This window comes from Phaethon aethereus (genome assembly GCF_964289735.1).
Source record: "Phaethon aethereus genome assembly, chromosome: 2".
Taxonomy (NCBI): Eukaryota; Metazoa; Chordata; class Aves; order Phaethontiformes; family Phaethontidae; genus Phaethon; species Phaethon aethereus.
In genome coordinates, this window is record NC_138582.1 from 4,522,893 (window position 1) to 4,593,067 (window position 70,175).

The 70,175-nt window shown below is 42.7% G+C and overlaps 1 protein-coding gene across 1 annotated transcript; it reads right to left on the minus strand.

The window, feature by feature from the left end:
- Positions 1 to 10,949: 10,949 nt before the first annotated feature.
- DENND3 (DENN domain containing 3) lies at positions 10,950 to 54,399 on the minus strand (the record flags this gene model as incomplete). Its single annotated transcript, XM_082015092.1, has 23 exons — positions 10,950 to 11,150; positions 15,356 to 15,493; positions 15,623 to 15,738; positions 16,738 to 16,871; positions 18,516 to 18,676; positions 21,668 to 21,807; positions 23,006 to 23,113; positions 23,578 to 23,707; positions 24,640 to 24,810; positions 25,344 to 25,606; positions 26,888 to 27,409; positions 28,034 to 28,215; positions 28,526 to 28,629; positions 32,666 to 32,762; positions 35,545 to 35,700; positions 36,154 to 36,275; positions 37,673 to 37,891; positions 39,765 to 39,884; positions 41,455 to 41,566; positions 47,430 to 47,569; positions 48,074 to 48,189; positions 48,913 to 49,189; positions 54,316 to 54,399. The coding sequence occupies 23 exons, from the start codon at positions 54,397 to 54,399 to the stop codon at positions 10,950 to 10,952; spliced, it is 3,813 nt and encodes a 1,270-aa protein (XP_081871218.1).
- Between the last annotated feature and the right edge of the window lie 15,776 nt (positions 54,400 to 70,175).

Sequence of the window (70,175 nt, forward strand, 5' to 3'; positions counted from 1 at the left end):
GTTGGGTTATTTCAAGAGTCCAGTCGGCTCTGCGCTGTTCGTGGATGGCAATTTCAGACTGCAGAAGCAATAATTTCTTAGGAATGTTTCTCTTCCTGCTGGTTAGATGACTTTCATTGAGATTTATTACCTAAGTAGCCTTTTAGTAACTTGAATCTGGTTGTTTGCTAGGGCTGGCAGTAAGCAGTTACAGAAGGATGTGGGGAAGGGAGGAAGCAGTAAAGCCAATGGAGGTTAGTGCTCCTTGAGACACACAATGTCCTTTTCCCCCTTCACTTGGAGCCCTTTTCTAGGCTATGAAATATTCCCGGCACGGCGGGCTGAAAAGGAGGCAGCTGCAAATTTAGGCTCCCGGTTTTCTTGCCAGTGCCAACGCTGGCATGCAGACCCATGATGAAACAGGCTTGCGTGAGGTTTTCCATGGAGGCATGGACGCGAGGGCTGAGCCTTTCTCATTCCTCTCCCATCTGATCCGAGTCCCCCCCAGCACATGGAATGACAGCGGCAACAACAGTGGTTATTGACGGGTACCTCATTGAAACCTCAGTTCCACCGTTAGAAATGGATCCAGCCACCCTTGGTTTGTGGTGAGCTTGGCCTTCCTGCGATGTCCACCAGTAAAGGCAGGATTTTCATGGATACCAGTGGGGTCTTGTGGCCACAGGGGCCAAGGTCACATTTACAAATAAAAGTGGAGAAAGTCACAGTTTGTTCCTGAGGGAGCTTCCTTCCCGGAGGCGCGTCGCAAGGGTCAGCGTTCATTTTCAGTGGTCATTCGACGGTTCTCGGTAATTTTGTGTAGACGCGTAGCCTGGTTGCACGATGCTCCGTGGTTCAGTCCCTGCAACGAGTTGTAGGTCAGTCACTGAGAGTTGGGGGGTGGGGGGTGTATATGTCTCTGTGTGTATATACATTTACATACACACTGCTTGGGCCAAAATATCTTTGGTGGTTGTCTGCTCATCGTCACTGTACTCAGCGATGTTTTCAGCTGAGTTCTTCCAGGTTTCCCTCATCCTAGTCCAATGCGAGACGAGCTCAGCTATAAATATGTATCCTATTTAAATGAATAAGTAAACTCCTGCATGATATTCCAAGCACATGTAGCAGCTTCGGCATCTGAAGTATCTATTGTGAAAGAGAAGTTGGTTTTATTTGCAGCCATTTTGTCCTTGTTTCCTTTTAAAAGGCCAAATAAATGTAATGAACACCAAATGTTGCACAGAAATGTTATGACTGTGTAGAAGAAATACCAAATTTTATTTTTCTTTGCAGAAACTTTATGGTTACAGAGTCCTCTAGCTGTTATTCTTCCTTAAATGACAAAGCTGAACGTTTGTAAAGTGCGTCTAAAATGGTCATTTTTAAAAAGTGGAGCTACCCAAAGTTTTCTGTTTCTCATGTTGCATCCAGAACAAGCCCAACTGGCAGAGGCGAGCTGCAGAAGCTCAAATATCAACCAGCATTTTGTTTTCAAGGCTCGGTAGCTCAAGCGTTTAGAAAATCATGTTTGTCAGATAATAACAAAAAGGCTCAGTTGCCTTTTTGTAATGTCCCATTAACATTTGCCAGGGCAGCAAGATCTGCTCATTAAGAGGTTCCAGTTTTGCTTTTAATTTAAATTAACACCACGGCCTGGAAATGCTGGTTTTGTTTGGTTCCCTTGCGGCTCACCTGTCTCTCAACCTCACCTTCCCTCGCCCCGGGGAGCACGGGGGACTGCGAGGGGTGCCCAGGAGGGACAAATACCCTCCCACCCCCCAGAAGAGAGCATCTGCTAAAATCAAAGGGCTTTCCATGCCCTTCTGACCTGCTTTAGCGAAAACCCAGGACACGTTCAATTTGACATGCTCTGACACTTTTTTTCTTGAAATTTTAAGTTGGAGGTGAAGCTTTAAGAGCCAAACGAGGCACCACCTTATTTAGGCTGCACCTCTTCTATCCTCAGTGATAGCCCAATGCAGTGATAGCCCCCCAAAAAACAGAAAGGCTTTTTTCTCAACAGATTGGCAGTTCCCTTTTTTTTTTTTTTCCCCCCCGATGTAACGTGAACACTAAGCCCTTTTGGTAGCCAAATGACCAGCTTATTTTAAATGCCTCATATTAATAGAAAGCGGCATATAGGCATCTCATAGTGGGGGTGGGGGGGTGGGGGGAGAGAATATTTAGTTCCTTTGTGAACTGGCCATATGACAACTACTTTTTTATCAACTTATTAAGTTGGGGCACTATAATAGCTCTTGCTGAGTTTAGCAATGTTTATAAGCATGTGTTAAACACATAATGTTAAGTTTTATGAGGAAAAAGGGATAAAGAAAAGTAATGTCACAGATGAATGTTTGAGTGCGTAGACGGCTTAATGTGTGTGTGGTTTTTATTTCTACACTGTTGAGCTTATTTTCTGTTTTAAGGTTAAAAAAGAATTGTTGCATGAGAACTGTTTTATTGTGTTCTGCACTTTCTGTTCTTTTTTGTATAATCTTGATTTTTTTTTCATTTATGCATAGAAAAGAAAAATCAATTTAGAAATATTCTACTCCACGAGATGTTGTGTTCCGATCTGTTGTTCTGAAGTTCGATCTTAATAAACATTTCAGTAAGAGTTGGTGGCTCATGTTCCCGTGTTGTTTGTAGGGGACGTGAGTAGAGACGCGAGTCCTTTCTGTGCCGCACCTCCAGGCTGAGCACTGCTGTTGCTTCTCCTTGTCCCTAAGCTATGCAAGACAAATAATATTCACTTATTTCTCAAGGCTTAATTAATATTTCTAAAAATGCTACTACCAAATATTAGCTTGCAAAAACAACCCAAGCGTTAGAATTTGCAAACCTTGAGAAGCCCAACTGCCGCGGGGTTCCGGTATAACAGAGGAGGGAGCACAGATGGAGGAGCAAACCCAGTGCCTGGGAGGGGCGCAGGTCCCCGGCTGCGGAGGGGCTGTAGGGTGGCTGGCAGGGGGGCTCCGGCTCTTGCCATCGCACCATGGATGGTCTTGTCATTCCTCCTTTGCCAGCACATCGGCCGTTTCCCCTCCCCTGCCAGCACATCGGCCTTTTCCCCCTCCCCTGCCTTAACTGTGGCATGGGGCCCTCCACAGAGGAGAGCCCGGGAGCGTTTCAGGAGGAAATAAGGTCAGGCTTTATTTTGAAACCAACCATAAGCAGTTCCAAAGAAATCCCATTCACACCCAAACTGATTAACCAGCTGGGCCATTGCAAGTGACAGGAGAGGGGAAAGCCAGAGGGATGGGCTCTATCAGATGAACCCTACCCGCTGGCATTTGTAGACTTGCAGTGTGAAGAACTCTGTTGTCCTGCTCTGATTTCCAGCAGTTTACTTGACAGATTTGATCTGTGACTCCTCCTGAAGGCACTTCTTCAGAATCAGTACCAGCAGCTCAGAGAAGTCAATGCCCAGAGTGTTTGGTTCATTTTCAGCTAAATACAGCTCAGCTGCGCTCTTTCCTTACTGGACCTGAGGTTAAGGAAGAAGTGAAAACATAAAACACAATCAATCTTGCTTTTTCACCAGCTCCTTCCCCCACCTCGCTGGGGCAGGAGCCACTCCAAATACCTACAGCAGACCCAGAAGAGGGCTGTGCTGGTTTTGGCTGGGATAGAGTTAATTTTCTGTGGTAGCTTCTATGGGGCTACTATGAAGTATGGGGAGTGAGCGAGCCCCTGTGTGGTGCTTAGTTGCCGGCTGGGGTTAAAACAAGAAGGGCAAGAGCCTCCCCTCCTTGCCCCACTTGGCTCAGCAGAGCCCTGGGCACTCGCCCTCACTGTGGGGACACCGACCACCTGGCAGCGCCCACAGCAAAGCGGCAGGGACTGTCCTACCTCCCCGTCCTCTCCTGGCACTGCTAAAGCGAAGAGGCCAAAGGGATGTGAAAGCAGCGAAGAAATAAACCTGAACCTCCCTGGGCTGGGTCTTGCAAAGCGTGACACTGAGCCCTTCTCCTCCCGAGTATCCCTGTATCCGCCCTCTCCCCTGTGCCAAGAGAGGGGGAGGACGGGGCAGCCCTCTTCATCCTCTCCAGTGCTGCGGCACAGAGGAAACCTCTCGGTGTGCTTGTTCCTGCAGGGCGAGCCCAGCGAGCAGGAGAGGCGAGAAAGCGTGTTGCTAGGCTCAGGAGACACGACTCATCCCCTGGGCCGGGACGCCAGGATCCCCAGCCAGAGGCACCGGGTCCCTCCTTGGGGTCCAGGGAAGGGGTGAGGACAGAGGAGCTACGTCACTCCCGAGCTATTGTTCGAGTTGAACGCAGCCGTGACAAAATAGCTCGCAGCGGCCTTGGCGTGGCTGGGAACGGCTGGGAGAGGAGCCTGCCCCAGCGCTGCCCCCGCTTTCCAGTCTGCGCCAAGGGTGGAACAGCCAGCAAACCAGTCTGCCGCAGGCTGGGGCTGGGGGAACGGTACTGGCCGCCGCCACGCAGGCGCCAGGCAGAGCTGAGGCCTCACGCGCTGCCAGACCCCAGCGCCGCCCGCTCCCCCGCAGCTCCAGCCTTGCTGCGTGACGCCCAGGAGCGCAGCGCCCGCCGGGGACGTGGGCTGTGCCTGTGGGCACCACAAACGCACGCCCTCAAGCAGGGCGGCCCTTCACACCCCGAAAAGGGGCAGCCAGAGAACCAGCCCTGGAGGGCCACAGCCATGAGAGGGGAGTTGCTGCAGGACAGTGGCCCAAATCCTGGGGCCGAGGCTGGCGGGCAGCTGCCGCTGCAGCTCCCAGCCCCGAGCAAGCAGCGCTCGCCTCCTTTTCCAGAGGAAATGCCGAGGGGCATTTGTGCAGCATCCTCCTTGTCCTGACACCCGAGGTGGCACAAAGGCCACCCACCCGCTGCCGAGAGCGGAGGACCTGTGCTGAGGCACTGGGGTAAAGCACCACGGAGGAGGAAGCCAGGCACCAGGGAGAATCCGGCCGCTTACGTCCTACCTTGTCCTTGGCCCCAAAACGGCAACTGAGCCCGTGGCAGCAGGGACCCACATCAATGCCACACGGCGAACAACTGCCCCCCGCCGCAGGACGTGCTGCGTCCCTGGGCAGTCGTGGGAAAGGGCTGGGAACGCAGCAGCTGCAAGAGATGCAGAAAGAGCCACAGAGGTCAGTCAGTCATGGCTTTCTGCTTCATTCACTCTAAAAGGCTGACAGCGAGAGGCAGGATTCGGTCGGTGCCGATGGAGAAAGGGGCTTTGCTTTGTCCTACAAATAGATCCACAGCAGCCCATGATCACAGGCTGGAAGGCAGAAGAAGGGCCTGTTCCCCACCTCACTGCACAGCCCCGTCGGGGAGATCACAGCCAGCACAAGACAGCCTGAATTTCAGAGCAGCTCCCATCACCGCAGCTGGGTTATTTCTAGAAGCAAACACTGCCATCCCTTGGCTTGAATCATAGAATCGTAGAATATCTCAAGTTGGAAGGGACCCATAAGGACTGTCGAGTCCAAGTCCCTGCTTCTCGCAGGACTACCTAAAACTAAACCATATGACTGAGAGCATTGTCCAGACACTCCTTGAACTCAGGCTTGGTGCCTGACACTTCCCTGGGGAGCCTGTTCCAGTGACCGACCAGCCTCTCAGCGAAGAAGCTTTTCCTCATGTCCAATCTGACCTTCTCCTGATGCAGCTTCATCCCTTTTCCTCGTGTCCTATCACTGGTCACCAGAGAGATGAGATCACCACCTCCCCCTCTGCTGCCCTCCTTGAGGAAGGGGTAGGCTGCAATGAGGTCACCCCTCAGCCTTCTCTTCTCCAAGCTGAACAAACCAAGTGACCTCAGCCGCTCCTTGCAAGTCTTGCCCTGGAGACCTTTAACCATCTTGGTTGCCCTCCTCTGAACACTCTCTAATAGTTTGATGTCCTTCTTATATTGAGGCACCCAAAACCACACACAGTACCTGAGGTCGGGCTGCACCAGTGCAGAGAGGGACAATCACCTCCTTCAACCAGCCAGCGATGCTGTGCTTGATGCATCCCAGGACACAGTTGGCCCTTTTGGCTGCCAGGGCACACTGTTGACTTGTACACAACTTGCCATCAACCCAAATCCCCAGATCTCTTTCCATGGGGCTGCTCTCTGTAGTCCTCCCGTGTTGCCTGTCCTTGTTTTCAATGGTCATACACTTTGCTTTTCCACCAGAGTTCTAGAAGAAAATCCCTGCTCAGCCAAGCTGGCCTTCTGCCTCTCTTGCTTGACTTCTAAGACTTTGGAACTGCCTGCGCCTGCACTCTTAAGAGGCGGCTCTTAAGTGACCATCATTCATGGAGCCCAATACCTCCAGAAACAGATTCCCAGGAGACCTTACTAACTAGCTCTTTCAGGAGCCCGAAGTCTGCTCTCCCTCTATCCAGGGTCACAGTTTTGCTGGCGGTTATTGTCCTATCTCTAATGATTTGAAGCTCAACTTGTTCATGGTCACTGTGACCAAGACAGCCACCAGTCACCGCTTTGCCCACGAGTCTCTCTCTGTTTCCAAAAAACAAATCTAGGAGGACACCTTTCCTACTTGGCTCCCTTAGAACCTGCACCAAGAAGTTATCTTCAATGTGCTTCAGAAATTTCCTGCACCTGATTGTGTCCACTGTATGATATGCCCAGTTGATGTCTGGGAAGTTAAAATCAGCGATAAGGACAGGGACAGCTGATCTAGAGATATCCTGTACTTCCTTCTAGAGTAATTCATCAGTGTCATTGCCCTGGCTGAGCGGTCGATAGTGGACTCCCACAAAATCCCCTTTATTGGCTTTCCCCTTCATCCTTACTTAGTTGATCTCAACCGTGACATCGCCAACTGTAAGTGTCATGTGATCCAACCCGTCCCACATACAGTGCCACCCCCCGCCTTTCGTGCCCTGCCTATCCCTCCTGAAGAGGCTATAACCATCCATCACAGCACAGCACCCCCGTCACAGGACTCATCCCACCAGGTTTCGCTTATGCCAGTGATGTCATAGCTCTGGGAATGGGCCAAAGCTTCCAGCTCCTCTTGTTTATTCTCAACACATGTTTAACCCAGGTCCCAGGCAGGCAGCAGACTTCCCTTAGAAGGGTCTGGTCGGCATCCTGGGCCTTCTGTTCCCCACAGAAGAGAGTCTCCTATGACAGTGACCCATCTGCTTTCTTTTTCTTTATAGAAGCAGTTTTGATGCAGGGCTTAGGCCACCTTAGCCTTGGTGACACCTCCAACCTAGATGAACCACTGTCCTTGTCGTTCTTTGGTTCCACTTACAGACCCTCGTACCCATCACGCCAGGGCAGCTGAGAAGGTGGGTGGTCATGGAGGAGTTGCTGTGCCGGGCAGGAACTCGTCACTGTTGCCCCCATCCCTTAAGCCACCGTGTTCAGCCGGATGGAGAGAGGACAGAGACTGCTCCGTACCCTGTGTCCTGTCTGCCTGACAGGCCTGTCCCAGGGAAGGCGGGTGCAGTCCCCGTAGTCTGTCTCCCTCTCGCACTCCCTGGTGCTCCCCAGCCTGCTCCCCTCCTCCCGGAGCTCTGTCCCCGAGCGGAGGAGCTCCTCTCCCCGGGCGCACCTCCCGCAGCCGCGCTGGCTGCTGCGTCCAGCCCTGGCGTGAGAGCAGGGCGCAGCCGGCAGCCCGGCACCGGGCTGGCAGCGCGGTCCCGCCGAGCTCTGCCGGGGAAGCGGCGTCGGTCGTGGTGGGGGCAGAGCTCAGAGAGGACGGGGCCTTGCGCCGGGTGGGTGCCATTGCTCGCTGCTCGAGCCGGCAGAGCTCCGGCGCCCTTCCCGCGCAAACGGCCGCGCCACGTCCCGGCCGTGAGCGCTGCCCAGGGGTTCCTTTTATCCATGGCGGGGCTCGGCCCCGTTGCTCCTGGCCCTGCCCAGGTCTCCTCAGCCGCTGTGGCGCGAGGAGCTTCCTCCTCCGCTCCCCTCAGATTTGGAGATGAGGGACAAATCAACAGCAAAAGGAGTTGAACAAGCATTAGCCTTGAACTTCAGCTGGCTTCCAAGAACGGGCAACACTCTGTGGAGGCAGAGGAGAAGGGCATGGTGGCACAGCTGGCCTGGGGAAGGACCTGGCCCACGTGGAGGCTTGACCAGCCCCAACTGCAGCTCAGCCTTAGGGCAAGGGCAGGATGGAGTGTGCTCAGGCAGGGCACCTATTGCCTCTCTTCTCCTGCAAGCGACATCTCACTGCTTGGAAGGACGCTGCTCCTTCTCTGGGAGGCACTTACTTAGAGACAGGCAGAGAGGAGCCTCTCTGAGCAAGGAAGGGACTCGTTCACTGGCAGGATGCAGGGGCTCTGTCTGATTGATCAATAAATTTATAAATATTTATAAAACTTTTTTCTATTCCAGAAGCCACCTCCAAACACTGTTTTGAGACAATTTCAGGTAGAGCGTAAAACTTTCCCACACTTTGTCAGCCTGTTTTGAGCCTCGACAATCTTCTTTTAAACGGGAAGGCTACACAACTGGTTTACCAAAGCCAAGCTGTCATGTGCTAGTATTTACAGTGTCATGATTTCCAGGAGTCCTTGTTATGGGCTAAGACAGCACCATGCTAAGCATTACCCAAGCACCACCTCTGCCTCAGATGATTACTCCAGGGTGAAACAACAGCTGGACAGAGAGACGAGTACACAGAAGTCACGAGCCAGTATCAGTCAGCAGGATCAGTGCTTGCCTACTAAAGGCAAGCTCTTAGTAGGCATCATAGCAAAGAAGAGCTCTGAGGACCACTCAGGATCCAAGGATCCCTCCCCACCACCAAGGGGCCCATGGGAAGTAACCAAAAATCCAGCGAAAACTGAACAAAACCCCACAGCGCTGTTCCTGCAGGTTTGTTTCCACAGCTGGAATGTGGGAGCAAAGCTGAAATGGTAAGTGAACACATACCTGAGCTTTCTCGTCACACAGGAGAGACAAAGCAACGTGCCACTGTGCTCCTCAGATCAGCTGAATTGGTATTGCTGGTCCTCCTGCTCTTGGGGATGGGTTAGTTTTCCTGAAGGATCTTTGTGTTGCACGGTTTTCTCTGATGTGGTTAAGCTCTTCTCCTACATGCTGGTGTTCAACAGCTGCTATTAAAGAAAGCAGTAGCTTTAAAAAGGAGACATCTACTCAGTAAATTATGTTCCTGTTCAATAAATTACTTCCGAGTCTTTTATCAATAAAAGAATTTACAAGCATAAAAACAGACATTGGCTGATTTTTCATCTGACATTTTCTCAAGCTGGGTACAAACCTGTTGAGAAGGCAAAACCATATTTAAAAAGTCTGGCAGGAATGAAAATCAATGAAGGCAACGACAGGCAGGTGGCAAGTTGGTGTTGCTGGGTTCATCTCTGCAGCAAGTGAAATTTCGTTAATGGCACTTGTGTGTCTCTTTACAGAGAAATCTTTTAATGTAGTAAATAATTCACTTCACTTACCACCACCAATCAGACAGCTGCCAGGGGAGGAAATAAGGAACCTGAAAGGTGCAGATAAGAGGCTCAAAGGAGGACACGTTACCAGCAGAAGCTGGTTCGAGAAAGGAGACTATGTATAGAGAAAAACTCAGGCAATTATTCTCTGTAGTACACAGACAGGATGCAAGTCAGTGCTAAAAATCATCATTCTTGTATTGGGTATCGAGTTACACAGGAAAAAGAACAAAGAGAGGCCAGAGTATCAATATACTGTTTAATGTTCTTAAATTGAAAAATAAAACGCTGAACAGGTAAAAATCTCAGTTACCATCATATGATAAAACCTTTCATCATACATTGAAAGAGATAGAAATATTAGTTTACACTTCAATTAGGCCTACACCATTTTATATTTATTAACAAAAGTAGCAGCACATTTTTTCCCCCTCTATTTACAATATTTTAAATATTGTATTCCACTTTACTCAGCACTGATACAGATAAAACTATCCTGCTCAGATTTATTGTTTTGCTTGTAGATAATTGTCATCAACGGAAAAAACAATGTACAGCAGGAAGTGATTAGGGAACGCTGCTCAAGAGAATCCTCTAGACTGCAATCTGATGATGCTCGCTTCAGTAATTAAGGAGTAGTTTGATGACTCTGCAGTACTTAAAAATTAAGCAGGTTCTACACAAAATAACAGCAGTCCCTGATTACAGAAACTGCGACTGAAGGGAGGAGCGGCAGAAGTTTGTTTGCACAGTAACTGAAAGGTTGCTTCCAAAAGCATGTATAATATATATAGAAATTATATAAATTAGGTGCTCCAGATGAAAAAAAAAAAAAATCAGTTTCACAAACTGTTACAAATGCCAAGTGCTGTGCATTGCTTTTAAAGGAAAAACAAGTTTCAAGAGTAAAACAGTCATTAAGAATATCCAAGTATCTTGTTTCACCAGCAGGGAGCTTTCAGTGCTATCAGGGAGAGCCTGTCTGTGTCTACAATTTAAATAATACAGCACCATAAATATACATACAGGGCTAACAGTCTTCCCAGCTAAACCTAGCTGCTCCTTCAGAAAGATACTCAGCATTTACAGTAACTCCGTAAGTTTAACAAATGCGCTTGTTTTTTTCCTTTTCAGTGACCATTTTCAGCTATTCTAGGCTGTAAAGACAGTATCAAATGTCACTTTTCAGGCAACCCACGCACTGCCCAGAAAGAGCTCCAGTGGAATCACTGAGCTGGCTTTGGCGCTCTCAATGCAACCTGCACCACGCAGTCTGGCCTGGAACCTTGACCCTTCACAACACCACACGTCAAGTTTAAAGCCAATGACCCCTCTGCTCACATGTCCATCTCTTTATCACACATGCAGGAGCACTTCGAAGGTGTGAGGAGAGATTCACTTCCATTTTGATTTTCTACAGCAATGTAGGGACTAAAATAACTCAAGAAATACAAAACAGTAGCACTGATGGGTGGCTGAAATACATGCAAAATGTATTTTGGAGTAAACACAGCCCGAGGTCTTCACTTTTTTCTGGCACAGGTAGGCATATTCTGAATAGTTTAACTATTCAGCTTTCCAAATGGCAATCTTCCCTTCTTCCTTCCCAGAGCCGCTGAGGACATATCTGTCCTCTGCCGAGCACAGCGCCTTTACTGTATCGGCATGACCAACCAACTCTTTCTCCACAGTCTTCTTCTCAGCACTGATCACATAGATCTTCCCTTTACTTTTGCCTTGCGATCTTCCACTGCTGCCAACCCACATCTGCAGTACAAACAAAACCACAATCATTTTCAATACTTTACATTTCAGTCTAGGACACAGTCAAGGAGTTTTACATGCCACACTGATACAGTGAGGGTTCTCTCTTGCTAGACTGGAAAAGGGAAACACCAAAAATTTCCTACATATATGTGTATCCGTTAGAGTTCTTGCCCATCTCTCTCACACTCCCTGGTGCTCCCCAGCCTGCTCCCCTCCTCCCGGAGCTCTGTCCCCGAGCGGAGGAGCTCCTCTCCCCGGGCGCACCTCCCGCAGCCGCGCTCGCTGCTGCGTCCGGCCCTGGCGTGAGAGCAGGGCGCAGCCGGCAGCCCGGCGCCGGGCTGTCAGCGCGGTCCCGCCGAGCTCTGCCGGGGAAGCGGCGTCGGTCGTGGTGGGGGCAGAGCTCAGAGAGGACGGGGCCTTGCGCCGGGTGGGTGCCATTGCTCGCTGCTCGAGCCGGCAGAGCTACGGCGCACTTCCCGCGCACCAATCGCTGCACAAACTGCTGCACTGTGGCCTGTTTGCGCTCCTCGGTTGCTAGCACTCCCCAGGGGTTTCGTTTATAGGTGTGGGGGCTTGGCCGTGGTTGCTCCTGGCCCTGCCCAGGTCTCCTCAGCTGCTGTGGCACAAACTGTGGGCTCCCAGCAGGTCTCTCCACTCCCCTGAGGTTAAGGAAACCCCTCCGTGCACCGTGCTGGAGTGCTCCGCTGCTGATCACGCCAGCACTGGAGCTGCTCGCCTCAGCGACTTGGCTTGCCTTTGGTTCCACAGATCCAGTGCAGAAAATAAGACAGAAGGTGTCACTTTACCACTGTATAAAACACAGCAAGCCTGCATCTTGAGTGCTGTGTGCAGTTCTTGCTCTCTGCACTGCAGGAGCAGAGAAAATCCAGGGAAGCATAACTAAAACTACCAAGAGAAAGGACCAGCTGTCATATGAGCGGAGATGGAAAAAGCCCAGACTCTTTAGGCTGGAGAGAAGGCAGCTAAGAAGGGACCACATTAAGGTTTACAAAATCAAAGTGCAGATAAGCAGAATGTAGAACCATTGTTCAACACATCCCGCAATTAGAGAAGTAAGGGACGCACGTGGAAACCAGCAAAAGTTCAGTTTCACTTAAAAGAAAGTACTTCTCTGTTACCTGGCTGGCAGTGAACTTCTGCTACAGGGAACTGTGGCACCAGCAAGTTCAAAATTAAATCAGATTCACAGAGATTGGGTCCAAAAACAGGTAATAAAAGACTGAGGCAGAGGTGCACATTTTAGTACCCCTTAAAAAGAACCATGGGCAGTGAGGGAGCTTGAGGGGAATGGACTGTAGATACAGGCCAGGTTCACATGCTCTCCCTACACTGCATGAGAATTGCCACGGTTAGAGGCAGAACACAGGCTCAGATGCACCTGGTCCAGCACAGCAGAAAACAGCTGTGGTCTTCTCATGCATAGTTTTGTACAGGGTAAGTACTCACTGTTGTGTGTTACTAATGCTTGCCAGCCAGCAAGCATCCCATTTCAGACAGACACATTATGCAATTGCTTTTGTCTCAGGTTTCTTAAAGACAAACAATGGCTTGTTTTTAATTAAAGCACTTCAAAGCAAGCCTGTGGCAGACAACCCTACCAGCGTTGCTGTTAGCCTTTAACAGGTTGCAAGGTCACTCTCAGTGACTGTGATGCTGTAGAAGAAGAGTACAGGTGCTCCAGCTACTACAACAGGCTCCCCCTTGGACAACCAAGGCTGCCGAGCCATCAGCAGGCTGAAAGATGGTGCACTGAACACTCAGGTTCAGGAGATGGATCACACAGGGATATTTTCCAGTTTTATCATTTGCATTAATGAGTTGGACTACAATGTCAGTTAAGGTGGAGCTGAGTGAGAAATAAGTGGAAGAGAAAAGGAACGAAGCACTAAAGTAGAACAAAAGAGAGCTTAATGCCTTGGGGTTTCCAAACAATCCTCTAACTCCCTTAAAACAGGGGTTAAATATATTCATCTCTATTTTGAGGAAGGATGAAGGCAGTCAGGTGAAGTTCCTGGTGACTGGAAAAAGGGAAACATTGCACCAATCTTGAAAAAAGATCTTTAAAAAGGGTAGCAAGAAGGACCCTGGGAACTACTGACCTGTCAGTCTCACCTCTGTGCCCAGGAAGATCATGGAGCAGATCCTCCTAGAAGCTCTGCTAAGGCACATGGAGGACAGGGAGGTGATTCGAGACAGCCAGCATAGCTTCACCAAGGGCAAGTCCTGCCTGACCAGACTCATGGCCTTCTACAATGGAGTGACTACAACAGTGGACAAGGGAAGAGCTATGGATGTCATCTACCTGGACTTCTGTAAGGGCTTTGACATGGTCACCCACAACATCCTTCTCTCTAAACTGGAGACATAAGGATTTGATGCGTGGACATGGGTGGATGAGGAATTGGTTGGATGGTCACATCCAGAGGGTAGTGGTCAATGGCTCAATGTCTGGATGGAGATCGGTGATGAGTGGTGTCCCTCAGGGGTCTGTATTGGCACCAGTACTCTTTAATATCTTCATCAATGACAATAGACAGTGGGATTGAATGCACCCTCAGCAATTTTGCAGACCACACCAAGCTGAGTGGTGTGGCTGACATGCCTGAGGGACAGGATGCCATCCAGAGGGACCTAGACAAGCTCCAAGAATGGGCCCGTGTAAACTTCATGAAGTTCAACAAGGCCAAGCACAGGATCCTACACCTGGGTCAGGGCAACCCCCAATATCAGTACTGGCTGAGGGATGAAGGGATTGAGAGCAGCCCTGCCGAGAAGGACTTGGGGGCACTGGTGGATGAAAAGCTGGACAGGAGCCAGCAATGTGAGCTCACAGCCCAGAAGGCTGTATCTCCTGGGCTGAGTCTCCTGGGCTGCACCCAAAGCAGCGTGGCCAGCAGGCCAAGGGCAGTGATTCTGCCCCTCTGCTCCTCTCTGGTGAGACCCACCCCGTGCAGTGCTGTGTCCAGCTCTGGAGCCCTCAGCACAGGAAAGACATGGACCTGTTGGAGCGGGGCCAGAGGCGGCCCCAAAAATGATCCGATGGATGGAACACCTCTCCTACGAGGACAAGCTGAGAGAGTTGGGGGTGTTCAGTGTGGAAAAGAGAAAGCTCCAGGGAGACCTTCCTGGAGCCTTCCAGTACTTAAAGGGGCTTGGAAGAAAGACGGGAGCAGACTTTTTAGCAGGGCTCATTGCAATAAGGAAGTGGTAATGGTTTTAAACTAAAAGAGGGGAGATTTAGACTAGATCTAAGGAAGAAACTTTTCACAATAAGAGTGGTGAGATACTGGAACTGGTTGCCCAGAGAGGTGGTAGATGTCCCATCCCTGGCAACATTGCAGGTCAGGTTGGACAGGGCTCTGAGCAGATAACCTTTAAAGGTCCCTTCCAACCCAAAATATTCCATGGCATCTCAAAACGTTTTTCCATTTTAGTTCGCACATCTAACCAAGGGCTGAATACACAGAAAGCTTTCCTATTTCATGAAGACACTTCATGAAAAAAGTAATTTTTGAGGAAGGAAGGAGGGAAAATCTGAGAAAAAGATGCAGAATGTTGCCTTCCCAAGAGCTATATATTAGTATTTATTTGCAAATTAACCCTAAACCTGTCCACGTTGGTATCCCAACTACAATCATTTGCACAGCTACTGATACCATGCAGAAAGAGCAGGTACACAGCCCGAGGCCAATAATGACAGGGACACAAGATGCTAAGGTAGGAAGTCGTTGGCTTCTTTGGTCTCTGTTGAGTTAGGAGTGCGGTAACTAAATGAGAAAAAGGTCATCTACAAAAACAGGCCAGCTAATTGGCATTTATTGTTTGTCTATTAACCTTTTCCAAGGCTTAGTCTTAGGAGCCCTGAGATTAAGTATCAGGGGACCTAAACTTTCTGTTTCTATGGTTCCCTGAAAATTTCAATGGCCAATAAAGGTCACCACGCATTTAATTACTGATGAGGCTTTTGGCTTGACATGCATTTTGGGGTATACCTGTAACTGACAGTTGTGTTGGGCAGTCATCAGTGTCTCTGATTTCAAAGAGGAATCAAGTTTCAAACCAGTACATACACAAACACCCAGTAAGGAAGCTAACCAGTGACAGCCCATGAGAGCATGAGAGCTGCAAACAAAACTTCAGTGAAGAATTCCACAACAGGTAAAAAAAGTCCAAATGTCTCTCACCTGATTTTTAACTCTTATCATACAAGTAATCTCAGAGCAATCTTGAAGATGAACCTTTTGAGGTGTACTTGAAAAGTCTTTGGTGTTCCAAATATACAGGTCACTACTCCCTGAATAAGATGCCCACACTTCATCTCTCTAAAGCACAGAAAGATATGTTTAATGTAAGCACTGCTGACAGGACGTATATTGCGATAAGTAACTATGGCTTGTAATGCCATGTAATCATGCTTCCTTTAAACTCTATTAACAGTTTAAATATAATACCTCAGGAAAGAGCTGGAAGCAGAGAAAATAGGAACACACATCCTTCAAGTGATGCTCAATTTTCGTCTGTAGTTGAAATTCATGAGTTGACACTACAAGTATGCAACTTCCAGTACCTTCAATATTAAAGATAAAGAGTTAGTAACAGAAGTGCCTACTTCCTCCATCGCTATAAACCATGGAAAAAAAAAGCAAAATAAAGTGGATGTATCTAACAACTATCCTGTTTCTCAATAAACAGTGAAATCTTTGAGGTACTTCTTCCTGTGTTTCACAATGTCTATTTTTTGGATCTGTTCTTTCTGCAGTGCATACACCTGTTAAGAGTCCAAAAACGATGAGGAGAAGAAACTTAAAATTGGACATCTCATACTTAGGTTCTCAAGTACACAATTATATTCATCTGCAGAACCAAGACCAAGTGTCTGTGCTACGAAGTTAACAGGGCTAAACCCTTACCCCACCACAGCAACGGCAGCATCACCACTGCCCACAGCAGGACCAGGAATTTCCCAAGGCTGCTGTTTTGTTAAGATATGTTTGGATCCAGGCTCTTGTGTATGGCAGTACTGAGAATCAGTGCAAAATCCTCGAATCGGTCACCATTTATGAAACAACTTCAAGATGATCCTTTACCCTAGCACAAAGCTTCTTTATTCATCTGAACTCCTGCAGAGAGCATGAGAAATTTCTACAAGTGGCCAAAATGCAGATCTGGAGATTACCAAGTCAGACCGATAGCACGAAGTCTAACTGAAATACCACATGCAGTTTGCAACTTCTACTTCCCCTCTACACTTTAGAAGGACTTTCTCAAAGTCTTCTATTCCAATTTACAGGCATCACCAGGGGAGGTTAGACAAGTACAGTGTAGCCAGAAGTCACATCCTGCAGCAGGGGCAATATCTCCAGGAGTGATCCAAGCTAGCCATCTCTGTAAGTGTTTTGGAGGCCTTACCTACAAAAAGCTGCTTAAAAAGACTAGGTGGAGAATGGAGGAAGAACACTATGTACATGTAAGTCTGAGTTTGAGATTAATGTATTGTTCGGTCTAATAAAACAGCATATTATGTGAAGTTTGGGGGTTTTTTAAATTATTTGAGGAATGAACTTACAGCACCACAGTTGGTCATTATGAAGCTTGATAGAAGTGAGATTTTGGCAGGGGAGCTGAAAGACGCGGTTAACTTTCAGAGTGCTGATGTTCCAAGCAATCACTGTTCCATCTAAACTGCTTGAGTACGCTTCACTGTTGGTACAAGTTAAAAAAAAAAAAAAAAACAAACACCATAGTATAGTGTACATTCACGTTCAGAACAGAGTGCATACACAGAAGAGACTTACTTGCAAAATAACCAATTTTACAGTAAGCCAAATTAATATTTGTCATTTCAGAGACTGGAAGAGTAAAGCACAGTAACATTTCCAACAGAAAATGGACGAAAGTCCAAAAGGCTTCAAGGACAGATACTATCATTATTTTAATAGTGAACAATTAGACTGTTCAGTTCTTTTAAACAAGGTGACCAGAGTCTTAAGTGGACAGGAGCATACCCATCCTGTGCCCACCAAGATGCCTAGGGAAGGATGTAAGTTTCTTTTCTACCCTCACTATACTCTACGTATCTGGCTCTAGACAGCTGAAAGCGCATTTAAGCGACCAACAGCTCTGGGCTGCAGCCAGGCATCCAACTTTCAAGCTGCTTATGTCGCCTACTGGAACAAAAGTATTCTAGTACAGATAGTGTTTTCTTCTTCAGATTATACCTTATAAACTTGGTATCTTTGGAAACACTGCAGGCTAATTCAGAGCTCTAAGTGAATTACAGCACGCATTATGTCATGCATGAGGAGTTAAGTACAACAAAAACTTCCCCTATAATTCTCCTGAACATTGTTGCCTGTTGGATTTTCTCTCAAGTCGGGACAAAAATATTTCAAAACTGTTTTTATTTGCTACTACACCTGAGAAAACAATTTATACTATCCCCCCCTTTTTTTTTACCTTTAACATCTGTTGTCTTCAGATGAGAAAACCTTTTTCAGAAGGTTCCAACAACACCTAAGCAAATTGTCCCTGCAACTCAGTTACACCTGCCACCTGCTGCACCACGGGCAGAGCTATAGTTGATGTCTGGTCTGGCCTGGGAGTTGCTGCTCCCATGGGAAGACAGCAGGTTAAGGCCTCCAGCCAAGACTCCTCCCAGTGCTACCAAAAGCATGTTGCCTGAACAAAGCGATAAATGGATTAGTTCTTTTACAAGAAGGCAGGAAAATTCCATAAGCATGCTGTAAACATCTAGTCAATGATGTGCTCAAAGCAAAAACGAAGTGGTCTTTAAACTGCATCTGTACTGATCCATCATTGAATGCTGCTAATTGCCGGCTACTCTCACCCTCATCCACAAAAACATTCCTTTACCCTCTTTGTTCCAAAGTATATAATGCTCTTTCTTTAAAAACTAAATTCTTAGTTTACCATATACAATATGGGAGCTACAAAAATGGGCTAAATGAAGGCTTATGTTAGCCGGGTAAGTTGTCCCCCCGTTTATAAACAATAAATTCTAAGAAATTTCTAAATTTCATCTAAGAAAATCAGTCAGTGGTTTCCTATATGGGTTCCTTTTCCTTGAGCACAAGTTAACTTCTTGCCTTTGTTTCAGTCAAATGGTTAAGACACAATACTATATCATTTGGATCTTTAACTAGCCCTCTGCTCACTGCAGGAAAAATTCTCTAGGCTAGTGCATGCTGTTCTAGCTACATAAAATGGGTTTCTATTTAACGACAGGAAGATTCTCCACATGTCCATGATTCTTCTGGTGGTACAGACATCCTTCACATTTGCCTGTATATGCATTTAAGAAGAAAACACTGTAATTAAATATACCTGGATATTCCATTCTTCTTCTCCACAATGATGTCTGTAACATCAGAACGATGATCATTTAGTTGCTTATTACAAGACATACTGTGGGTGTTGATTATATAAATAATGGAGTCTTGAGATCCGATCCACACTTGACTCTGTTCTACCATGATCATACAAGTCTGGGGAGAAAAGAGAGGGATTAAATAAAATCTAGAAGAAAAAAATCACTCTTTAATGTAACATGGAAAAAGGCTATATTAAGATGCTACAGTTTTCTGGTGATTACAGTAAGAGATCAAGACTCGGCACTCCAGTATTTTATCCTTTGCTCTGCTCTATAAATAATGAGAGGTGACACATCTCTTTGCTGAGTTTATCCTTCAGTAAATAGGACTAATAATGTATCTTGGTAACTTACTCAAAGTTGTGTTTCCTGGCCCAAACAAAGTAAAAGTTACAAAGGGCATGAGGGGAAACCACAGAAGTTAGTGTCTTTCTCTCTTTTGAATTGGAAGCTGTCCTAACCATCCAATGTAAACATACTTCCTACTTCAGTTAGAAGTAGCGTCTGAGAAAATACTGCACTCTCCTCTACTGTCTCTGGAACATTCTTCTCTCATTCAGCAGCTCTTCATTTCTCTCCCTCCTAAGTCACATCAGTTCCCAACCCTCCTCTTTTCTTTCTCTTCAGAATAGAATCACAGAATCTTTGAATGGTCTGGGTTGGAAGGGACCTTGCAGATCATCTAGTTCTAACCGCCCTGCCATGAGCAGGGACACCTTCCATTAGGTCAGGTTGCTCAAAACCCCATCCAGCCTGACCTTGAACACTGCCAGGGATGGGGCATCCACAACTTCTCTGGGGAACCTGTGCCAGTGCCTTACTGCCCTCATAGTGAAGAATTTCTTCCTTAGATCTAGTCTAAGGTTACTCTCTTTCAATGTAAAACCATTACCCCTTGTCCTACCACTACAGGTGCCTCTCCAGCTTTCTTGTACACCCCCTTTAGGTACTGGAAGGCTGCTATAAGGTCTCCCTGGAGCCTTCTCTTCTCCAGGCTGAACAACCCCGACTCTCTCAGCCTGTATGAGGACATACATCATATGAAGGACAATGAACGGATCAGGCCCAGCCAGCATGGGTTCATGAAAGACAGATCCTGCTTGACCAACCTGATCTCCTGTGACCAGGTGACCCACCTAGTGGATGAGGGAAAGGCTGTGGATGTTGTCTAGTTGGGCTTTAGTAAAGCCTTTGACAGCGTCTCTCACAGCATTCTCCTAGGGAAACTGGCGACTTGCGGCTTAGACAGGTGCACTCTTTGATAGGTAAAAAACTGGCAGGACGACTGAGCCCAGAGAGTTGTGGTGAACGGCGTTAAATCCGGCTGGCGGCCGGTCACAAGCGGTGTTCCCCAGGGCTCGGTTCTGGGGCCGGTCTTGTTCAATATCTTTATTGATGATCTGGATGAGGGAATCGAGTGCTCCCTCAGTAAGTTTGCAGATGACACCAAGTTGGGTGGGAGTGTTGATCTGCTGGAGGGTAGGAGGGCTCTGCAGAGGGATCTCGACAGGCTGGATCGATGGGCCCAGGCCAACTGTATGAGGTTTAATAAGGCCAAGTGCAGGGTCCTGCACTTGGGTCACAACAACTCCAGGCAACACTACAGGATTGAGGAGGAGTGGCTGGAGAGCTGCTTGGCAGAAAAGGACCTGGGGGTGCTGGTTGACAGCCGGCTGAACATGAGCCAGCAGTGTGCCCAGGTGGCCAAGAAGCCCAACAGCATCCTGGCCTGTATCAGCAATAGTGTGGCCAGCAGGAGTAGGGAAGCGATCATGTCCCTGTACTCGGCACTGGTGAGGCCGCACCTTGAATACTGTGTACAGTTTTGGGCCCCTCACTACAGGAACAATGCTGAGGTGCTGGAGTGTGTCCAGAGAAGGGCAGTGAAGCTGGTGAGGGATCTGGAGCACAAGTCTTATGAGGGGCGGCTGAGGGAACTGGGGGTGTTCAGTCTGGAGAAAAGGAGGCTGAGGGGAGACCTCATCACTCTCTACAACTACCTGAAAGGGGCTTGTGGCAACATGGGTGTTGGTCTCTTCTCCCAAGTAACTACTGATAGGACGAGAGGAAATGGCCTCAGGTTGCGCCAGGGGAGGTTTAGATTGGATATTAGGAAAAATTTCTTCACCAAGAGGGTGGTCAAGCATTGGAACAGGCTGCCCAGGAAGGTGTGGAGTCGCCATCTCTGGAAGTGTTCAAAAAACGTGTGGCTGTGGCACTTCAGGACATGGTTTAGGGGACATGGTGGCGCTGGATTAATGGTTGGACTTGATGATGTTGAAGGTCCTTTCCAGCCTTAGTGATTCTGTGATTCTGTCTTCATAGGAGAGGTGCTCCAGCCCTCTGACCATTGATCGGTCGGTATCTGACTTCTCCTGGATTTCCATCTTCCCTCCACCCAGCCCTTGACTATCAGCTTTACCTCTCCCTTTTTGTCTCTCTTGCACAGAGAGCCACAGTGATGTTTCTCAGATTTCACACAAGTGACGTCTCCAATCCCTTTTCCTGCATGTTGTCTCTACTGCATGTTTTTCACTCAGTCTGCAGCTCTGGTTCAGCTTCCCCTTTCATCAACAGAGTTATTCCTTTCAAGTGGTCTTTCACAAGCAACTCTCTCTAACCTGCTAGTGGAGCCATCTTCTTTAGAGCGCTGTATCTCCTTCAGTATCATCTACCTGGTTTCCTTACACTTTTCCCCAATTTCCAGTTCTTTGGCACAGGTGACTTTTCATCCAGTCTTAGGGCTCATGTCATCTTCTCTTTACACTGACTCTCTCCATTATTCTTTCTCCTCCACTGTTTCAAACTCATCTTCCTGCTCCAAGCCATGCCATTAGGCCAGCAGGCCCTCCCGATATCCAATCCATCATTTCCCACCAGTCAACCTGTTTTGTTATGAATTCATTTTCTCTCCTTCCTGCTTTTCTCAAAAATCTCCATTTCTCCAAATTAACTGAAGCCCAAACAACTCAAGTGCCTTTCTATAACTTTTAAGGAATGACAGTACAGTGTTCCTTGAATGGATTCAGTGGTTTGGGGTCATACAGGATATAGTAAAAAACCCACCAAGCTAAAGCAGCAATTGTGATAGGTGTCTTAGTCTTACCAGTTTAGAGCGGCCCATTTTGAAACAGTGTTGTTGAATAGACCAGGTAGATGCATCAAAGACCACCACTTTCCCCTCATTTAAAGCACACCATAGTTTTGGATGAGCATTGTCAGGTCTTTCTGAAGGGTCAAGATGCCCTAGAGATGAAGCAGAAGACAAGAGAGGTAAAAGAAAATAAACCACTGTTGGAGATTGGTGGGAAAACCATTATTAGGCAGAGCAGCTTTGTAACGAAACACATCTGTGTTCTGGAACTCACATCACCAGTTAATGAATGACACAGTTTTCACAATGAATTTGTGCTCTTTCTCATCTATTTGTTGACCTCACCTAATGATTTCATCTTACACTTCAAAGTTATTCAGAGCAGAGATAAACTTTTTCATTGATGACTAAGTACTTAGCTAACTGGGATTGCAGGAAGGCTTTTAAGCCCTGTGAAACACAACTAATAAACCGCTCATTCTATCTGCTCCATTACAGCTCCACTTAGAAGCCTCATACTACAAAGAAAGAAAAGCTGGACCCACTACTACCACCCACAGAGTTGCTCCACTTTCTTAACTTTGGAATTCTACTAACTTTCCCCCTTTGTCTCAAAGTGCCAAAATACTAGGAATTACATATGAAATTACATCAGAAGACTAATAAGGTTATGAAGTTAAGAGTTTTGAACTTCCAGAACTAACATATCTGCTACCTAAATTCATGCCTGTTGCACACAAGTCCTTATCTTTTTTATTTTCCCCTCCAGTGCTTTTTGAATTAGTCAGATATAAACGTGCCAAGTATCACAGAAAAGCTCACAAGGAAATTGATAATGCTTTCTTCAGGGATGGACTTAAAATTCCATGCGATGCACAGAATATTAGATCACATGCTACACAATAAGAGTCATGGGCATATAGGTCTGGCTGGGATTTCAAGAGGTGGCGCACTATTCCCTGCACTGTGGTTCAACCAAACACCCCCATATGACTCTACTGAAAACTAAAAAAAAAAACCAATGAATATTGATCAATGGCAGAGCATCATTCATCCACCCTGCTCAATACGTGAGGCAGAAGTCTTAATGGGAAATCGGCACGTTAACACATAATTGAAGTCTATTATAAGGCATAAACACATAGGAAGACAAATTAACACTGTGAAAGTTAAGCCTTGTAGTTTCTTAATATGCAATATTACTGGTCTTTTTTAATGATTTTCTGTTTCAGTATTCAACACACAACCAAAACATGTCAGAATGTGAACAAAATCAAGCAGTCATAATACCAGGTGTTATGAGATAACATGCTTTATAGGCTAATTAAAGCAAGCAATGCATCACCTTACCTGGCGTATAAAGCAAGACATCTATTGCCTGTGGAAATGTCTCACCAGCTGAGGGGTTGATCTTGTGCTTTAATGTCTCTGAAGTTGTTTTGGGGACCATCATAGGCACTAAAATAGATTTCCAAAAGGTCATGAAGTGCACACTTACGCCTGAAATAGAACTACAATTCTTATGAAAGAATAATTCTGCACCATTTATTCACACATCTCACTTTTCTTTCCCTCTAGCCTTAGCTGACTAGGAGAGCCCAAACACCATTTGTATGAATTCTGATAGCAGAAGCATGCATACAACACCCAAGCAGTCCAAACAACCAAAACAAAACCACAGCATCCAACATGGAGACAGACATACCAACTGAGGTTCTGATGCACTGAAGCAAAGAAAAAAAACCCCAAACCCCTAAGCTTTCTATTAATACTATTTAATAAACTATGTCTGTGAAAGTGCAATGAGACCAACATCTTTTTATATTTCTACATATAATCCATTTGAAAACCAGAATATAAACAGAAAGAGCTGAGAGATGATGCAACAACAGCAGGCTTTGTAGCGCTGCTATGTGACTGACCTTCATTTTTCATCCTGTCAAAATAAGACAGTTTAGAGGCTGCATATATGGTTTTGGAGGACTGGAGGGCACCAACCACAGCATCCATCAGGAGAACATTTGTCAGTGCTTGCTGAATATACTGAGGATCCTAAAGACAAAAGTCTTACAGTAGTTTATCTCTTGCTCATTATTCTTACAAGTCTCCATGTTTAACAATCACAACGCATATCATGCTTCGCACAAGCACTAGCCAGTTGCTGCCCTGCAGCATAATTCACGCTACTTGCAGTCAAACCCCACTCCCAAATCACATGTTCCACTCCCAAGCAAGGTCACGAGGCAGGGAGCCAGGAGCCAGTGTTAATTCATTACACTGAAACAATACTTCAGATCTGGCACAATCCTGATACAGGATGTGCAAACGAAACCATACGAATGGCACTGATGGAAAAGATACAGCGGACATAGGATGGATACCCATTTTCAGGCTGCATCTTTCTTCATGGGAGGGAAGTACGCATTATGCTTCATCTTGGCTAAAATGATTTAAATCCTTCCTGAAGGATGACCAAGCTACATTTTCAGTGTTAAATTCAGCAGTGATGAAGAATTATGTGGTTTAAATGGAAACCCAGCTTGTACGATCCTTTTTCTCAAGGTTTCTGTGGCAGAAGAACACATTTTGCTCTATTCGTTGAAAGGATCTACAGCCACCAGGGTTCCAGCATGGCAAAACTATTTCTATGCATTATATTTTGAAGCAAGGTGGGGAAAATTTTCTGTTAGTTGGGATGACTGTTCTCATACGTTACAAACTTCGGAAACTATTTCACAGAACTAGTGACTAAATTAAAAGCTCCACGCCACTGAATGAGAAAAAAATATCATACATTTTTAAATGTAATCTCTTTTTTCTTTTCTTTTTATTATTCCAGAAGTATTATATTCAGAAGTAACAGCAAAAATATAAGCTTATTACTTGGCTATTGTTTGCTGAAACTTAGAAATTCTAAGATTGATGCATGAACAGAGAAAGCACATACTCCATACTTATTAGCTTAGAAATTCCCATATTAATACCTTGTGATCATCTGCCATTTTCTTTCCAGCCCACATTTCTTTCACTATCAGGTACCAGAGATCACACTCAGTTTTCAGGTTAGCTTCAAAGACTTCTTTCTTAGATAATGTTTTAATCCTCAGAGTAGGTATTCTCAAAAGAAGGAAAGCTACAGTTGTACTCTTAACATCCTGGAAGGGTATGAAAATAAAAAATAAAACAAGGAAGATGTACCATGCAATCACAGATAAGGTACAGAACTCATCCTACAGGGCAATTATTTCAATTGTCCATGCACACGCTTAAGCAGAGATGGTTTTATTAAAGTGTAAGTTCCAAACAACATCATACAGACTTTGTTCCACAGTGGATACAAGCTGGCTTGCTGACACCACAGCCAAATAAGCACACTTAATGCTCATGTTATTAAATGTCTCTGGCTCTATCTCCCTTGTACTGTACTTTGCACATTTCTGTACATCTAGAGATTACGACCTCTGGATTTTTATTTTATGTCATCTTAGCACCTAGCAAACCGTACTACATCAGCTCTGAAATTTTTGGTCCAAAGACCCAGAATTTTATCTAATCACTCAGAAGTTACTGACTGCAGAGCTGTTTCCTACACTCCTTACTGAAACTTTAAGTTAAGAGACAAATCTTTTTGCAGAATGGAACATGGCCTATGTCCAGACAAGAGAACAAGAAGTTACTTGATGCTCACCTCTATATCCCTGAAAGCAGCAATCTGGACATAGCCAGGACGTCCTCCTTCAGTCAAAAGGAACAAGCGCTTCTGGGTCAGAGCTATTTTTCCTACACCATAGTTAGTTTTAACTGAGCAGGATAACTTGTAGACACATTCATTTTTATCTAGACGCTCTATTACCGTTGGTGGCAGATTCACTTCTTGAGCTTCTGCTTCAGTTTCTTTCCAGTAGTTGTAGAAATCTCTGAATGTTTCAGGATCAATTTGTTTCTGATGTCCTAAAAAAAAAAAAAAATTAAAACTTGTTTACTGTGAGAAACAATCATACAGATTTGCACAGAAAGATAGCTTTAAAAGATACTAACTTTTAAATTGTGCCCCAAGAGCATAATGGGTAAGCGAGGTGCAAAAACTACACAAAATATGCCTGGAAAACACAGTTAAGAGACAAAATTCTTCTCTTGAGGTAGAACGATTCCTCTGCAGTTAGCCTAGGCCATAGGTCCCATGCATCTGGAATCCTCCCTTCCACCCTACTCTACAAAGGGAGGGAGCAAACACTGTGCCAGTCTTGCTTTTTTAAATTCATGCCAAAAATCCAGTCAGCTAATGGGAAAAGATTTGTAATTCCCTACTGAACCAAATACTTTTCATTACAACTTTCCAGTCCTTTATTCTATTGAATGCTACTATATCACATACTTACCAACCTGGGATAAAAGCTAAAGTTACAACAGTTAAAGACTTCAGCAACAGGTATTAATTATACTAAAATTGCAAGTATTTGGACAGCAGAATCTCAAACACACACAAATTCTTGTGAAATGTATGCTAACTCCAGCTTCAGAAAGTCTTGCTGTTTTGACCAATGTTTAATCCTTTGTGGCCACAAACACAACAGTTACCAACTAGTACAGAAAGAGAATTGAATAGTATTTTACAGAAGCACTCTCAAACTATGTTTTTAGAAATCAATGACAAGATTCGGATCTCATTCGGGAGAGGAAAGTTCTCTCAAACATAAACGTAACCTCTCCTTTTGCTATGATGACCATCCAAGAGGAATTTAACTGTAGCTACTTGTATTCTGAATTTTGTTAGTTTGTTTTTAACAGATTGCCACCTTCCCATGTTACCTAGTGGTTTTATAACACAGAGGTTTTTTACATTAGCAATTAGGACAGTCTTGTATTCACTTTACTCATAATCTAAGCCAAAGCAGAACTGCACACCATCAGATCACAGAACTACCTCACCTACACAACACAATAAATTGTAAATTATACGCCCAATTATAGATTCCTTGTCTTTATTGTGGATGCAAGTATAGACATTCTTGTATACATCAAATTTATTCTCCACAATTATCCTAATTAAATAAAATTGTCCATAAAGGACACTCATTATATTGTGAGTTTTTAGAGGACCAGAAAATGTTGAATAACAGTTAAAAAGAAAAACAACTGAAGACAAAAATTATTTTTGGTTTATAAAAAAAATTATTTGAAATTGTCATTGCACCAATACAAATGGTCACTAAAAATGTATCTTACACTTACCTACTGTTAGGGCATCAAATAATCGATGTATAGTGTCTATATCTTTGACAATCCCAGATTCCTGGATTCGCTTCACAAAGTCATCTAGTTGCATGTGTGTTTTCGGCAATTCAAAATTTTTTACATGGTCATCTATTTTCATAACTTCTCTTTGTTTTTCCATCACTCGACTTATCAGCTTCTTCAGCTCAGGTCTGCGGTCTGCTTGCGAACGCTCAGAAGGAGGCATGACTTCCACTATTTTTCTTACAAGATCAGTAGGGAAAATTCTTAAGTCTGTTTTATCTAGGTTCTGAAAGTCAGAAAGGGCATTTAGTAGTTTCCCTTGCATCAAGCTAATAAGTCCCCGGAGGTAGAAGTACCTCGCCAGCAACGCTGAGTTATCGGGTGGTGAGGTATTTATAGCTTTGCTGAGATGGTTGAAGAAGTCTGTATAGTAGGAGTGAACACACTGGGACATCAGAGGAAAGTGAATTTCTGGGATTTTGAATGTACTGACTGATTTGGAGGGCATTTTCACAGCTAAAAACAAACCAAGAAAAAGTACATTGTTTTCTATAAGCAGTGAGTAAAAGTCAGAGTATCTTCACAACCAGCCATACAACAAACAGAATCCCCATCACAGCAACAAGCAATTACAGCACACGAAATTCAAGTAAGATTACAGTTGTGCTAGGGACACAAAATAGTTCTATGTTCATCGTCCTTATTATCAGAATATCCCCGAATCTGATAATATCTGGTAAAGACAAAAAAAGAAAAAAAGAAATAAAACAAAACCAAAACCATCCAGTTCCTATAGGACTCACTTTGTTAAACAGTGATAAGCCTAAGCCTATGTTTAAAGGCAGTGGAGATCTGGACATAAAGTGGGTGAGGACGGAACATGGTTACTAACTCAGGAAGCAATTCTGCAATATCAATCCTATTGTGACCAATCAGCCTTTTGTGGTACAGCAAAATTTACAGCAGGCTACAGACGTATTTAACATGTGAGGAGAAGCACAGATGGGCCTCAGCTCAAAATGACCTAGCTCACTGTTTCTTTCCAGGATCTGACACTGTTTCTGTGTAAATTATTCAATGACACCACCCATAAAGACAACAGAAAAGACACCGTATCCGTTCAACACATTCTTCCCTTACCAACACCTGTTTCTATTCTTCGAAGTGAGGAATTTCTAGTAGGGCCCTCTGGTAGCTTGATATCTTGCAGATTAGGCATACTGATTACCATACGCCTACTAATCATGTACTGTGGATTAAATCGTTTAGAAGCCATTTTCTCCATAGTTAGTCTTCTCGGGGTATGAAACATCAAGTTTAATCTGAGCAAAAAAAATATAACTAGTTTTAAAATTCAGTATACATACACACACACACTAAATTACTACTTGATTTTATTTTTTTCTGTATAATAGTATTAAATTGCAATGACAGTACCAATTTACAATTTCAACAGCCATGGCTGGACATGTTTGTATCACGCTTTCACAGTAATCTTAATAAAATGGCCTGTCAATTAGTCATAATCTTATTCATAGATGATCTGATCTCATACCAATAGAGTCAAATGGGCTTTTATCACTGATACCAACAGAAGACTCAAAACCAGAATAAGGAATGAGAAAACTTTACCTATCCTCTTCAGACTGGGTACTCAACTCAAGTCGAGCGAAAGCATCCATCTTTCTGTTCAGACGAGCTTTAAGAAAAGAGTGAAACATGTAGGTCTCTAAAACCTGTGAGACACAAACTGGTTAACTGTGGATCATTTACAAACTACATTTTTATTAGCGTATTTTCCTCATTTTTATTACCATTACATATTCAAGGCTGAGAACTTCCAATTTAGCAATCACAAAATCAAAAACATTTGAAAGTTTTAACAACAGAAAACTAACTCAGTTTCCATTCACCTTCTGCACCTTCATGATATTTGCTTAGTGGCAAAGAGTAGTCTCGGAGCACCCTCCAAAAGATGAAACCAAACAAAAAGGAGAAATACTGAGGAAAACAGAGTTTTAGCTACTGAAGTTTAACAGTGTATTTTCTGCCTCTAACTAAATGCTGATAACATTGTCTATGGTTTGGAATATGAAGTTTGTGGCACTCTAACATTATGTCATCAAACTGAAAGGACAAGTGAGTCATCTTTTCTCCTGGTAACCCCCAAAATTGTTCCCTGCTCAGGTAATTATGGTGTGTGTCATTCAGAAATAATTTCTAAAAGGTCAATTTGCTACTTTTAGGATAGAAGACAACATGAAAAAAATGCCAAGTGGGAATTAAAAAAAAGTGGAAAGCTACCATCTCCCACCATTGCAAATTAAAACAAGATGAAACCTGGGATTTGAGGCAATACAACATGTGTACTATACAAATGTTAGTTCTAGCTAGTTCTAGGGCTCCTAGTATTGTTTGAAATAAACAAATCAGAAAACTAATTTGTTCAGAAAAATCAAACACAAACTTCATCAGGAGACAATATTGTTATAACAACCTCCAGCCTTTACAAACTTACTAACAGAAGGACAATTGTGTCTTTGAATGTAACTATGAAAAATTACTTTGATTAATGACATATCCCAGAGCTTTGCCTAAGGTACCCTTGTTGGTCTTGCAACTTATCACTGCGGGGGGGGACGGGACACGTCACCACTACTCCCCCCAAGAAACCCCCTCATTGATCAGTGTATTTCTACGATGTTTTTAAAAAGCAAATGAGAACGATTCATGAGTAATCCAGGTATTCTGAAGTTAATGGAAACATTCCACTAATACGTTATTCATATTCAAGATGCTTCTCATCCATCCATTTGCAATGTATCCTGTAAAATGGTATCTAAAAAAGCATTAAGATTTCTGCTTTTAAGTGTTTCTCCAGTAGATGGCATATTTTGTTGAACTGTTGCAGGAACGGAAAGAGTCCTTTCTAATGGTTTTTGGAGTTCTCGTAATATAATTCTAGCTACCACTAGTAACTATTCCATATTGTGTTTTCTTCTAAGATTTACTTGAAAGCAAACCTGCCACTATATTAGTTGGTATTTAAGTGAGTCACCTGTTCAAAACTTAAACGTGCACATATGAATTTTAAATTTCAGTTCATAAAATTGCCACCATTTCATTTATATCATTAGAAACTGCTACTGAAAATATTTTAATTATTTCTATTCATTTGAAATCTTGGTCAGAACATTTCCAATTAATTTCTCTCCTGATGATGTATAAACAGGCTCTTTTTAATTCTTCCTTTGTTTTTATGAATGTTTGCTACTGTTGCAAGGTTTATCCAACAAAATTATTTCCTATTTAGGATTCATCACTTTATTATCTTTGAATTGCCAGACATTCCACCAAGTTTGGCAACCATGGCTGAAGTTACATGAGATATTTTTCTGATCATTTCTTTCACACACTGACATCTCCTTTAAATGGATGTTCAGAAACTTTTCTTATCATATGTTTGAAGTAGGAAACAAAACAGGAAATAAAAAAGGTGTTATCAACCACCGCCTGTTGATGTTAATGAAGAGATCTTTTTGCCAGGTGGTTACTCCAGAGAGCCAACTGCCAAATTCTAGCAGCAAAGGAATCCTCTGTAACTTTCATATGCACCCATGGAACATAATTAAAAGCAAATGTAAAATGAGAGATGCACTTTCTTTAGATTCCTTGTTAAACCTTTGCTTTGACCCACAGGTTTGTTAAACAAGCTATACACCAAAAAAAAAATGAAGACAAAACTCAGTATTTTACTTTTGCAAAGGTTAAATAACAGCCCGTCTTAGAGTTGGTTAGAATAAGAAGCTACTTAATAAAGTGTCTGTTAAAAACTATGTAAATTGCATCAAAGGATGCAAGAAGCTGAGAACTGGCATCCCTTCAGAAATTAGGTATTGACCATAAACACTCCCAGTTTAGGGTGACAGTATCCCAAACAGTTATTTAACTGAGGTAAACTTTTTATTTGGTTAATAATCATGACATTTAAAAAAATCACAAGAGTTTTTAACTTTGGATTTTGGCTTGCTGTGTCAACACCGAATTCTCCTAGAACACTGCACGTGGCTTGACATAAACCCTTAAAACGTATAAATTCTGTTTCTCACATACACTACAGTTTAGTTTAATTCTTTGAAGGCAAATATTAATTTAATCATGTGCAAACAGTTTTATGTAAAGTAACAGTATCAACTGGAAGGATGAAATTCTCAACCTTCCCATTTCTGGGCAAAGTACCCTAACACTGCAAGACACTCTGCAGGAACCTGCATACTCTTAGTCTCTCTCCTTCTCTCCCTGCTCCTCTCCTTCTGTTCTCCCTTCCTTTCTTCTTCCTTCTCACCCAAAGGGTCTCCAACCTTTGATGGTCAGTGACAATCCTACACCAAAGGCATGGAGAACTGCTCTAAATCCTACAGCCTAGTGACCAAGACACTCTCTTTTTAATGAGGAAATTAAACCCACCCCGTTCCCTTAGGATATAAAAAGCCATTACCTAAAAGGCAGACTCACACACACTCAGAGGGCAACAGACCTGCATCCTTCATAAAAACTTGGTTTACTGTATACACTGGGTGAAAACTGAGTCATTTTGGAGCTTCAGCAGATCAAGCTTACACTAACAGAAGGACCATGCTGATCAGGGCAGGTGCAACAGGGACTTGGGGCTTGCATGGAAACCTTCAGGGTTTCAAACTCTGCTAACTACCTAATAAGCTCAGTTAGCAGGAGGGCTAAAAAAAAAAAAAAAAAAAACACACCAAAACACAAACAAGTGGGGGTTTCAGGGTGTCCTTTAGCCTCCAGCACTATTGGGCCTGGCCCGAGGCTACATACTATTTGAGTATGACTTCATGGGCTTCACCAGCACATAAAAGTAAGTTACAGTTATTCTACCTGGTAAAGCACGTCAGCTAAATCAACCTATGTCCCGTACGCCCTGTCACACGGCAGGCCCCTAAGGACACCAGTGCCACCACTCATGTGCTCAGAATCATCAGCATGCGTTGTGGGAAATGGGCTCATGGCCATCGTCAATTCCGTGCCCTGTTGCTCAGGCTGCAGAAAAAGCAGGTACTTTGACCTGTGTCATTTATCTCCCTTCTGCTGTGCTCACAGGCTTGCTGAAAGCTCACGACTATGTATGGGCTTCGGTCACAGAATCATTAAGGTGGGAAAAGACCTTTAAGATCATCAAGTCCAACCATCAACCCAACACCACCATGCCCACTACACCATATCCTGAAGCGTCACATCTACATGTTTTCTGAACACCGCCAGTGATGGTGACTCCACCACCTCCTTGGGCAGCCTGTTCCACTGTTTGACCACTCTCTCAGTAAAGCAATTTTTCCTAATATCTAGTCTAAACCTCCCCTGGCGCAACTTGAGGCCGCTTCCTTCGTTCCATCACTAGTTACTTGGGAGAAGAGACCAAAACAGTCTGATTTGGTCCAAACAGTTTGGCTAGGTGCCTGTGCTCAAAATACAGTTTAGATGCAGCTTTACTGATTATCTGCCATAGGTTAATCTCACCCCCAAGGAGTTACAGTTAATTTGCTCTGGAATTACATAGTACCCTGCTCTCCAAAATGCTGTCTACTATTTTGTCAGTTCATAGTAAATACATTTGGTAAAGCTTTCTGTGAAAGTTGCTGGTTCAACACCACCACACAGACCAAACTGTGACCATTCTATTAGTATTTGGCATTAATCCTAAAAATGCAGATTAATAACAGAGAATTACAACATATTTAACACTGAATTTACCTTTTTGTAAAATGGCTGGTCTCCGATTGCCCTTGTTTTCAGAAATTCTTCACTGTTAAACACTCTGTGTTCATAATTTAGATGGTCTTTTACCTCCCTGGGGACAAAAATAAATAAATTGATAAATATGCTTGGAGATTTGTAAGCAAGTCGCACTTCTGCAGTAGCAGCAGCCCACTGGTACTACTAGAAATACGCTGCAGCATCAGAAGGCAACATAGAAATATGCTGCAGTATCAGAAGGCAAGCTCAGTTTTAATGAACAAGTCTGCATTACTGAATCACACAAAAAGAATCCAAACTCCTTATAAGTAGTAAGACAGGCTACCTGCTGCCACTGCCATTTCAAACCAGCAAATGCACTTAAGATCTTGTCTGCAGGATCAATTTTAGTAAACCATGGAGGAAAACCTACATATTTAAGTCATGACTTAGGCTCCAACCCTGGAACCACATTTACATACACAGTTCCTGAATCATGTACAACCCATCTAGAGCACTAAAAAGACAAGTGTACTTATACGCATAGGGAATTTGAAAGATGTAATGGGACAGTGTGAGGTCAGATCACATTGCATCTGTAATATGCACGTGAAATATTATAGATTACATCATTTTCTGCTGCACTGTCAAACTCTGCTCATAAAGCCAGCAATAACTGGCAATTGTGTTAAACTAAAGAGACTGAACTATTGAAATAAAAGAGAAAGCAAGATTAAAAAAAGATGCATATTTTAGTATATGTATGGTCACAGCAGGCAGCAGAGGCCATATATTATCAGTAATAACTTCCGTGTCCTAAAGGTGAGCCAGAACACATTGTTTCAGGAGCAGAAAGTGGGATTTTTTCAGAAAAAAGCTGTTCTCTGAACTGAAGTCTGTGAGCAAGAAATGGTAATTTATTTAAGCTAGATATGTGTAAGTGGCTAAAACCAGGGCTCTTATTATTACATATCATTTCATTTACTCATGCTGGGTATTGAGGAATAAGAAATTCCCATGAAAATACATGAATGAAGAAAATAAATTGGCGAGCTAAAATTTGAACGTAAGCACAAAAGGGGAATCTTGTATCCATGCAGAGAACTGACAGGTCTATACATCACTTTTATCACAATACATAATCTATACAAGGGATAAAAGCCCATTAACAGTTTATCAAGCCACATGGGTTCAGAAAAAAGATGGTTAGTAGAAGTACGTAGTTCTACATAATACTACATAATTTAGCATTGTTTTCTTTAAACGTGGAACCTTCACACACACAAAAATACTACAGTGCTTCACTGAAGACAGCAACAACTGGCAGCACAACTGCATCAGAGATTTACTTTCCTTCACTCCTGGACACTGGTAGATACAGCGTTAGAAGATAGAAGAAACAAGGCTGAAAAAAGAACAAAGAAAGAAAAGTTGAAGGAAAAGAGAAAGAAAGCAAGAGAAGAATCAACCCCTTTGCAAAACATATTATCTCTTCGAGAACAAAGCATCTGCTCATTTTTTGTAACCAAGTGTTTAGTGCATTAGAGTTCAAGCTGTTCACAACAAAAATGCATTTCTCCTCATCTTTATCTGGAACATATTGTTGCCAAACACTGAAATCCACCAAATCCCACAGCGGTAGCACATCAGGTTGTAAGTGCGTTTCAGTTTCCATATCCAGCTGGCTGTAAAGTCTGTCCTATCCTCCACATCCAGCAGCTATTGTCCTCCTGGAGGTCCCAGCCACTTGTATGGACACTCCCTAGGCTGACCCAACAAAAGCGAGCGCAGGTGAACAGAGGCCTGGTATTTGGACTATATAAATTAAGCCCACACCTTCTGACTGAAAGTGTTAGGGAGCATTCATGTAAGCAATTTGGCAGCTGATCCAAAGAGGAGCAGTCTCCAGCCAGAGGCAGCAAGAAACAGCTAGGGATGTTTATCTGCACAGCTCTTTGCAGACCTCTGTCCATAGAATCAGATTCTTTAGAAATGCCAGGCAGGCAGTTTCATTTTCGTGGTCAAGTACGTTAGTATCTATGTAAAACGAAATGAAGCATACGCAAACCAGACATCCATTTGCTGCACCTTTTTGTACAAATCACCTACCACACTTCCATTCCCTTCCCAAATACAAGCAAATAATAGCAGGATTTACAACTAGTAAGATAAAGCAACTGTGGGTAACAACACATTGCAACAGATTAAGAACAAGGAAAATTAGCATAGCTGGACCTTTTTCTAGACTAAAAAAACAAACCAAACAAAACCTACTCCACATCACTATTAAAATGTCAGTCCAAACCACACCCAATACCCAGAATTTCTTGTGCCAGCACTCTGTCCTTGACCTTAAAAAGCTCCTCTCCCTCCTTCAGTTTCATGTGGTTGCGCTCTCCAGACAGCTCATCCATTCTCAGCATATATTCAGTTAGCCAAAACACACCCAGGTGTCCTGAACTCCCGATCCTGCTTTCAGTTCTTCTACCCTGTCCCGGTTTGCCTTTATTTTCCTCTAGCAAGAGTGACCAAGACTGTGCCCAGTTACAAACTGATATCCCTACTGGGCCTTAAGTTTTTCCTAATTATGAAATATGAGGACTTCACTCCTCTTCCTGGAATCTTCATACAGAAGACATACAAATTCAAAATTAGAACAGTTTTATCTAAGATGTCCTAGCAATGTATATGTACCCAAATACACTAATTATTGATATACCATAATTATTGATAGCCAACAGGCTAGGAGGTCCCCCTTCTCATATTCCCTCACAAAACTTAAGAGATTTACATAATATCTATAAAGTAAGACAAGAAAAAGAGTATTTTCAGTGACAGTGGAAGGGTCTTAACCATTACCATACGCTCTTATAATAAAAAATACTATATCCACTCACCTGAAGATATTAACAATTAACTGCAAAGTCGTTTGCTGAACTTCTGTATTCAGTTTCTGTTGCCAAGCCCTTCTATGCATTTGGAGTTCACCAAGATCCGTGCTGGCTCGGAGATGGCAGAGCTCTAGATCATAATGCAGCTGAAGACTCTCCACTCTACACAGACAAGAAAATTATCAAGTTACATCCTAACACCAACAATTTTTTTCATACCTTTTAAAGAAAAAGTCACTTAGGCCTCACACATCTTACAGCTAGATAAAGTGCAAGACTGATTTGCAAGTATTGACAAGCGAACAAGATTCCTGGAAGTCCTACTAGGACATGTAACTCACTGTACACTCACAGTAAAGTTCAGAGAATAATCCACATCAGTACTAAAAAAGAAACAAGCATTACAGGTGTTGCAAAATAATATAGTTATGACTATGACTGCTTGAAGTTACCTGTATATTAATTAACTGAAATTTTCAATTCGCCCTTATCAAAACAGGTGTTTTTATATTAATGAAATAATATAATAACAAATAATACAAAAGAAAAAAACTTTGAAAGAGGGACAAGCATGACTTACGCACTACAAGAAACACAACTTCACCATCTTTTCACCTTTTTATGAAAGTTTCTGCTGCTTGTGCTGGAACATCTGGAATTTCAGGCTCCTCTTCAGCCATTTTTGAATGTGTGATATCTCCATTATCAATATCAATTAGAATTAAGTCTTCAGTTTCCTTTTAACAAAAGAAAATAGAATGACTGTAAATATACTTATATTGTACAGACATTTACTACTTCTTTATATAGTCGTCAGGCAATGAATTATTTCAGCAAGAAGATAAACTAGAAAACAATTGACTTTTTTTTGACTCCTAACTAGAAGATTGCACAGATAACTAAACACTTACTTTCAATAAGTGTCATTAAATTAATAGATATTAATCTCTGCACACAAACATTTGGTAAGCCAATATGCTTTTCATACAGTATTAAATTAATATTTAATTCTGAATAATATTCCTGAATAATATTCAAGCTTATCCTTGAAAACGTATACATACGAAGAGATGTACAAAACCATATATATCTGTAAGCTAGGAAGCTCCCTATGAGTTTATTTACAACACTTACTCCTGTACTTACCCTGTGAGGTGACTGGGAGCGGAAGCATTTATGTATTAGAGTCTAACACAGAATCCATCAGTTTGCAATTTTAATAAACTTAAAGATCAGACTGAAATACAGTATGTGTAAAAAAAACATAAAATCTTTCATATTATATAAAAGAAAAGTGTGGTTTGTAAGCTGTACTTACTTCCAATAGTGTCATCATCTTACTGCTAAGTAAAAAAAAAAAAAATATTTCATCTTAACTTAATTCTTCACTCATGTTGGACTTGACTAGATGGACCAGTTTCACTTTGTCTTATAATTAGATGGGTTAATCCAATATAAACTTACACAATTTTTCTATGTTTGGTTTTGAACACTCACAGAAAACCTATGCAACACCCTCAAAAAAGTATATTCACATTAGTCCTGCCCTATGAAGCTGAGTTTTTCTTAAATCTTTTTGGGTACCCAAGATTAATGTTACCCATTGAAAGAGGCTTAGTTAAATAAGATTCTGAAAAAAGACAACCAAAAAATCCCTCAGAAAAATTGTGAGATTACATTCTTTACATTGCTTTTTCTTTCTTATTTCATTAAATACTTAACTCCACCATGGGGAACAGCAGCATCATCAGAGTATTTTCAAATGCATGCTCAATTCTTAACCAGATGCCTGGAAAAGGCTCCTAATTCATCTCACACAGCTCTGAGCAAAAAATAACCTCACCAATCTGAAAGGAAAGTATTTATACGATACAAATGATATATAAATAGAATTTTTCTCCAAATGAAACATGAACTCACAAATTATCCTGCAAGAAAAGAAAGGTAAGGGATACAACAATAAGCTTTTTCCAACAAGCCAGTGGTCGCATCAGTATGGTTCCATTACTTTTAATTTCTTCATTTCTCACACACCTAAATAACAAAAGCGAGTTTCTAGATACATCTGAAAGAAACACAGTGACAAATGCGTCAAAAGTGAACAGCAAGAGTGGTAATAGTCTAAAAAACATACCCTGCTAACTTCTTCAAAATGATCAATATGACATCCCATAAGAAAAGATGTCGGAGCCATTACAAAATCCAGCATCTGACGAGACAGAATAGGCACAAAAGTCTGTTGCCACTGAAGAGGATGAAGGTACAACATAAAGCATTCAGCAACGAGTGTCAGCAGAGACCAATCAGAAGAGAAGAAAACTATTCTCCGCTCAGTCAAAATACAGGTCATAATCTGGAAAAACACAAAGTGTTAAATGTTTACAAAGTGTTATATCCAGAACATACTAGATATGCACAAATATTTCATCTGCTTGCAAAACTCAGCATCACAGGTCTGTTTTCTAACAGCTACCTTATGTATTTCTAAATTGAAATAATGTCCACTCAAGGATTCTTACAAAACTAAGAAGAAACGAAAACAGAAAAGGAGAGAAAATTCACATGACAGTGGAAGTCAGTGAGAGTTTTGCCACCAACACCAATGAGGCTAGGACTTAAGTGGAATTAGAGAGAAGACCTGTCACCTTTCTTTCACAGTGTTAGACCATATAATGCTGTAAAAAGTACCCAGGTGAATAATATAAGCAAACCTGTCTTTGATGGCGAACACAAAGACCATCTAGGTCTTAGACATCTCAGCCAAACATCTATTCCAGATAGTAACTAGTCACGTTCCTTATAGTGCCACTGAAGAACAGAGCTTTCTGAACTGCCCTGTGGAAACAATCTGGAGATGTCCACCCTTTTCCACTGACAGGACCCAATAGCATCGAAGCACCAAACTCAAATGCCTCAGGTTAGGTCAGATGAATTCAAGCCAGGAAGACTAATGCCATACGTGGGACATCCCACAGAGGTGCTAACACATAAAACTCCATGCTCATGATGCACCAGTTGGAGAGGATCATTTAGGATTTGAGATAGCTTTATTCATAACGCGCACATGTGGGCAGAAGCCCATCTGGGTGGAAGAATGGTCATATCCAAAGACATAAGCCAGTACTGCCTACTCTCCCAACTGAGGTGGTTTATAATCATCCCTGGAAAGAGGCCTCCAACCTGCTCTTTATAGAGGAAGCAGCACCAGTAATACTGATGACCTTGAGCAACCTAATTTAACTTCACAGGTGGCCTTTGAGCAGGGAATTGGATCAGGAAACCTAGAAAGGACACTGCAAAACAAAATTATTGTACGATTCTATGAAGCACTGAAAAATTTCTGTGCAAATACCTTTTTGTATTTTCTTGTTTCTACACCATTTACACTTTATTTTATATGATACCAATCCATCTAACAGGGCCCTTTCTTACACATGAAAAAGGTTCTTATGAATCTTGTAAAAACGTGTGTAATGAGAATTCAAAATAAAATCTGTCAATCAGGTTGGGTCCAGAGGAGGCCACAAAAATGATCAGAGGGATGGAACAACTCTCCTATGAGGACAGGCTGAGACAGTTGGGGTTGCTCAGCCTGAAGAGAAGGTTCCGGGGAGACCTTATTGCAGCCTGCCAGTACTTAAAGGGGGCTTAGAAGAAAGACGGTGACAAACTTTTTAGCAGGGCCTGTTGCAACAGTACAAGGAGTAATGGTTTTAAACTAACAGAGAAGAGATTCAGACTAGGTAGAAGGAAGAAACTTTTCACAGTGAGGGTGGTGAAGCACTGGCACAGGTTGCCCAGAGAGGCGGTAGATGCCCCATCCCTGGCAACACTTGCAGGTCAGGTTGGATGGGGCTCTGAGCAACCCGATCTAGTCCAACATGTCCCTGCTCATGGCAGGAGGTTGGACTAGGGACTTCGAACCCAAACTATTCCATGATTCTTGGATTTTAAAATGCACTTTTAAGAAATTTAGCACCTATTGCTAAACAACAGGAGAAAGAAATCCAGTATGACTTAATCTAATCTGGTTTATAAATAAGACAGTATCTTAATAAGGAGTATATTTTATTGTGCCATATCATTAACATGGAGAACTAACACTGTTCTGAATTCCTGGGTTTGTAACATTTTTTGGGTAACTAAACATCTTGAATTTTTTTTAAAACCACAAATTACCAGTACTGTCAATCTCTAATACATTTTAAAGTATCAGTTAGTTATACCTGCAGCACCTGTTCTGGCTTGAAACACAGCAACGGAAGATGAAGATCCAAGTCAATAATTGGGCTGTCTGGATCCTCTCGTGAAGGAATTATTATTTGAAGTGGTTTCATATTAAATACCTGTAATAACAGATGTTTTCCATTTACTTCTTAATGAAAATGTTCCCACAACACATTTCATTCAGGATTTTAGTTCCAACTACAAAATATTAACATTAATTGAGAGCAAGAAGACAGGTATTTGCATACTGCAGGAAACTGAAAAAGAAGGAGAGGGAAATATTAAAAGACATAGTAACTAGCTTGAAATATTAACATGGACTTGATCTCCTTTCATTCTCATAGGTTGTTTAGCCAATAAAACTTAAAAAAAATATTCTTTTAATAGAATTAAACTTGCTTTGTTATAAGCATAACAAAATAATGGAGTTTATATTTATAGATATAATTGGGAAATCAAAAAGTATTGGTAAAATTCATAGTGAAATAGAAAAAAATACGAACAAAAGGACCCAGTATATGCGTTCACGTTAAGAAGATGGAACAAGCGAAAACAAATGAGATCTTTCAGTATTTCAAATACTCCAGCTCAAATCTCTGGGGCCAGATCCTGCACGTGCTGCATATTTCAACTCTTAGCAGTTGTTTTAGCCAACCAGTCAGACAATTTTTCAGCTATGCTATTTTTTCCTCCATTCCTAACCCCTAGGAAAACAGCTAAGGAGAAGTCCAGGGCTGAAGCACTGCTTCCCTAAGAAGCCATTTCAGTAGACAAAAGAGTGTGTGCTGAAATCATTGACTCAGCTAACATATAGCTTGACTTGGGAAGGGTTATAAAAAAAAAAACACAGCCCATACATCTCAGCTTCTACAACGAATACAAATGTTTACGCAAGTTTCTCCTCTCAGCTAGGTCCTATCCAGGCAGCAGCCAATCCAGAACATTCAACCCACTACACACTGTTCTGCTTCCCCAGTCATTCAGACACAAGAAAAGAACAAGTCCAGAGCTGTATGTGTTGTTCCAGCAACTGATTTCCTTGGTCTCTTTTCTCTCACAGGGACTGCACTGCCTCTCAGTCACACAGCTGCACATCCACCCATCACACAACCGTGATGACAGCAATGAGCATTCACATCAGGCAGCATGTCTTGATACCAGACACAAGATAGGGAACATTGTGGTTGAGTGATAGTTACACGATTGACTGGAGTTTATACATGTGTATTCCATGAGATGGCAATGGTATGCTGTTCAGGTGAAAGGTAAGCTTCCACTCCTACAGACCAGTTACAGACTGAAGCTTCCAACTGCGTGTAGTAGAGATTGTGTGTGCTGACCCCTAGAAACCAAAAGCTAGATTATGCTGTCCCCAGACCCACCCAGGCATCATCTCAGACAGTAACTAGTTGGCACGAGCCAAATCCTTCCCAGAAGGGTATTAAAAATTCAACAGCATGACCAACTGGCATTCCAGTGCTCAAGCTCGCACCCTGGTCACTGTTGTTTCATATACTAATAATGCATAGCCTCATTTTCAAAGCACAGATATTGAGATCAGTTTTATATCTGCAACTAAAGTCTCTGACCTGACAACGAATAATGTCCCCCAATCTACAGAAAACAATATCTTAGTGCTTTATAACACATAATGTTAACGTAATTATGAAATTCAGCATCAGTAATTACCAAGTGGAGTGCTCCTGGTGGCGGGCTGGGTATTAAAAATAATTTTGCTGCAAACTCCTTTACGTGCTCCTCAACATCTAAATCCTTGAAAGGTCGCAGTTGCACTAGTAAGCTGAAATTCAGTTACAGAAAATTACTCATAAATAGTAACATGCAAACAGAAAAAAAAAAAAAAGCCTTTTTGATGATAACTTAGAACTAAAACAAAATAAAATATTAGAAGCAATAAAGCTATTATTCCCAGTAAAATAATTTCCAATTTATTAGATACTTTAGCAGCTCCATTTAATTTTAATGATGATGCTGTGTCAGAAGCAGGTTTTTTTACTTCCATGCATAACATACTACTGCGTCATATTTATCCAAGGATGCAGATGGTACACTGGGTCTCACGATGGCAAAGAAAACCTACAGGTGAGACGCAGCTAAAGGAAGTGCCTTACAGAGATTGCTTGAGGAACAAAACACCCACAGGTGCAACACGGTGCCATGGTGTTTCTTCCACCGCAAGCATCAGTGTGCTGGTTTTGGCTGGAATAGAGTTACATTTTCTTCCTAGTAGCCAGTATGGGGCTGTGTTTTGGATTTGTGCTGAAAACAGTGTTGATAAGACAGGGATGTTTTTGTTATTGCTGAGCAGGGCTTACACTGAGTCAGGGCCTTTTCTGCTACTCACACCACCCCACCAGCAAGAAAGCTATGGGTGCACAAGAAGCTGGGAGGGGAGACAGCTGGGACAGCTGATCCCAACTGACCAAAGGGATATTCCATACCATATGACGTCATGATCAGCATGTAAAGCTGGGGGAAGAAGAAGAAAGAAGGGGGAGAAGTTCAGAGTGATGGTGTTTGTCTTCCCAAGGAACTGTTACGCCTGACGGAGCCCTGCTTCCCTGGAGATGGCTGAACACCTGCCTGCCCATGGGAAGCGGTGAATGAATTCCTTGTTTTGCTTTGCTTGCATGCGCAGCTTTTGCTTTCCCCATTAAACTGTCTTTATCTCAACACCCAAGTTTTCTCACATTTTACTCTTCCAATTCGCTCCCCAATCCCACCGGGGGGAGTGAGCGAGCAGCTGCATGGTGCTTAGTTGCCAGCTGGGCTGGGGTCAAACCACTACAATAAGACATCAGCTCTGGGATAGAAAACAGGATCAGAGGAAAAGAGAGGTTGTAGACATGGGCTTAATGGCAGAGGAATGTGGAACAAGAGCTAGACCTAGGCCTGCATGAACACTGCTCTTTGCTATTGTTCCTACCCCTACGAAAAACAAATACAGTTGTGTAAATGTATGAAATGTTTCTAGTTTAGAACTGTATTAACCTAGGTGGGGCAAAGCCACAAATGTCATGCAGTTTATATTATATGCCAGATCAATTCATGAACACTTAAACATAAACCCTATTAAGACTGCAAAATGTTAAGTCCAACAGCATTTCTGAAATGTAACAATTAAGAAGTTAGGTATTTGTAGTCAGAAAGTGCATTTTGTTCAGTGTAAGATTCATGTGCGTGTTTATGGAAAAAAAAAAAAAGACTCTAAACCTTTACAAAATCAGAAATGTAAGCCTGCAAATCTATATATACAGAAACTAGGAACTTTAATATGGTTATATTCTCCCTTGAGGTTTTATTTCAGTTTGCAGTTTTACTGGTTTCCCCTCAGACTACTACTTGCTCTTCACGAAGAAAGTGGTCTAGAAAGCAACTGAGTAGGTCAAGAGATATATTAGAATCCAGGACATTGCATGTGTGTATGGCATTTAGATTCCTGATAAAAATATTGTCATATATTACTGAGCTTTTGATTGAATTAATGAGACATTCAAGTTTACTAAATTCACATTTGGAAACTGTCCTGGGCTGAGTACTAGGCTGTTACACATATCCCAAAAAAATCCATCAGTTATTTAGGGACACAAGGGAGGCAGAGGGAGGAGAATTTAAGAATTATCAAAGAAAACCAGACAGCAGAGTCACCAATTTAAACAAATAAGCTGTCACACTTAGTAATGCCTTAGATGTGGCCTTACAGCATAGGTAGACCCGCGCTTGCTTCTTTTTTTTTTTTTTTTTGAGACAAAAAGCACACGTCAACACATCAATGTTACAACAGAAACCACCTGACCTCGATGGTGAAAAAGCAGCAGATGTACAGAAAGGATGTAAGAGCTCCCTAATCAGTACACTGTGCCCATTAATGCAATGTAATAGCAGCTGACAGCTCTGCACTGCAAACGCCTGCTGAAATAAATGAAGTAACCTCTGAAACATTAAAGCAGAGAGCTAAGGAGTTTATGAACCTTCCATTACCTCTATTAACTGTCCACAGACAGATGTTTCAGAAAGCAAGAACATCGAAGAATAGGTCCTTTGTACTGCCTCAACGCTGTGAGCTATTTGCACGCTTCCACCTCCTCTCAAGGCAACTGAAAGGGCTAACACATAGGTTGGAAGATTTACTGTTTGAATGGAGCCTATTCACGCGTCCAAGACGGAAGTTCATCCAAAAGGAAATTACTGCCAGGAATTTTTCACTTTTCATGTAGCGTAACAGATTGAGGTAAAACTACCTGTGCAAAGTGCCAAAACCTCTCAACTTAAATCTGAAACTTCTCAAATAATGATGAGAATAACCCAACAGCCGCAATGTTGCGAAACAGTCTACATGCACATCTGCTTGTTTTGGAGAGAGGCAGCCATACTCCAGTCACATTGTTCTGGATTTGGAAGCACTGTATACTAGTAACATGTGAATTAGTTACAAAATTAATTACACAGAATATGAATTAATTACACAGAATATTACCTTTGTTACTATGATGAAAGTTTGCAAGTTCCCCTTGCAGTTCAAAGAACCTACATGCATTTATAGTTTGAGGTTGCCTTTGTATCTCAGTTTGGTCTCAGTTTTCAGTTGTGATTTCTACTATACCACTTGAAAAAGTTTAGGAACCTGGGTTTTCTCTGGGAATGCTTATGACAAAATAACTTTGAGGACTCTTCTGAATGAAAACAAGTACCACCCTCCCTTAAGCAGTCCTGTGCAACGCAGGTGCTGGAGAAAATAAGCTATGCACAGCAGAATTCTGGAGGAAAATGAAATCTTTTGCTGCAAAAAGGTCCTGAATGGAAGCAGAACCCCTTTAGTTGCTAATTCAACACCAGGCCTTCGCCAGCAATAGCAAACAGTATTTTTCCACTAGTTCTCACAAGGAAAGGGCTACACACTAGAAATAGGTGGTTTGAGGTCCACCAGCAAGTGGACCTGGTTTTCAAATCCCCAGACTCAAGGAATGATGAATCAGTTGAAGCATCCTGCAAAATACCACTGAAGCATACCAAGGACACAAGTGCACTATTGAACATGTTATTATTTGTTAAGTATATGAGGCAGTGCTACTTGAGTACATTTGGTCAACAAAAACATTTAATTAGATTTTCAATCCACTGGCCACCTGATTACAGCTAAGGCATGTAATCAAAATAACACCCTTTCTTGTTGTCGTGGTTTTGGACAACCTTCAGACAAAGCTTCAGCAAGCTTTGTCACTTGCATTCCCCCTCTCCTGCCAGCTACACAGACTTGCATCTTGCATCTAGATGCAGCCACAAAAAGGAGAGAGAAGAGCTGTGCAAGGGTCCGACAAACTCCCCTGTTAAATGACCAGGACAACACACAGCACTAACGCGGAAGGCTACTGTCCTGCTGACAACTCCTCTATAATTATATGCATATTTACAAATCACTTAAAGCTTAGACAGTAGGTTACTGAAAAATTTGAACTCCCTTTAGAAATGAGTACAGACTCAGCTTAAAGGGAAAAGCGATCTAGAGTAGTTAGCGAGCTTCAACATTAATGCTTTAAACAGGTGCAAAAACCTACAATGTATGATCAAGGTAGAAATGTTTAATTATAATGTTTAAAATACCCCCCCAGGGGCAGAAGCTTGCATCTCTAGAGAGTTAACTCCACCCGGTTCCTGTCTGCTCTAAACAAATACAAGGAACCTAAAAACATTTTTGTAACCTCTGGAATTTTCCGTGGTTTTCCTGAATATTTTCCCATCTCTCCCTTAGTGGGCGATTTAAAATTCCATTTGCAAATTGACTGCTTCTTCCAGCTCAGAGATGTCTCACCTCAGAGAAGAGATTACTCATTTATGAATATTCTATATAAACCACTGATGAACACTGTAACTGTAAAGCTGAATCTATACTATTTCCCAACCAGTAGAAAGCTAGTGTGTAATGAGCCCTCAGACAGGCTGAGTTCACAGTATAAAAGAAGCATGAATCCTATTATAAAGACTGGATATACACAGTAAAGCCCCACAGCTCAGGTATATAGCTGTTAAGAGTTACATATGCAGATTAGCATCTACTTGAGATTTGAGACTATAAAAAGGCAGCAATGAATCAGCTCCCACAATACCACCAGCTGATGTAATTGAATGAAACATAAGGAGTGGAAAAAGTGATCAGGGCAGGAAAGGAGAAAGGGAAACTAACATTTCCTTTTTATTTTACTGATTATCTCTATTTCGCACTAACGTGTGAATACCTAGCTTCCATCATGTTGAAGTCGCTTGTCCACATTAAACCCGTATACTAATGCTTTGAAAACAACAGAGCAGAGGTAGCATGAACAGCATCAGGGGTGTGTTTGCTCATACTGAAGGGCTGCCAGAGCGACTCATTTCTGGTATCGCAGCTTGGAGGCAACATCTGAACTGCCCAAGAGAAAAGCACTGCTTTTGTTCCTCCAGGGCTCTCCTTGTCTAAACCAGCGAAAGCCAATCAGTGCTCCAACCAGATCCAAGCCCGCAGCATGGGGAAGAAAAGGTGCAGGTGGCATGGAAATGAGTGCTCAAGTCTTATCCTGGTATGGAGTCAGGTTAGGGGCTCGTGATGCACTTCAGCTAGTACCCAGGAAGCATCCCCTTGCTTGCTCATCTGCTCAGCATACCGGCTGCCAGCAGAACAAACCCAAAGATTCAAGCTCTGACCTAACACCCTAACCTCTTTCAACTTACATAATGATTCAAAGAAATTCAAACTTAAGAAGTTTAAACTCAATAACATCAAAGTGTTATTAAGCAGACATTTTGTTTCAATATAAGAAGCAAAATCCTGCAAAACACCTGACCTCAAATTTGACTCTAGAAAGCTTGACTGGAATGTAGTGAAAAAACACTCTTCTACCTTTGGACTACAGGTCTGCAAGTGAAGATTACCCAGTAATATCCAACATACAGAGGCAGGCTCCCTGATGCAAGGAGTTTTTAATCCACTTCAGAATAGAAGCACATGGATTTTACAAATTAACAATAATAGCAAGACACAACCTCAAAGTAAGTTAAATTACTAAATAACAAGACAGAACCATGTTCATTTATCTTTTAACTCATGCATACTGCAGATTATTTGAGTGTTTCTAACCAGTGAAGTACTCTGTATCCTAAGATTTTCTCTCCTAGGTCTACAACAGATGAGAAACTACTGTAACTCCCTCAAGAGGTTTATTTAGTTAAAGTGCCATTAATTCCTTGTTAATACATATATTCATGCTCCTATGACATTTATTTGGTGCATTATAAACAGGATTTTGCACTTGCAAAGCTATTTTCACCAGTGTGGTAAAATTACAGTTAACCCTCTTCCAAAAAAACCCAAAATTTTTGAGAAATCTGTTCCTGGCAAATTAGTATCTTCTAGACTTAGCAAAAACCTCAAAGAAAATGAAGACAACATCATAACCAATTTCCTTGACGTTTAGAACTTGTAACATGAATGTTAAACCAGACAGTAAGCACATTTCTTCCTTTCCTCTCCCACACATCTCACACTACAGTAACTTAAAACTAATGCCTGTTTTAGCATTAGGCAGCTATCCTGACCACATCATGCAAATTCATGTATTAAAACCTGCACAGTTCTTTCCAGGAGAAACACACAGGATAGCAAGTCTTACCAAGACAGACAATCCTTGAGGGCATTAAAATATGGATATCTGGATATAACGCAAATAGCAAATGGTATGAAACAGACCGGCATCTTCCCGGGCTGTGCAGATTCCCAATAGGCCTGTCCATTCGAGGAAATACAGCCATCCTGCAAGAAAACTACAGATTAATGTGTTTATGTGAAGAAAATATCAGACGTAAATTAATGATTAAGAACCCTAGAGATAGGATAGCCGATTCCCTCTAAATTTCAAGGGGATTTGGATGCCTATCTCCCTTAAGCTCGTCAGAAAAATGTCAGTTTTTACAAGACTTAGACATGCATATTAAAAAGAATTTCAGTGAAAAAGACATTTAGAAAGAACACAGGGCACAATCTTCACCAAAAAAGATGTCCAAGAGACAAAGTCTGCTCCTAAATACTCAAAACTCCTAACTGAAATCTGTAACAGTTTTTCCTAATGCAGTGATGTTGCACTGTACTTAACTTACAATGGCAATATAAAGTATGATTTGTTCTGTATTCCTACTAACATAAAAACATATCTGTTAACTAACTTCTTAAATTAAACCTGACATTATTCTCAAAGTGCTTTGTTTCATTTTATATCCTTTAATATGCTTTAATAAAAGCATGAGTTAAATAACATACTTGCATAGGCTGGTAGTACTGTGCAACAACACCGTATGTTCTGTTACCACAGACATCTGTGAAGACCAGGAAATGAATGTGGTCCTCTTTTGATTCAGAAGTTATATGAAGTCCTCCTGCAACAAAGGCAGAAACCGTTTTTTTTAAACTACATATTTAACTATAGCTGCTTGAAAAGCAATTCATGACAAATACTGCACATTTCCACTTAATTTCAAGAGAAATATCTTATTTTAAAGGGTTTAAAATGCACACATACAATCCATTTGATCTAAGTGTTGTTACAAAGGCTGTAAGCTGCACATTACTGAAGACACAAAAATATTATATAATTTTTCTGCTTTTTACATAGCAAAATACAATAGATGGGTTTTGTTCACTTTTTTTTCCTTTCAAGATATTTATAAGGTCTGCAATAGTGACATGCATATTAAAATTTCTGCAATTAAACCTGGAGGAAACAGTCAGGTATATCTTAATACCAGTTGAAAAGTTAAAGAGCACTCCGTAATTTTTTGGGGGGAAAAAAATAAAAGTGTGTGCATGTGTGCACTTCACTCAAACCAAGATTTACCAATAAGGGTTAAAGTGACTTTCAGCTTCCCTCTCCTGCAGGTATTGCAGCTACTACTGCTGATGGATTCATTTCACACAGCCATACAGAGTAAGGGCACCCCATTCAAGTAACAGCTGCTTTCATCACTGACCTGCTCATAGACACATTTTTTTCTACTGTGAAATACAAAGAGATGATCATGAAAAAAAAAAAATGGCTGTATTATGTGTCAACGAAAATATATGAAAACAGTTCTCGCTAAGGAGCGTGAACCCTGCCGTACCTGGGAAGCATAGCTGCGGCAAACCGATAAGATCAATGTCCTTTGGAACTGTAACATCTTCAGTGTCAGATGCTTTCTGCTCCCCATTGATACTCTTGACGTTTTCAATCTTTGGTCTCTCTTTCTTCTTTCGGAAAGACCGGCGTTTACTTTTATTCAAGTTATTACCACTTGTATTAGTCACCTGAGTATCATCTCTGCTGATAAATGGAGGCACAAATACAGAAAGAACTTCTGGATCAAGGGGAGGAAGACTTTTGGGTTTTCTCTGAGTACCCTACAAAAAAAACCACAAAACAAAGCAAAAAATAACCACTAAATTGACACTCATCCTGATAGTTTTTTTTTTTAAACCATTTTAGCCCTGTTTTGTCTCTACCCCTAAAATTGTGGGTTTAGAATACATTTTTTCTTCTTCCTAAATAATTAATTTTTCCTTCTAATTTCTTGCTTTACATATATACGTATACATACAAGGGAAATAGTCTGGGCATTTTCAGTAGGTAAAGAATCATTCTTCATCATTCAAAATGCATCATATGAATATTGTGCCTTTGGCATAAGAAAACTAGCAAATATCAAATACACTATTTCCTCCTTTGAAGCGTTAGGATATACTTAAGCTACACTTAAAATAAACATTGGTAGTAAGAGAAACCAGGCAACAAATAACTGAAAACAAAGAAAAACAGCTGAACTCCCTAGATAAGTCTTTGTTCCACTTTAGGAAAAGCTACATTTTTCCCCGGGGGGGGGGGGGGGGAAGAAAAAAAAAACCACCGCACGAACACACCACACCACACAAGCTTTCACAAGACAACTTTTCACTTCATAAGGCAATTAAACAACAATCACTGTTACAATAAACATAATTTTAACACACTGTACAACATGAAGCCATGAAAATTTCTCTGTATACTTATGCCTAAGTGGAACAGACATCCCAAAAGCATGCACAAAATTGTAACATTTTTTAGTAGGCACCTTTGTAAAGTACTACTGCACTGGAGGCCCTTGTTGCCTTGCTATGAAAAAAAACTGTGGAGAAAGTTATCAGAAGAGGAGATTTCCTCGTACTTGGGAGCACTTTTTGTATTCTTGACCATATAGTGAGACAAATAGCTGCATTTTCAATTACTTCACTGCAATTTTAATTCTTCCTGCAAGGTCAAAAGAGCAAGTAAAAGCTTTGTTTAGTCAACGGATATTTGGAAACAGGAAAGGCAAGCCTCACTTCGACTAAAAAGCTGTTTCGTTTTCAACTTTTTGCTAACTGATTCAAATATAGATGAAGCATACATGCTGTTTTTACCTTTAGACGTGATGCAACAGTATTATTTGTATTTAAAATATTCCTTGAGAACCAGTGCTGGCCTCTCTCATTATTTCCCTACTTTTTAAAATAGCTACAACATACAACATTCTACTGCTTCACTGAAGCCAATCTTCCACCAGAACATCTCAGCTTATTTGCCCTAGTAGTCTTCTTGACATTTGAGTATCATAGAAAAAATTAGAAGGAATACTTACCTTCGTGATAATATTAGTTATTGTATCTTAAGCTCCACCGTATTCTACAATAGGATACTTGAAAGAAAGTACCTCAATAAAAATAAGAAGTGAAAAAACACTCTTTTAGTGACCACACAGAGTCTGAACTAGAAAGAAATTAGAGTGGAAAAGGGAAAAGTTCAGATGAATATCCACTGGAATATTCAAAAGATAGCAGCAACTTCAAAAAGCACGTTACAAATTGGAGTACTGAGTTCCATATCCTGCCATGCTAAAAACTTCAAGTATCATTTCCCTTAGCTGGCAGCTGACATCCATTTCAAGTGAAGAAACTGGAAACACAGATAAATCAACATGATCACTCTCAAAATAACATGCAGATAACATTTCAGGAAGAAATTAAGAATTAAGGCTCAGCCCTGAGGCTGAGAAGAAAAACACAGACCTACTCAAACACTAGCAATCTTAACTTGGCAGATTTGCCCTGCAGAGGTTTTCATACAAAGTTGCTTTGACAGGGCAATCCCTGACTTACATTGAAGGCATCTCCGTGCTACAAAGCGCTGGATGACAGCCAGCGATTTCATAGCCTCACAGTGTAACAGCTTCTAAAATGGCAGGTCCTTGATGTCTTGAACTACAACAGAGGCATTAAACATTGGGGTTTTTTTTCCACAGAACAGCACTGTCAGCGCTGCCGCTGACCCAGTGACTCAGTCGTCAGCATTCAAGTCAGCTCATATTAACATCTACAGCCAAAGTAGTATTTTCTTACCCTTTCAGTTCAGGAATAATGAACAGGCAGTAACAGAACAATATTCACTTGTTTCTACTATCCTTTTGAACATTTCGTATTCACTGCTTCTACTGTCACTTCTTCATTCTGAAATGCTTCTCTTCTGTCACTTTTTACTATCAAATGTCCTTGCATCATACATGGCTTCTTATAAACACTAATGCCTTCCCCTTCCTCTAAGTCTGCAAGATTCCAGAAGTTAGGGATTATATTCCAACCTCATTTACTGATTATGTTCCTGTAACAACAGTGCCATATAGGACACAGATAAGAGATGGACTTTTTACAATGAACATGTATTTTAGACACAAACAAGTAGTAGTGTGTTGAAACTACAGATCAGAGTGTGATATCTGCTATTTGGTGTTTCTTTGATCTTGTTCACCTCCTCCCATCACTGAAGAAGTTAATTTCATTTTGAATGTCATGAAAGAACTGGCTTCTTTAAGGAATAATTGGGCAGGGAAAAGTATGAAGCCTTAGAAAAATTAGGTTGGAAGGAACCTCTGGAGGTTCTAGTGAAACCCTTTGCTCAAAGCAATGGTAACTTCTAAGTTACATCAGGTTGTTCTGGGTGTCATCCAGTCAAGTTTCAAGAATTCCTTAGGAAGGGGATTCTTCCCCCCTTGTGTTCCATCCTCACATAGCTTAGCTTCCTCTGGTATCACTCCTGTTTGTCCGCAGTTCTCCGGTATCGAGGGATCTAAATCTGGGACATTCCACAAGTGACTTCAAGAGTGTTGAGTAATAACAATAATAGTAATAATCCCTTCCCTTCACCTGTGAGCTACAGTCCTGATGATGCAGGCCACTACATGGTTACTTTTCACTGCCACAAGCACCCACTGCTGGCTAATGCTCATCTTGATCACACCTCATTTCTTTCGTACAACTTGACACTTCTGCATTACAAAAGAAGGAAAAAATTGCTTTGGTGGTTATGTCTGCATTAGCAGGGCCAGAAAGCATAATGTAGGCACTGTAAGAGACATGATCTGTATCACTGACTGTGGTAGGTAGATACAGAACCCAACGATGAAGCCAATAGGAAGATGAAACATCTCACAGACAGCTTGTACATCACTCTTGCCACATCAAAACCCAGCTTTATAGCTGAAGATGACTTGGGGGAAAGAAGACTTATCAAAGATGGATGAATGATCTTCACTAGTCTACTTTATATATATATATGTATTTATAAATATATATATATTTATACTTTATACTTCATTCCTACAAAATACACACTTCCAAAACTAGAAAGAGTCATCTCCCGCTAAAAATAGCAGCCTTTGATTTCTTCAAATGGAAATCAAACAGTGATAATTATCTTGGCAACAAGGACTATATAATCTTAAAAAAAATCCCATAAAATCCTTTTTTTAAAAAGTGGTTATAATCACAAACTTCAGTTTCATGAGCTTCAGTGAAAAACTGTATTTTTTTTCCCTGGAATCTCCACTGACAACACATCAATCATGTAAGACTTTTCTTACTTTGGGAGTGGGTTATACCATGTTCCCACTGACTTCATTGACTTTATTACTCCATATTGCAATAAAGTTAAGAATGGACAAACATACTTTCAAGACCAAGGCTTGAAGCACTATCAATATTTTTTCCCTGTTGTTTCATCTGCAAATATCAGAGGTCCACTACTTTCCACCAAAATGGTCTTATTTTTTGTCAATAATGTCTCTTCTTTCTACATTCACTGAAATTAGACACAAAACATATTCCACCATTTCCTGATGTAGATAGTGCTACAGAAGGAAAAGGAAGTGGAATAAATCTATAAGTTTGCCCTGAGACAGTGACTGAAATCCCTGTGGCGTAACAGCCTGCAAGGACATTACTATAGTTAATATTGACAGGCACAGGGACTACTTTCCTTTCTGACACTCCATTTTATACCTTGAGCACAGAAACAATTCAAAACCTGCAGTGTGAATGGAATATCGAATGGCTTTTACTTCTTGTAGCCAGTTTCTTCTTTGCTGTTCTACAGGTGTTTTTGGAAGCAACAAGCTCAAACTGAGCAGATTGGAAAGAAAAAGAAATTACTCTTCTTTTGGGTTTACTTCTCACGCAGATGCCAAAACAACACCAATTTCAAAAGTCTGGTGGTGACATTTATGGCACAACTATTTCCCCAATATGAATGTATACAGGAATGAGAGTCTGGAGTTTGAACCTTTGCTTAGCTGGTATCACTTAAGAAGCCAGCAGCAGCAAAAGCCGTCTCCTGAGCGAGTGAGCAGCAACAAATTTAACAAAGACTTATTATCTAATGCTATTAGAGTGCACAGTCAAATTCAAGTTCAAGCAAGACAACCGAGATCCCTGGGAGCAGCTTGGCTTTTCAGCACGTGCTGGCACCACAGCGGGGCAGCTCACTGGTCTCTAACAAAAACACCGGCACGTTTTAACGAAGCACAGTCAGGAAGAGGACTTTAATGGTGTTAACTCACGCGTGAAGTGGATATAATCATAATCAAATCATGGACCACATATTCAAAGCAGAAACCAACCCATCAACTTCTGCCGTATTTGAATTGCTCAGGCTGTGCCAAATGCAGAGCATTAAACTTAATCTCATCAGAGGGATTTAGACCTCGTGTTGTCCTAAGGGTACAGGTTACCAAGTTTTATTCACTTATCTTTAGCTTTTATCTCCAACGGAAGACGGGAAGTGCAACATCACCAAGTAAAGGATATGTATTGTTCAAGCATTTTGCTGTTCCTGTTTAAAGCTACACTGCATTCCTCATCTAAGCTCAGACCTTTGAAAAAGTGTAATTACTTAACGCCGCTACCAGATTATTCCTACTTTGTTGATAATCGCCTGTCAAAACAAGTTTTCTTTAAAGTAATTCAGCTCCATCCGATGATAACAACAACAAGGCAACCCCACTCAAGTCCGTTCGGGGGAAGAGAGGCCCGGCCAGGGAGGAGCTGACCCGGCTCAGACTCCGGTTAGACCTCCGGGCAGAGAACCCCGCTGACAGACGCTGCCCCGCAGGCCAGCCGGGGCGCCAGCCGGGGCGCCGGCCGAGCCCGCCCGCGCTCCCTCACCGCACCGAGAGCCCTCTCACCTGGAGGAGCGCTCTCACCCGCTCCATGGGCACGCCGACTAGCAGGCAGATCTCCAGCAGACCCGAGGGCAGCACGTCCTCCATGGCACAGCAGGCTCCGGCGGCGGCCACGGCCTCCCTCTCCCCCCGCAACCCGGACCCAGCTGGGGCACGGGGGGAAGCGCCCGCCCCCTCACACAGGGAGGCGCGCTCACAGCAGCCTTCCCCTCAGAACAACGCACCCTTTGATTGGTCGCTTCTCCCGTCGCTCCGAGGATGTGCGGCAAATCAGCAGGGCAGCACTTGTCATCGGTGGCCTCGCGGGCCGGGCCGGGCCGGGCCGTCGATGAGGGCTGAGGTGCCGCCCGCCTCGCTGTGGCACGGCGGCCGGTGGGCGCTGTTGGTCCGTGTTGGTACCTGTCTCCTCACCTCGTGTCCCTGCCTCGCCGGGAGAGGCCCCAGGAAGACGCTTCCCGGCCCAAGGGGGAGGTCACTGTTTTCTCCCGGCCAGCCACGGGCTGATTTCCCGATAGGGCCGTTGGCCCAGAGGAGCTGAGGTGCCTCAGGGAGGTGGGTGAAGCCACGGCCCGGTGCTTTGTTAAGTGGTGCCATTGCCTGTGTTAGCTCCAGGTGACTCAGCAGCGGTATGTGACTGCTACTAAATAAGAGTCTTATGTTTATCGCGGGTGATCGTTTCAATGAACTGTAAGCACAGAGCTGATTGCAGGCTGCGTGTGCCTTCAGCTCCGAAGTAGCAGCGTTCTCAGTGGAGCTGTCTGCACAGTGGAGAAACAACCGAGGGGACTCCGGGATTTCTTTTTGAGCTGTTTAATGTAAATAGGCAATGAGTTACTCTGTTTGTATTGGCTCTGTGTAGATCTTCACTGAGAGAAATGTATTTCCTCTGGTAGCGGTGCATAAAGTACCCGAAACTGTAGAGAGCAGTTTCTCTGAAACTGAGGGTACGAGACGTAGTTTCATCACAGCCACAGACTTTTTTTGTGGACTAGTGTTCACGTATTTCAAATGCAGAAAATCCCAATATAAATGTCTCCAGGCTATCACAAGGTTGTTATAAGTCCAGGGTTCAGAAGACACTTCTTCAAAAAGTACAAAGAATGTCAGAAACACAAGTTGTGGCCGTCATGGGGATTTTATTATCTGAAAAATTACATGGCCTACAGTGTTCTCACATAACTTATTTAGAGGAAGTCACAAATGCGGAATATAGGCAACTGTGCTTATATAGCACTACCTAAAAAGAAGGAAATTCTTGAAAACCTTGAAGTTCAGGGATCACTTCTTTGAAGTGATAGAAGAAGATCATAGGCTGAAAGATTTCTGTTAATGAAATTTAATGTCATAAGAGATTGTTAAAATCATCTTGTTTAGTTTGTGTAGCCCAGGCCACAGAATCAGGGTGACTGGTGTATTTAATCTGTAACTTCTGTCTGACACCATGTGTTCCTGCAATAGGGATTACTAACAATCACTGTTAAAAGTTAGGCATCCCATTTTTAATTTCACTGGTTAGCTTAGCTTTTTGCTACTCGATCATGTTACAGCTTGCCTGCTGTTTGAACAGATTCTTTAGTATGAAAAGATTTCTCCTTGTAGAGTTCAAGATTATTAATCTCAATTTATTTTTAAGAGATTACACAACTCGTACTTCTAAAATTTTTTTCCTTATGTGCGTCTTTTGTCAGCCTTACCAAATTCTTCCAATATTCTTTTTGAATTATGAACACCAAAAATAAGGTTTTCTATTGCTGAATATACAGTAGTAAGTCACATTGGTATTTCTAACTGATATCCCCACCTAATTAAAACAGAGAAAGACTGATATATGAATCATTCAAAAAGGGTGTAATGTTTAATTGGTTATCCACTGTAACCCTGTACGGTTTTCTTAGGGTTATTAGTTCCAACTTGACAGTCCTACATCTTACATTCATTGACCTATGACTATGACCTAGCATTTGACCATACTAAAAGAAAATTACAAATCAACCAAGGCTATTAAGCAATCCAGGTCACACTGTAGTTAATTAATCTGTATCACGATTAGCTTCTGATTTCTCTGCTATCTGCAATGATAAATGCTGGATGATTCTTGTTTATAATTAACGTAGCCTTCAAAGCTATATGGTGGAGTTGTTATCAAAACAGAACTACAAGGTGAAAGTTACTAATGAGAATCTCATAAAATCTCAAGAGCACTGAAAGTAGGAAACCTGCTATATGGGGTCGCTGGTAAGAGACAAAATGATTTGCATAGAGAAGAACGCCCCTGTGCTACAAAAAGATTTGTGTAGTTAAATCAGTTTTTCCTAAGAAAAATAGTCAGCTAAGGAAGAAATGCCAGATTTTATGATGTGTTTTCTTTTTGTAAGACCACAAATACAGTAAATGTTTGTTTGTTTGTTAACTGCCTGATGTGGTACTGGGCTCCTTAGAGCTATATGCAGAAAAAAATACTGATCTTGATATATCCTCAACACAGTAAGGCTTTCTCAGACCTGGGGGCCATGTCTGACTAATTAAAGATTCCCTTGACACAGAAATCTAATTCTGCTTCCAAATACAGTGTTTATATTTTAGCTAGACTGCCTCTTTTAAGAGGAGAAAACAATTTTACAAGTCATGTGTTTCTTTGATGCAATCTTCTTACAAAATATAACCTACGCAATCAGAGGAGAAGCCTTCAGCTGGCTGTAGCTTTAATAAGGCCACCCTCAAAATCTCATAGGTGATATAATACAGCCTTCGATGTTCAGCCTTACATTTGAAATACCTTCCAAAATCATCACCAAACTTCTACAGAATCACAGAATCATTAATGTTCGAAAAAACCTTTAAGTCAAGGTCAAGTTCAACCATCAACCCAACACCACCATGCCCACTAAACCACGTCCTGAAGTGCCATATCTACATGTTTTTTTAACACTTCCAGTGACGGTGACTACAGTGACGGACAGGATTAATCTTAGGGACACCAATAAGTTATGTCCCCATTTCTTTGACTCCACCACCTCGCTGGGCAGCCTGTGCCAATGCTTGACCACTCCCTCCGTAAAGAAATTTTTCCTAATATTCAATCTAAACCTCCCATGGTGCAACTTGAGGCCATTTCCTCTCAGTCTGTCACTAGTTACTTGGGAGAAGAGACCAACACCCATGTTGCCACAAACCCCTTTCAGGTAGCTGTAGGGAGCGATGATGTCTCCTCTCAGCCTCCTTCAGACTGAACAACCCCACTTCCCTCTGCCGCCCCTCATAAGACTTGTGCTCCAGACCCCTCACCAGCTTCGTTGCTTTGGACACGCTCCAGCACCTCAATGTCCTTGTAGTGAGGGGCCCAAAACTGAACAAAGTATTTGAAGTGCGGCCTCACCAATGCTGAGTACAGGGGTACAATCACTTCCCTACTCCTGCTGGCCACACTTTTTCTGATACAGGCCAGGGTGCTGTTGGCCTTCTTGGCCACCTGGGCACACTGCCGGCTCATGTTCAGCCGGCTGCCAACCAGCACCCCCAGGTCCCTTTCCGCCGGGCAGCTCTCCAGCTACTCCTCCCCAAGCCTGTAGCGTTGCATGGGGTTGTTGTGGCCGAAGTGCAGGACCCTGCACTTGGCCTTATTAAACCTCATCCAGTTGGCCTCTGCCCATCGATCCAGCCTGTCCAGATCCCTCTGCAGAGCCTTCCTACCCTCCAGCAGATCAACACTCCTGCCCACTTTGGTGTCATCTGCAAACTTGCTGAGGGAGCACTCGATCCCCTCATCTAGATCATCACTAAAGATATTAAACAAGACCGGCCCCAAAATTGAGCCTTGGGGAACACCACTTGTAAGCAGCCACCAACTGGATTTAACTCCATTCACCACAACTCTCTGGGCTTGGCCGTTCAGCCAGTTCTTTACCCAGCAAAGAGTGCACCTGTCTAAGCCACAAGCTGCCAGTTTCTCCAGAAGAATGCTGTGGGAGACGCTGTCAAAGACTTTACTAATGTTCAGGTAGACAACATCCACAGCCTTTCCCTCATCCACTAGGCAGGTCACCTGGTCATAGAAGGAAATCAGGTTGGTCAGGCAGGACCTGCCTTTCATGAACCCATGCTGGCTGAGCCTGATCTCCTGGTTGTCCTTCACATGCCCTGTGAGCACTCTCAAGATGAACCGCTCCACAATGTTCCCCACTACCGAGGTCAGGCTGACAGGCCTGTAATTCCCTGGATCCTCTTTCTGGCCTTTCTTGTAGACGGGTGTCACATTGGCAAGCCTCCAGTCATCTGGGACCTCCCTTGTTTAACCAGGACTGCTAATAATGATGGAGAGTGGCTTGGCAAGCTCCTCCGCCAGCTCCGTCAGTGCTCTTGGGTGGATCCCATCAGGGCCCATAGACTTGGGAGTGTCCAGGTGGCATAGCAGGTCCTTAACTGCTTCCTCCTGGATTATGGGGAGTTTATTGTGCTCTCCATCCCTGTCTTCCAGTTCAGGGAGCTGAATACTCTGCGGATACCTGGTCTGGGTATTAAATACTGAGGCAAAGAAGGCATTAAGTACCTCAGCCTTGTCCTCATCCTTGGTGACTGTGTTCCCCCCCGCATCCAATAAAGGATGGAGATTCTCCTTGGCTCTCTTTTTGTTGTTAATATATTTGTAGAAACATTTTTTTGTTGTGTCTTATGACCATGGCCAGACTGAGTTCTAGCTGGGCTTTCACATTTCTAATTTTCTCTCTGCATGACCTAACAAGATCCTTGTCCTCTTCGTGAGTTGCCTGCCCCTTCTTCCAAAGGTGATAAACTCTCCTCTTTTCCCTGAGTCCCAGCAAAATCTCCCTGTTCAGCCAGGCTGGTCGTCTTCCCTGCCAGCTCGTCTTGCAGCACATGGGGACTGCCTGCTCCTGCACCCTTAAGATTTCCTTCTTGAAGAATGTCCAGCCTTCCTGGACCCTTTTGCCCTTCAGAACTGTCTCCCAAGGGACTCTCTCAACCAGTGACCTGAACAGGCTGAAGTCTGCCCTCTGGAAGTCCATGGTAGTGGTTTTGCTGACCCTCCCTCCTTACTTCACCAAGAATCGAGAATTCTATCATGTCATGGTCACTGACAAGATGGCCCAAGATGGCCTCCAACGACCACATCTCCCGCCAGTCCTTCTCTGTTTGTAAACAGCAGGTCAAGCAAGGCACCTCGCCTGGTGGGCTCACTTACCAGCTGTGTCAGAAAGTTATCCTACACACACTCCAGGAACCTCCTAGACTGTTTCCTCTCTGCTGTGTTGTACTTCCAGCAGATGTCCAGTACATTGAAGTCCCCCACAAGAACAAGGGCTAGCAATTGTGAGACTTCTGCCAGTCACTTGTAGAATGCTTCGTCTGCCTCTTCGTCCTGGTTGGGTGGACTATAACAGACTCTCAGCAGGATATCTGCCTTGTTTGCCTTCCCCCTTATCCTTACCCATAAGCACGCGACCTTGTCATCACAATCATTGAGCTCTATACAATCAAAACAACACTCCCTGACAAACAGAGCCACCCCACCACCTCTCCTTCCTTGCCTATCCCTTCCAAAGAGCTTATAGCCATCCATTGCAGCACTCCAGTCATGAGAGTCATCCCACCATGTTTCTGTGATGGTGACTAAGTCATGGCTGTCCCGCTGCACAGTGGCTTCCAGCTCCTCCTGTTTGGTGCCCATGCTGCGTGCATTGGTGTAGATGCACCTGAGCTGGGCTATCGATTTCAACTCTGGCACGCCACCCCTAGGCTCATCTCTAGTGAGTCTGGTTTTATCCCCTTTCCCCTTCAAACTTAGTTTAAAGCCCTCTCGATGAGGCCTGCCAACTCATAAGCAAGAATCCTTTTGGATTTTTGGATATCCCTTGGAGATAGCTGAACTCCATCTGCTGCTAGCAGGCCCAGTGTCGTGTAACCACCCCATGGTCAAAAAACCAAAAATTCTGCCGGTGGCACCAGCCTCTGAGCCACATGTTGACCAGGTGTGTTCTCCTGTTCCTTTCAGCGTTCCTCCCTGCTACTGAAAAGATTGATGAAAACACTACCTGTGTTCCTCATCCTTCCACCAGTCGCCCCAGTGCGCTGAAGTCCCTTTTAATCGCTTTTAGACTTCGTTGTGCTACCTCGTTGCTGCCAACCTGCATGACCAACAGCATGTAGTAATCGGTGGGCTGAATGAGTTCCCTGGTGACAATCTCTCACCCAGGCCCCAGGGAGGCAGCAGACTTCCCTGTGGGTTGGGTCTGGTCAGCATATTGGGCCCTCTGTACCTCTCAGAAGGGAATCACCTATGACAATTACCCTCCTTTTTGTCTTAACAGAGGTAGCTGTAATGCGTGGGGCTGACTGACTCACCCTAGACAACTGCCTGGGTGGAATTCCATCAATATCCTCATGTGCCTGGCCCTCAAGTTCCAGAGCCCCACGTCTGTTGTGTAAGGGCAGCTGGGACGGTGATGGAGGCCGGGAGGGGATTCACCTGCCGCCCTGAGCAGGGACCTGTTTCCATTCTCCCTCCTCTCTTAGGCCCTCTCCTTCTGCCCGGTGGCAAGAGGGTAGGGGATCCCCTGCTGCTTGTGGAGCCTCCACCTGCTGCCTCTGCCTCAGGGATGGTCATGTGTGGCTCCACCAATCTATCTCCCTCTCACACTCTCTGATACTCCTCAGCCTCTCCACTGCGTCTGTCAGCTCTGCCACCAGGCTGAGCAGATTGTTCCCCTCGTCGCACCTCACACAGGTGCTGTCTCTGCTAGCCTCCGGCACGAGTGACAGGCTCAGGCACTTCCCACCGGACACGTAGACCGCCGCGTGCTTGAGTGGGAGCTCAGTCTGGGTCACTACATTCCTTCTACCCTGAGTTCTATTAAATTTCTGCTGTAAATTAGGAACTATGAATGGGATTTGTCTGGCAATCATGCTGTAGACTGCATGGAAATGGTTGAGTTTCTCTCCATCAATCCTGAAGAGAGTTCAGACTGTCTTGTTGAGCCGTAGGTGCCTATACTGTGAACAACTCAGTCTTGAGGGATACGGGCTAGGGAATGAAGTCAGGACCCTGAATTTTAGGAGAGCAAACTTCCAGTTGTTTAAGGAATTAGCGAATGGGACACCCTGGGAAACTGCTCTCAAGGAGCTGAAAAGGTGCTGGCAGCTCTTTAAGGACGTTACTCTTAGAGTACAAGAGTTCTTGATTTCCATATGTAAGAAATCAAGCAAGGAAGGCAGGAGACCAGCATAGCTCAGTAAGGACCTCCTGGTCCAATTAAAGTGTAAGAAGGAAATGCAAAAGCGGTGCAAAGAGGGACATGTATCCTGGGAAGAATATAGGGCTGCTGCCTGGATGCGTAGGGATGGGATCAGGAAAGCTAAAGGCACAGCTGGGGAGCTGAATTTGTCAAGGGATGCAAAGAATAGCAAGAAGGGCTTTTACAGGTATGTTGGCCAAAACTGGAAGATTAAAGGAAGAGTACACACACCCCTCCAGATAAATAAGACAGGAGAACTGGTGAAAACCAATGTGGAGAAGGATGAGGTACCCAACAATTCATTTGCCTCAGTTTTCAATGGTAATTTCTCTTCCTACATCTCTCAAGGCCCTGAACCTCAAGGCAGGTACTGGGGGAATGAAATCCCTCCCATCGTAAGTGGTTCAAGACCACCTGAGGAACCTGAACATACTTAAGTCCGTGGGACCTGACAAGATGCATCCCAGGGTCCTGAGGGAATTGGCTGATGTAGTTGCCAAGCCACTTTCCATCATATCTGAAAAGTCAAGTCAGTCAGGTGAAGTCCCTGGTGACTGGAAAAAGGGAAACATCATGCCCATTTTTAAAAAGGGTAAAAAGGAGGACCCTGGGAACTACCAACCAGTCAGCCTTACCTCTGTGTCCAGTAAGTTGATGGAGCAGATTGTCCTGGAAGATCAAAACATATGGAAGACAAAGAGGTGATTAGAGACAGCCACCATGGCTTCAGCAAGGGCAAATTGTGCCTAACTTATCTGGTGATCTTCTACCACGGAGTGGCTGCATCAGTGGACAAGGGAAGAGCTACAGATATCTTCTACATGGACTTCTGCATGGCATTTGGTATGGTCCCATATGGCATTCTTGCCTCTAAATTGGAGAGATTTGGGTTTGATGGCTGGGATGTTAGGCAGATAAAGAATTGGCTGGATGGTTGCATCCAAAGAGTTGTAGTCAATAGCTCAGTGTCCAAATGGAAATCAGTATCAACCAGTGTTCCTCAGGGATCCATACTGGGACCAGTACCCACCTCGGCAAGTCTGCAGACCACACCAAGCTGAGTAGTGTGGCTGACATGCCTGAGGGACAGGATGCCATCCAGAGGGACCTGGACAAGCTCGAGGAATGGGCCTGTGTGAACCTCATGAAATTCAACAAGGCCAAGGGCAGGGTCCTGCCCCTGGGTCAGGGCAACCGCCAGTATCAGCACAGGCTGGAGGATGAAGGGATTGAGAGCAGCCCTGCTGAGAAGGACTTGGGGGTACTGGGGGTTGAAAAGCTGGACGTAAGCCAGCAATGTGAGCTCACAGCCCAGAAAGCCAGCCACCTCCTGGGCTGCCCCCAAAGCAACGTGTCCAGCAGGGCAAGGGAGGGGATTCTGCCCCTCTGCTGTGCTCTGGTGAGACCCCACCTGCAGTGCTGTGTCCAGCTCTGGAGCCCTCAGCACAGGAGAGTCATGGACCTGTTGGAGAGGGTCCAGAAGAGGCCACAAAAATGCTCAGAGGGCTGGAACAGCTCTGCTCTGAGGACAGGCTGGGAGAGCTGGGGTTGTTCAGCCTGGAGAAGAGAAGGCTCCAGGAAGACTTTATTGCAGCCTACTAGTACTCAAAGGGGTCTGAGAAGATAGATGGGAGCAGACTTTTTATCAGGGCCTGTTGTGATACGACAAGGGGTAACGGTATTAAACTAAAAGAGGGGAGATTCAGACTAGATATAAGGAAGAAACTTTTCACAGTGAGGGTGGTGAAACACTGGCACAGGTTGCCCAGAGGGGTGGTAGATGCCCCATCCCTGGAGACATTCTAGGTCAGGTTGGACAGGGCTCTGAGCAACCTGATGTAGTTGAAGATGTCCCTGATTATGGCAGGGGGGTTGGACTAGGTGACCTTTAAAGGTCCCTTCCAACCCAAACTATTCTGTGATTCTATTTAGTCAAATGAATCCTATCCCATGTAATAGTAAAGCCATTCAATATATCTTCATCATAGCATCTTCCCTCACATATATGCCTTTTATTTGGTACCTATAATATAGGGCTGAGTCTTCAGCCCTTATATGTTCCCTCCCAATGGATATGATAAAGCCACCTAATAACAGCAGCTCTGAGGTAAAGCTGAGAAAGGAATTTTTCCTTCTAGAAGCTCTAGGACTGTAAGCTGTAAAGTGCCTAAGTGACTTGAGGTTCAAAATATTATGATTATTGGCCATGTTCCTTTAGTGCTGATTTTTATTCATGCTTGTGTATCTCTTCAAATGGTGCTGAGAACTATGAGTAGGCTAACTCAGGACTTTGTACATGAACTCTTGCAGAGTTTCACCATAATGTGTATAAGGACTACAGGAATTTCTTTTTGAAACTGAATATAGACATCATTTGTGTTCTGCAGGTTTATTGATACATTGCTCTGTTCAATATCCTCTCTTCCACTGATGATTAAGGTTGTTGCACAGCAGTATCTTTAGGTGAGACCTGAAACTCAGACCACTGCTTCCTTTGACTACAGGGCTGACAGGAACATACATTTCTGTGTCTATGCTAAGCAAGATTGCATAGATAAGAAGTCTATTCTGTCTGGTAAGAACTGTGTGCTCTAGCTAAAGAGAAGACAGGAAGTACAGCATGAAGTATGCTGCTCTAGTATGTATCAGACAACTCTTGGCAGTCTAGAAGTCCATGAAAAAACACTGCATCTCAGGATTTCAAAACCCCTTGTCTCTGAAATCAGTTCTTATTAACAAGATCATTCAGAGGGGGAAGGATTTGTTTTGAACAAAACTCAGGTAGGTCAGTTTGATGTATTCTCTTCAACTTAAGCATTTCTCATTTTATTTTCCTTCTTCCAGAATAATGAAGTAGGGGATTCCATGAGTCTGCAGAGAAAGATCTTTATTGTCAGATATAACATTTCTTTCACTGCAGAACAATACACTTTCTAAATTTACACTGATACTAGCAACCAAGCAACCACTTGGTAGTTGACTATGCAAACTGAATCATTATTTTCAAACTAGAGCCCTGCAGAGTCTTAAAATTCCTTTCCCAGTGTCTCAGAAAATTATTCCCATTCTTAATAATGCTACAGACACCTACTATGAGAATTGCTTATTGTCCCAGGTATCGTCCAACTGAGTGCAATGACTTTGACCTCAATATTATTCTGTAAAAGGTTGCCAGGTTCAGTGTAAATGGCAGAGGGAAAGGAGGACACTTCAGAGATCTCTGTGTCTATTTAACAGTTCCATTTGCATCTTCTTTTTTACTCAGTTTGTCTGGCTTGTGCTGCTACCGTTTATGGTATAACAGAATACAAATTTTCCACAATGTTAACTGTCATTTAGCATGCATCTCTTTTATAATACAGAGATATGTTTCACTGACATTACAGAAAAATGCCAGCACAAGACCAGTTTTTACAACATATCACCAAATGGGATTTGTATTCTCCACAGCTTGTACCTGCCCATGTGCTAGAGAAGTCAGCTACTGTCTGCTATTTCGTCAGTTCTGAAACTATGGAATGTTACCCCCAGTTAAAGCTTTGTAGAGAAACACATCCCATAAAGCTTAGGTCCTTGTGATTTGTCCGTATATGCTGAAGAGCTTTGTCGTGTTTCTCCGCCACCTCTGAACAAGGTAGTGCAAGTACTAAAAACAGGTAGCGGTGAAGTCTGCCATTTCACCTGGGAATGCTCTTGAAGTACCTGAGCAGTACAGTGTGCAGTATGGACATATTCTAGAACTGTCAATAGCAGTCTTTTTAACCTGCAAAAATCTCATATTAATTTAATATGCTGTATACAGAATACTCTTTGGTTTATATTATGGCTGTAATTAAATTACCTTAATGCCCGCATTGTAAACATAAAGATAAGTCAAGCCTCTCTGTGAATGAGGATAGGATATGGGAGGGAGAGAAGGGTGCCACAACCACACATGTGCAGCTGTGTCGTGTGACGTGGTGTTTGTGCCCCGCGAGGGAGGGAGAGAGTGCTAATGAGGAGAGTAAAATCTCCTTAGCCCCACTGTCATCCCATCACCTAATAAAAGTTTCTGCAAAGGACTGTAGGATAACCATATGCAAGACTGGGATAAAGACATTGATAAACCAGAACAAATTCGCGGAGATGAAAAGATGGTCAAGGCTGAAGCATTTGCCCTGTGAGGAGAGTCTGAAGCAACAGAGCTGGAGAAGAGATGGCTTTACGGGAACCAATAGCAGCCCCAGTACCCACACAGAGGTCATCCAGAAGACAGAGACAGGCTTTTAACCAAGGTACACAGCCAGAGGTGGAGAACAACAGTCATAAACTGAGACAGGGGAAGTACTGACTGCATCTAAAGAAAATAGTTTTCATTCTGAGAGTAGTTGAGCACTGAAGCAGAGGCCTAGAGATGTGCTGTCTCCATCTTCAGAGGTTTTCAAGAAGAGAATGAATAAAGCCATAAGCAAACTGGTCTGACCTGACAGCTGACCCTGCTTTGAGGGGGAGATTGGACTAGAGATCTCCTGATGTCCCTTCTGACATGGATGATTCTGTCATTCTCAGGGACTCTGGGTACAAATACAGCAAGAGGGTTAAAAATTTTTATATGAAGGAAACAAAATATTAGAATTCCAGTCAACCAAGTAGGAGGAATCCTCAGCCAGTTGTACAGTCAATGACCTTTCAATTTAACACACATAATTTTTTTTGTGATGTGAGACCCAAGGAAATAGCTTTGGGTGTCAATGCAATACTTAACTTCTCATTGCCTCTGTATGTCTTATAAGGAGACTGGCTATAGTTTTATTTTCCGGAGAGAAAAAAAAGTCCTGTGAGGGGAAAAAAAAAACAGCTGAGCTTTATCACAGCCCCTGCATCTAGAGAAATGTTGCAACACTAAGCTGTCAGGTCTTGGCAAAAAAACCAGACTAATATGAGTGCTCTGAATATTAGAAACACTTTGCATTTTAGATATTGTGAGATATTCCCGAAGATACAGAAGAGCTTATTCCTGGATCTAATCACTCTAGGGTCAGTTTTAGTGGTGTTTTATTTATGTGGGATGCATAATATGTCCCTTAGATCTGACTTCTTTAACATGACATTTATTATACTTCCAGTTCTTTACCATCTGGCACGATCTCAGGCAGCCAGGGAGATTTTGATAGTTTTGCAGCTGGTTTTATAGTAGCATTAAGACTTCATAACATTCATCCTTTTACTGCAGTGCTGTAAAAGAAGTGCAGATTCAGAATTACCGAAGTGGTGGGACAAGAGAGAGAAGAGGTCATTTAGTGCACAAAGATAGAAAGTCAGATATAGAAAACAAAATTTCAAGTAGAGCAGTTTTTGTGTAATAGTTTCTTGTATACATCAATGTAAGAAACCTTAAAATACATAAACACAGATACCATAATTCAAAACTATGAACTGCTTTTTTTTTAATAAAGTAAACTTGGTTTTGTTCCTGGAATCTGAAGAATCTCTTGGGATGCTCCACTGTGTTCAGAAAAGATCTATCAGCAGTTCATAGCTTGACAAAAGCACAATTTAACAAACTTCACCAGTAATTAATGTTAGCTTAGTGAAACACATATTAAAAGCCAAACACTTTCTCTCTTGATCTTTTTGTAGCTGCCCCTACATCACTCTCTTTTTGAAAAAACAGCATATATAAATAAAATTAACTTTGTTATGTATAAACCAATCTTCTCCAAGCTTGGCAACTGTTTAAATATGATAAGGTTGTTCATTTTTAAATATTCACTTTACAAGGTTGTCGAATAAGATTAATTCAGGTTTGGATCCAACCAGAATACCAAACAGTTGTATTTTCTATATAAAATAAGTAGCTTCCAAGTGACTTCAGTTTAGCCCCAGATAAAACTTGCATCAAGAAGAACTGCAATAAGGCAGCACACAGTGGGTATCCTTTATAGCAGTCTAATGTAAACACAAAAAAAAGAGAATCCATGGGTGTTAGCCAGTATGGTTATGTATAACATGAGACCATTCTAACTTGACAGCATTTCATGCTGATGCTCCTCATTCTCTAGCAGGCAGTGCCCAACATTGTGGAACAAGAGCTCATGAAAGCCATTTCTAAGCACAGAAGGGACAGAAGGTGCCTAGAAGTGGTGAGCATGGGTTTACCAAGGGCAGTCATGCCTTGCCAACCTGTGTGCTTTTCCTTGATGACCAAATCTGTGGAGGAGAAGGGAGAAATAGATGTCTTTTACCTTCTCACAAGGTGTGACACAGTCTTCCGTCCTTGTAGCCAAGCTGGGAAGGTATGGACTAAATAGGTGGACCACAGGTGGTTGAAAACTGGCTGGACCATCAGTTTCAAAGGGTTGGGGTGAACAGTTTGAAATCTAACAGCTGCTTATGAGTGTCATTCCTCAGTGTTTGATACTGGGGCTAATAATACTTAGCATCTTCATTGTGAACATGGCCCATGGGATGAAAGTCATCCTCAGCAAGCTTGTGGATACCACTATGGGGGAAGGATGAAGGGCAGAGCTGCCAAAAAAGAAGGCTAAGGAGAAATCTAATTGCCATCTACCTGAAGAGGGGTTATAAAGAAGAGCAACATGAACTCTTTTCAGAGGCGCACCGTGGGAGGACAAGAGGGAACAGTTGAAAGTTGCAGCAAGGGATGTTCTCACTGAATGGAAGGAAAAAGGTTTTCACCCTGAGAGTGATTAAGCACTTGAGCTTACACTCAGGGAGGCAGTGTAATCTCCTTCTTCAGAGATGATGAGCAGGACAACCAATCTAACTTTGACGTTATTGCTGCTTTGAGTAAAGAGTTGGACTAGAGACCTCCAAAGGTCCCTTCTAAACAACATTTGTATTTGATTCTATAATTAATTAAGCCCATATTGTTTTATTTGCATCTGAGGGTCCTTAGAGATTTAAAAGTGCATCACAGAGAGAACAAAGTTCAACCATTTGCATAGCTAAACATATCATATACTTTAAGTGTACTTCCATATCACTAAAAAGGGAGTATATTTAAATATTGTCTGACACGTCAAATATAGCAATCAGGCACATGTTGCTGTGTCATATATGACTGAAACTGGACAGGACATAACTTCTCATAAATAATTAACTCCCTTTTACTGCTTCAAAATCCCTGATTTGCATGAGGACATCATGGGGCAACTTCTACCATGAGAGCAGGCATGCTGTGCTGCCTCAAGGCCAAGGAGGATTCTGCATAGCTGACTATATAAAGGAAAGTTGCAGTAGTACAACCACCACTCAATAGTCTGTGGTTGTTTTCCATGTTGCACTTCTAATACTAAAAAAAATAATTGCCAAATGTGGGGTTAGAAAATTTAATTGACAGTGTGTCCCCACTGTCTTGTTTTCTATGGTTCTTGTTTATTCCTCCATAATAGCTATTTCAGGTTTCTGTAGGGTATCTGGTTAGTTGAAGAGCAGAGAGAATCTCTCATCTACAAAGGTGAATTATTCATCAAAGGTATTTTAAGAAATTATTCCTAGAACAATTTAGGCTTTCTTTTCTGGCACAGCTGAATCTGTCTTTCCTTATTTCAGTTTGTCTGTCTTTGGTGTTTGGAGAATTTTTCAGAGTTGATTTACCGCAAATCTTCTAGTAGGAGAAAACCACCAAAATACAGCATTTCAACTTGGTGAAGTAACATAACCTGACATAAATGGAAATGACTGAAATTTATAAAAGTAGATTCATATTCCACAAAGATTAACCTTATGTCCAATTTTCAAGTGTCAGAAAGAGCAAACCATTTATGACAACTCTGGCCTTCCTAGCATAAGATGATCCTTCTGAAGGGTCGCTACTAGTTTTCTGTGTTTGTAGAGCACACACAACGTCAGGAGCTCAGTTTGGTCAGCTGCCAAGTACTATTATAATATGTTGCAGGGGTGCTCATGGTGATTGTGAAAAAAGAGGTTTTTATTTTATCAAGTGTTATTGTGAATGCAAAGGCAATTATTGAATTCTAGAGTGGAAAAAGAGTTTGTCGTGTGATTTGGGAAAGCTTCCTCTTAAGAGAAGCGTTGACTCAGAAAACACTGCTTATAGCTTCTGTAATAGTGTCACCAAAGCTCTTAACCTACTGAGGGTAAATTATGCAATATAAAAACATATAGAATTTTTGGAGTTTGTATTAAGTACATTTGTATGAAAAACTAAAAATAGATATAGCCTAAGCTAGAGTCGGAAACAAATTTATTAGTACTTCCACAGAGGACAGTATTTAAGTCCTGTCTAAAAGAGACAGACTTCTTTTGCAGACCAAAGACTTAAACAACAATGTTTGCATATTAGTTCTGTTCTCATTTACATTTTATGTATTGGCAAGTTCACTTGCTGTGTCTTTTTTACAATTAAGCTTTCAGCCCTCAGTTTCTTCTTCAGGATCAAGCCCACACAAGTCAGTATTTCATTGCAACCTTAGACTGCAAATGCCTCAGGGTAGTAGGAATTTCTCTGAGTGTAGTACAGTTATCCTACAGAGCAGGGCACTGATCCAAGGTATGCGGATAACAGCACGACAACAATAACTAATTGCTTTCTGGTATTTCTTTGTTAAAGTTCTGCCATTGTTTTAAAGAAAAGCTGGTTTACATCTCTCA